At 39.0% G+C, this 72,089-nt stretch overlaps 2 pseudogenes; both read right to left on the bottom strand.

Moving 5' to 3' along the window:
* Positions 1–3,110: 3,110 nt before the first annotated feature.
* LOC142441083 (olfactory receptor 2B2-like) lies at positions 3,111–4,096 on the bottom strand (annotated as a pseudogene).
* A 42,434-nt stretch (positions 4,097–46,530) lies between these two features.
* LOC142441074 (olfactory receptor 2B2-like) lies at positions 46,531–47,516 on the bottom strand (annotated as a pseudogene).
* Between the last annotated feature and the right edge of the window lie 24,573 nt (positions 47,517–72,089).

Here is a 72,089-nt window from a genome sequence, read left to right as displayed (position 1 = left end):
ATGGAGTCATTTTGCTCTATAATATGTGTGATGGCCATGAACCTGAATTGACTGGTTGGCACAAGACAACAGCACAAGGTGTGTTGCCAATTAATTATGGTATCAGTCTAGTATCTATATAAAATTAAGTTATTTTAGTATTTGTTGTTCTACTTGTAGATTAATTTAAAACAGAGTCCAGGGTAATATATATAATAAACTAACTTTGTCTGTATCTGGGTTAAATATGTATTCTGACCAAATCATCTTGCAACCTGGATTACATGAAGAAGAATGTGGCATGGGGATTAGCGGAAGCCCCTTAAAGACTTTGCATATGCAGATGACATTTTCTTGTCTTTCAAAGCAAAGAGAACTTGAAGCACTTACTGATGAAGATGAAAAACTGCAGCCTCCTGTATGGTGTACACCTCAATGTCATGAGACCAATAGAAAACATCATTATAAACACACCAACAATATTGAAGTTATCAACACTTTCATTTTACTTGTATTGACAGTCAAGGCTCATGGAAGTAGCAGTCAAGAAATCAAACAACATTGGGCCAATCTGTTGTACTAGACTCTAGTAACTTGAGCTTTTTAAAGTGATTAAATACAAAGACGTCACTTTGAAGACTAACATACCTGAGCCAAGCCATGATGTTTTCAATCACCTCATATGCATGCAAAAACTGGACAATGAATAAAGCCTAGAGAAAATAGATATATTTTAATTTTGGTGTTGTGGAAGAATGTTGATTATACAATCAAGCGCCACTTTGGAAGACGTAATGCCTTAGAAGCAAGGATGGCAAGGCTTTGTCTCACATACTTCGGACCTATTATTAGGAGAGACCATTGTTGAAGAAAGTCATCATTCTTAGCAAAGTAGAGTGGCAGAGAAAAGGGGGAAGAGTCTTAATGAGATGGACTGACATAGGGGCTACAACAATCAACCAAACATTGCCATTGTGAGGCTGGTGCTGGGCCTGGCAGTGTTGGGTTCTAATGCACATAGGGCACTGCAGTCGGAACCCACTCACTGATACCTAAGACTGAACTTTTCAGTATATGGAACACACACATAAAATCACAAGCGATCTTAAAATAGTTATAGAATTTTGGTACCGATCACGTTAAAACTTACCAAAAAGTAATAAATGGAATCATTCAAAAATAAAGTGAATAGCTCAATTTTTATCACCATGGTTTCTCTGATATGCTCTCATAATTCTTGAACATTTATTTTGAGATCACATCCAAATTGATCCCTGGAAACTTGGTATCTTTTTATTGGGACTTTTACGATATGAATGCATTTCCATTAGGGGAAGCCATTTCATATTTTAATATATTTTTTCTAGTGTTTGGCTTCTATTTTCCCTTTTAGTAATAACTCTCATTGATAGAAACAAAGACCTAAATTAAGCACAATGTTGGGTTTACTTTAAATATTAGTATGGTGTTTCTTAAGATGCAGATTCTTAGCGACAGCAGCACCACTGGAGGATTCGTTAGAAATGTGAGTTCTCAGGCCCTGCCCCGGACTTGCTGCATTAGAATACTGACAATGGGTTGGAGCTGTCACAATCTCGGTTTTGAAAGCTCTCCAGATGATTTCAATACATGTTAAAGTTTTAGGATCCCAAATGTCATGTTAGAATTACAAATTCAAACACATACAGAACTCCTCAACCCACTGAAATTTCGTTGATTCAGACTTATAAGTGACCTTACAGAACAGAGTAGAATTTCTTCTTAGGGGTTCCAAAACTGTAAATCTTTATGCAAGCAGATAGCCTGATCTTTCTCCCAAGGAGCAGATGGTGGGTTTGAACCACTGATCTTGCAATAAGCAGCCCAATGCTAATCTACTGCACCAACAGATCTCCTTGTTAGAATTACACTGAGGCAGAAATGTGTGGTATTATTGTAAAATTTCAAGGAACAAATGTGATTAGAATATTTTTCCATTAATTGGCTGTATTTCGTTCTTTTATGACATACATGGTAGAAGAAAATAATGGGAAGAAGAGCGTAGTGAAGAAATAGTTAAAATAACTGCAATATAATATGTTACACAAAGTAACCAATGCATGGAGTGTGAGTATTGTCCTTTGATGAATTATGAAGGTGACATGGAACAGCAGGAAGTTAGAATCCATGCTATTCCACTAACCCGCTTCCATGTCATCAGTTTTGACACATAGCAATGCTGTAGGGCAGAGTAGAAATGCCTCTGTGCCTTTCCACTGTTATAAATCTTAACAGGAGCAGAAAGCTTCATCAATAACCCAGGGAACTACGGAATGGTTCAGCTTGCTGAGCTTGCAGCTAATAACCCAGTGGGTAACCCACTACACCACCAGAGATCCTTCTGTGCTGTCTACCCCAAGGGAATTTACACGGTGTTAATAAACATTTTATCTTTCCCAAGAAAAGTGTATTACACAAGCAATAGAATTCATGTGATGTGCAGTATTTTCTGATTTATAAGTGCCTTATGGGATAAAAGAGATTGTAGAGAAATCCTTTTTATAATTTTCCACTAACAATTTTTGATTCAAGCCTGAAGTGTAACCAGAACTGGGAGGGACTAAAACAGAACACCTCAATTGAGAAGACATAGTAACTGCTGAACCATTCCCAGAGAGTGAAAAATTGTAGGTATAACTGTTGATAAAGGGCATAATGGATTTATTATAGTTGATGTGGTAAGTGTGATACAAATTTAAGCTATATCTAGACTTTACAACTATAATTGGGAGAAAGGAGCTTTAGATGGCTTTATGGATTTCAGGTAGACCTTCTACCATTCTTAAAAAAAAAGTGCATATGTTTGTGTTTCTGAGTGGACTTGTTTGCACGTGTATAAAAATGCTAAATTCCTGAAAGACATCTACTTTTCCCTGAGTATGCAAACCAAATTTGAGAACTTAAGATTTTTAAGGCTTTACTGTTTGGAGGATTTTAGAGGGTCACTTGTGGGGACTTGTACAAGGAACTTTCAACTTATTTAGACAGTAATGGAAAATGCAGTTCTCTATCAGTCAAACTTTATTTGAGGTTGATCACCAAAAATGTATAAGAGTAACAAAATTAGAGGAACTATGAGAGAATCTCATTATTTAGCTAAATAATTTTCCAGTGTTTAACAAAATTATCATATTTCTTGTTTCCTGATCAAGAAGATGCTTGCAAGCAATCTCTTAAAAGCTCCCTTAACATCTTTATTTCTAAGTGTGTATATAAGGGGGTTCATCATGGGTGTGATGATCCCATAGAAAAGGGACACCATCTTGCCCCGGTCCTTGGAGGTAGGAGATGGTGGTTGCATGTACATATAGATGGCAGTGCCATAGAAGAGTGACACCACAACCAGGTGGGAGCCACATGTCCCAAATGCCTTTCGCCGGCCTTCAGCTGACTGTATTCTCAACACTGCTTGGGCAATGAAGCCATATGATATCAATATGAGTGCCACAGGTATTAGAAGGAATGGCACACAGAAGAAGAATTGTTCAGCCTCATTTGCGGTTGTGTCAACACAGGACAACTTGAGCAGAGCAGGGACTTCACAGAAGAAATGATCCACTTCGTTGTGGCCACACAGTGGCATCTGAAGGGTCAAGCTGGTCTGCAACACTGAGTTGCTAAAGCCACTAATCCAGGACGCAGCTGCTAACTGGAGGCAGAGCCTCTGGTGCATGATAACTGAGTAGTGGAGAGGCCGACATATAGCCACAAACCTATCAAAGGACATGACCGCCAGGAGAAGACACTCAGTGGAAGCCAGGGCCAGGAAAATGAAGAGCTGAGCCACGCAGCCACCATAACTGATGACCTTCCTGGTGCTGCAAATGTTTACCAGCATCTGTGGAACTATACTGGTGGTATAGCAAAGATCCAGGAGAGATAGATTGCTAAGAAAGAAATACATGGGAGTATGAAGCTTGGGGTCCAGACGTGCCACCAGAATTATTCCCAGATTGCCAAAGATAGTCAAGATATAGGAAACCAGAAAAACCACAAAAAATGGAAGTGCCAGCCATGGTCGGTCTGAGAAACCTAACAGGATGAACTCACTTGGGACACTCTCATTTATCTTATTCATATTAAATTGTTCAGCTCTTGGTTCCCTGAAATATAAAAAGCCATCAAGTCAATAAAGGCATAGTAATTAGTGATGTCAGTTTATTATAATCATTTTGCTAGAAATTTACATAAATTTCTAGACAATACTACCAATAATATGAAAAATATATTGATACATTTTTCTTTCCAATATTTCAAGTGCATTTCTATTTTTGTAATAAAATGCTTTCAAAGTGAATTTTGAAAATTTTAACGTATATAATCAGTTTAAACACCCATAGAATATTTCCTATGGTCTTTTTATGGTGTAATATTTTATCTTCACAGTTTTCCACCTGGTAGATATAGTAGACTTAGTTCCAATTTATAGCACCCTATGTACAGCAGAATGAAACACTGCCAGGTTCTGCATAGCCTCACAACCATTCCTATGTCTGAGCCCACTGTTGCAGCCACTGAGTTATTCTATCTTCTTAAAGATCTTCCCCTCTCCTGCTGACCCTCTGTTTCCCAAGCATGATGTCTTTCTCCAGGGTCCGATTCTTCCGTGGAGCATGCAGAAAGTTAATGAGACAAAGTCTCATCAGCTTGGCCTCCATGGAGCAATCTGGCTGTAATTCATCCAAAATTGATTAGTTAATTTTCTAGGCGGTTCCTGGTCTATTTCCACCTAGAGATCGACACAGTGGTGAGAATGTTGTTAGGAAGATAGAGACACAATTGTGAGGATGCACAGGACCAGGCAGTGTTTGATTCTGTTGGACACGGGATTGTGATGAGTCAGAACTGACACCATGGCCCCTAACGACAATCGACACAGTGCCTACCATATAATATTTCTCCTCAATGTCCCTGAGATTCTGTTTCTGTGAATCAGTAGAATTGTTTAATCTCTACAATCTTCTCCTCTAGAAAACAAAACAGACAAAGTATCTAGCAAGTTGTCACACATTTGAAGGCGACATTCTTTTACTGTGATTAGCTTATCAAAGTTATATAACATCGTCAACAATAATAACACCAATGGAATGGATTCCAACTCATTGTGGAGGGTTTCTAAGTCATTATAAATCTCTCCCTCAGAGCTGAAGGTGGATTTGAACCATTGACTTCGCAGTTTACAGTCCAACACTTACCCAGTAGCACCACCACAACTCATTAGAAGTTGTTTATGATTTCTTAATACTCTGGAATTTGCTGTCTGATAGGCCTAAGCTCATATTAGTTACATTCCCTGGGAATGTTTCTTATCTTCAGACTCCTTGTTTGTGCAATTAAGATAATAATAATAGCTATATATATGTGCATATTAAGTTGTTTTGGTGCAAAGTGTAAGTGATTTACTAAATACATGGGCAGCTTATTTTCTTTTCTGCCTAGTCAAGATTTACCTTACAATATTGGGAACAATAAAGAGCAATTCTACTCTTATGGAGTTTCTCTGAGTTGAATTTGACTCAGTGGTAATGGTTTCGATTGAATTTGGGTTAACTGGTCCATCCAATTACATAGACTTGAGGAGATCTGTACAAAACTCAAGGAAATTGTGAAATATATAAAATTTTTCCTTATGGGTGTCATTTACTCTTTTGCCTAACTTCTTAGAAACATTATTTTGTCAATAAGATGAAAACATATTTCCACACTCCATCCTTTAGGTAATCTCCTCGCAGGGACTTCTTAAAGAAATTAAAGTATCAAAAGTTCAGAAAAATTAAATTTCTTTTGAAAGATTGCATCCTTTTAAGGCTCAGAATCTAAAAGTAAATCAATAATAGGCTACGACTGAAATGCAGACATTGAGAGGGCAAATGTGTGAATGTGTGCATGTGTGTGCATATGTGTGTGTATAATAACCATTCAGTCTATTACCACTCATAGTGAACCCATAGAACAGAATGTAATTGCCCCGTTGAATTCCCATGCTGTTATCTTCATCGGAGACAACTGCCACCTCTGTCTTCCATGGAGCTGCTGGTGGAATGGAACTACTGACCTACATTTACTTTCAAATAGGTGAGGTTTCCTACTCCTGTGAAGAGTTACAGTCTCAGAGACTCACAGAACCGATTCTACTGTACTCTATAGGATCATTATGAGTCAGCATCTACTTGATGACAGTGAGTGTAGAGGGATTTTTGGTCCTGACAGAAAGGAGCACTGACGGCTAGTGGGTTACAAGTTTGGCTGCTAATTGCAAGCTCAATAGTTAGAGAATACCATCAGCTTTGTGGGGAAAAGATGAGGCGGTATCCTCTGAGGAAATGCAGCAGTAGAATAAGAATGGCGGAGCCAGGAAGAAGGCCAAGGAACCTTGGGAGATTCCACAACCCTGACTTCTCCTTGCTTGTTTTACTCATGATTTTATTCATCTTCCAAACACTCAGTCACCTCAGTATCTATCCACTCTTGGAAGCAAAACCTCAAATTTATTAAATAGTTATGCCATCATTTTGTATTTGGGAAATTTTAAGTAATTTTATTTTGAGTTTTTATTCCTATTATTAAGACTAAAGTATTTGTTATTAACTACACACACACACACACACACACCATGACGAAGATAGGACGTTCCCTATCTGTACTTCTGATATAATATCAGGTAGATTGTTAATGTCTGTGCTTACGGTTTGCAATTGTGGTCCTAGTAAGAGACCAAGGGACTAGCCATAGCAACTGAGTTACCATAGAAGTTCATAGTAAGACAAAATGCTGATGGGATTCTGCAATTCTTCTCTGTGATAATTTTAGGATATTTTTAACCCACAGTTTAGAACACATTATCATTTCTTTTTTTAATCCTGTATTCTACCTGTTACTTTTCTGTTTTTTAAAATTCTATACATTAACTTGAAAATTCATAAATATGAGATTCAACAAACTCTTGGAAGCTTCTTCTTATGCTGCACCATGAAAATAATATCAAAATACAAAAGGTAACAAGAGTTTTAGTTCCAAATATACCACTAAGTTAATGGGAGTTGGACATTTAGTTCATTGGGCAAGTTAAGAGCTTTGGATCTCTAACATTCTGTAATGTTCTGTAACATTATGGGATTTCTTATTAGGGTAAATATTTACCATTTCTAAATTCTCATATACAGCTCAGTGACATCAATTATGCTCATGCACTCAATATGTTCTTCATCTCTCACTTTTCTGAATTTTTCTGTCACCCTTAACAGAAGCTCAGTGACCCTTAAACATAAGTCATCCTTTCCTTCTTGCTTCCACCTCTCCTGGTAACCATTAGCAAACTTTAATCTCTATACACTTGACCGTTCTAGATATACTTTATGAGTTTTCTATTTTCTTTTCACAGTAAAACCGTTTCACGTTTTCTCGTTACCTCACATTCAGCAGTGAAAGGAAGTATGCTTTTCAAAAAATTCAGTTTGTGACAGATTAATTTGGTGAGCAAAACTTGGAACTACATGCTCCCATTCACTGCCAGAGTCCATTTCAACTCCTGTATTAACCGCATAGGATACAGCAGAAGCACTCTATAGATTTCTGAGCCTGTAGATCTTCACAGGAGCAGGCTGGTAGGTTTGGAGCACTGACCTTTTGATTAGCAGTCCAATGCTTAGCCCACATTATGGTTACTAAGGTATGTTGTTACTTTCTTGAGGTCCTAGTGCTAGTAAGTAGCAGACTGTAGAGAAGAACATATGAATTACCTGTTTTAAAATTCATACTTCTCATTCAGATCCATAAATATAATCAAAATATAATTATACATTTTACATTTATATATACAAACAAACTGATTCTATTTTTCCATTGCAGATAATTGTTCTCTTATTGAAAATTGAATACTCATTTTATTATATTATCTAGTAATTTTATGAAATGTATTGTACTTACCTCCATTTTAAGCACTAGAGATCAATCAATTTTTATGTCCAAAAGTCTTGCATTCAAATAGAACTAATTGAAAATGCACAGATACAATGGCATCTTCAAGTTATACCAACTTGATGAGATTTATTAATTTCCTATTAGTTCTGCTCAATATGTAGCAAGTCAGGGGATTTCCATTAAGAATTAACTGAAGAATAGTGAAGCATTGCAAACGACCAGGACATATTCTCTTATCACTTTGTGCTGCATTATAGATAGCCTCAACTGTAATTTTCTATTTGCAATCGGTAAGATTTTTTTCCTAATCTATTTGCAATTGGTAAGAAATGTGATGTATTTATCGTCATTGTCAATACTGGTGTTTGCTTGGTCTCCAGCAAAAGTCTCAAACAATAACTTGCAAAACTCTCCCCATAGTTTAGATTCATTAGTCACATGCCCAATGGGAAGAGAGGAGAGCACTGGAAACGGTAGGCCTCTTTCATCAGTGATGTACTCAACACAGCTGGCTCTCTAGGGACTGAGCCTTAACTTTTCCTAAAGCAAAAGAAACTACAGTGGGACTAAAACATCTTATTAAGAAAAATTTAGATTTTGTGTTATTGTGCTGGGATTAATTTTCTTTTGTAAACTATTTATTGACTTTTCAAGAGCCACGTTTTTCCTGTGTCTGAAAAGAATTTTTAATTTCATATATAAAATTTCTAAAGTTCCATCTGAGATCATATTACCAAGCCTTTGATTTCTTTTTTTAATTTTTTATTTCTATATCAGAGAAATTATGCTAATTAGCTTGTATCACCATGACAAAGAAGACAATGGCAAATTTTAATGGTACAGATTATATAAAGATATCTTTAAGTTATTATGTAGTCAATACATCTATCTTTTCTTGTATCAGTTTTGAATTTCCAAGCCTAGTTATAATGGTCTTGCTCACTATAAGACTTCATGCTCTTCAGATTTTCATGTAAGACTTTAAATTTTCTTCGTATTGTTGCATTTAATCTTGCTATAATTTATTTTCCTATACTGTGATATTAAGGTTCATTTCTATTTGTTTTCTAGGTGCATAAATTCATAAAACACATAAATCTGTTGTAATCCTGCTTATAACTCGATAAAAAATTAGTATCTAACAAATTTGGGAAAATGTTAAAACTACAAGTTACCCTATTAAAAACGACGTGTTATATGCTCACCATTTAGAGAATAGCAAGTTCAAAATGACCAATAGATCTAAGAAAATATGTTTACACTCTTAAAATAGATCTAAGAAAATATGTCAAATTCTTAAATGTCATAAATAGTCAGAGAAGAATATGTTAAAGACATGATGATAAAGCTCTTCATCCTTATCAGATTGAACCAAAAGAAGAATTGAATTCTATCGCTAATGACGATGAAGGGAAAAGGCAAATTACTTGTGAAAATTAAAATTTTCACATGTGTTCTGCAGAAAAACAAGGAAATGCCTGATAAAAATGACATACACTAGTTTAGGTTCAGAGCTACTGCTACTCAGGTTCCAATTCATTCACACAAAAGTTTGTATGTGTATGTGGATATAGATATTAAATCGTTGTTGGTAGACGCTATTAAGTCAGTTTAGATTCATAGCAACTCAATGTACAACAGAACAAAGCGCCTCCCTGTCCTGCATCATCCTTACAATTGTTGTGGTGTTTGAACCTATTATTGCAGCTACTGTGTCAGTCCATGTCTTCAAGGGTCTCTCTCTTTTTCATTGCCTTTCCCCTTTACCAAGCATGATCAGACATATTATGTTATTGTTGTTAGGTACTATCCAGTTGGTTTCAACCCATAGTGACTCTGTGCACAATGGAATGGAAGACTGCATGGCCCTGCGCCAGCCTCACAACTGTTCATAAGCTTGAGCCCATTGTTGCAGACACTATGTCAATCCATCTGGTTGAGTACCTTCCTCTTTTGTTGCTGCTCCTCTGCTCTACGGAGCTTGATGTCCTCCAGAGACTGGCCTCTCCTGACTACATGTCCAAAGTATGTAAGACGAAGTCTTGCCATCCTAGACTTTAACAACCATTCTGTCCATACCTCTTCCAAGACAGATTTGTTTGTTCATTTAGCAGTCCATGGTACTTTCAATATTCTTTGCCAGCACCATAATTCACATACATGGATTATTCTTTGGTCTCCTTTGTTGAATGTCCAATTTTTCACAAGCATATGAGACCATTGAAAATACCATGACTTGGATCAGGCACACCTTTATTCTCCAAGCAACATCCTTGCTTTCCAATATTCAAAAGCAGTCTTGTGAAGCAGATTTAATGAACACAACACGTTTTTGGATCTCTTGACTGCTGTTTCTATGGGCCTTGATTGTGAATCAAATCAAGATGAAATCCTTGACAACTTCAATCTTTTCTCTACTTATTATGATTTTTGCCTATTGCTGGGTTGTGAGGATTCTGGATTTCTGTATCATGAGTTGTAATCCATACTGACGAGTGAAACCCTTGATCTTTATCAGCAAGTGCTTCAAATCCTCCTCACTTTTCTCAATTGAGGTTGCGTCATCTGCATACCACAGGTTGTTAACAAACTTTCCTCCAATCCTGATACTACATTTTTCTTCATATAATCCAGGTTCTCTGATGATTTGCTTAGCATAAACTCTGAATAAGTAGGGATGGAGGATACAACCCCAATGCACACTTTCTTGGTTTTGAAACATGTAGTAGTCTCTTGTTCTGTTCCCACCACTGCCACTTTATCCATGTACAAATTCCACATGAGCGCAGGAAGTGTTCTGGAATTCCCACTTCCCTCTGTCCTGGCTAACCAGCCCATAACAGATAATCATGGGTCTGGTAGGCACAATTGTTCAGTGATAATAAGTAAAGATTATAGTAGTCAGAAAGAGCTTGAGAGATAGAAGAAAGATTGAAATAATGGAGTCAGACACATTTCATGGTAGCATGCTCACCTCAGCCCCATTTGGTGGTCCACGTGGAGAGTGGGGGAGGGGAAGGAGGACAGGGAAAGGGAGGCCAAGAGGGGAGTCGGAGAGAGCTCTTTATTGCTAACCCAGGTCTATATACCTTTGAGGGGAGTGAAAGCCCACTAATTACAGGTAAAGACATAAGTCACAGGAAGGGGTTGCACTATAGGTTATACAGCAATGAGAGGGGGACAATCTATGGATATACATGCAATAGGAAGAGGAGGCTTTGGGGTATACATGTGGCAACATGAACGGACCCTAGATTCAGGACGGCAGCTTAACTTTGGATGTCACTAAGCTGGTTTGACCTGTTCTCTGGCTCACTATAGAGACCATAATCAGTAGGGTATAAACTCCACCTACAAGAACCAAATCAATGACTGCGAGCCTTTAGGGAGAAGTAGCCCATTGGCCCATTGTTCTTAACAGCAGGGAGTAGGGCCTATCAGTGGTGGGACCAGATGGTAGTCTGGCAACTCGCTGCCTTCAGGGAGGATGTCTCTAAGCATCTGAAATCCCACCATATGGCCTGCAAAAAGTCTCTAATGTTTGGCATGTCTTTGGGGAAGAGAAAGCTGGGGAAAAGTCTCTTTATAATCCTACACCGCTCAAGTCTATTCATAATTTATTATGGTCCACAGAGTCAAATTCCTTGGCATAGTCAATAAAACACAGGTAAATTTCTTTCTGATAGTCTGTGATGTCAGCCAAGATCCATCTGGCATCTGCAACAAGATCCATTGTTTCATGTCCTCTTCGAAATCTGACCTGAACTTCTGCAGTTCCCTGAATCTTGCCTGAACCATTGTGGGATGATCTTCCTACAATGGATTTAACTTGGATAAAATTTGAGCATTCTGTTGCGTTATCCTCAATTGGAATGAGTACAAATATGAATCTCTTCCAGTCACTTGGCAAACTAGCCGTCTTTCAAATTTCCTTCATTATAGTGCATATTATACATACATATAAGTATATAGTCTCCTCATTTATCAATATGCTTAAGTTCCAAAAACAGATCACCACATGAAAAACAATGAGAGTTGTCAGTGATGCAATCATTGATGTGAAAGAATACAATTTGACTGAGAAGTAGAAGGTGCTTATGTTAGACACTACGCTCTAGAGAGATAAAACCAGATGTCTGATAATTATATATATATATATACATATATATAAAGATTTGAATTGTCAAATTATATATAGATAGATATATAATACAAGAAATGAACAGTTAAATTATAAAGCAGTACAAATAGCTCAGTTCAACTCACTCCCGTGAGAGAATTGTGAGACACTGGCAGTCCTTCAAGTCGTGAGGGCTGCCAGGTAGTCCTTAGTAGAGAGATCTAGTCCATCCCAGCACAGGCAGCAAACAGCAAGGCAGGTTACCTTGGGGGGAGGGGGAGCAGCGAGATGTTCCACCTTGCTAGGGTACCACTGACACTTGTATAAGCTGAACCCAAGTTTTTCAGCACAATTTTGTGTTGAAAAACTGTTTATATACGAGTATATACGGTAATTAGCTATTTATTTCTTATGTTGTATATATCTATCTATATAAATATATATAAAATCATAAGTGTCCTGGGGTTTTTTCTCTAGAGAACCCTGTCTAACATATTACATGAATATAATTTTACAGTATATTCCCTTTTGAGATAACCTCTTCATCCCCACTCATCATAATTCCCTTGATATTCATCTAAACTTTAGGTATGTCAATCATTCATTGCCTTTTTCATGCTAAGTAGTATTTTGTTGTATGGATGTACCACAGCTTAGTTAATCATTCACCCACCGAATAACATTTAAGTTGTTTTCATGTATTGGCTATTACAAATAAAATGGACAATAATGCATAGATTTTTGTGTGAGCAGAAATTTTCATTTTTCTAGGGTAAATATCTAGGCATGTGCTTACTTGGTCATATACTTCATTTATACCTAGTTTTTCTATAAGCTATTTTCCACATGGAATGTACCATATACATTCTCACAACAATATATATTCAGCAATATTTATTATGGGGACCTGATGCTGTCATTTTTTACTATAGCTGTTCTAATAAGGTTAGTGATGTCATATCACAGTTTTAACTGGTATTTCACCAATGGTTAATGATGTTGAACATGTATCATGTGCATATTTTCAGCAGAACTTCTTTTTGTGTGTGAGGAAGATGATTAAATTGTTTGCTGATTTGAATTGATATTGAGACTTTAAAAGCATTCTAGTTCTTACTATTTTCTCAGAAATATGGTTTGTGAATATTTTCAGCCAATCTATTGGTTGTCTTTCATATCCTTAACAAGGTCTGTCACAAAGCAAATTTTTAATTTTGACAATGTACATTTTATTGAGTTTAACTTTTGTAAATAATACTTGTACCATGTTTAAAAATTCACCAAGTAATCTTATGTCCTCAAGATTTCCTATGTTTCTTCTAACATTTTTATAGTTTAAAATTCATATTAAAATCTATGATCCATCTTGAGTCAATTTTTGGATAAAGTGTGAGGGTTAGGTTGCTTGCAGATGTTGAATTGCTTCAATGATACTTGATCAGATGATAGGTCTACTACTTTAGAATTACATACTACCTCATTGGGTGGATGTACAATAGTTTTTAACCCCTTGTTATCTTGATAGTTGATGTTCAAAGTATGTGAATAAATCAAATTTATAGAAAATTGGTTGTTTAATCTCAAAGTAAACATATACATGGATGGGTTAGAATTGCCAAAGTTCTCTGCAGAAGAGTTGGATCAATTTGCATTTCCCATTATGCATGAAAGCACCTGTTCCTCCTCAATCTTGCTAAAAAAGAGTCTTGCCAAGTTTCGGAGTTCCTCTTTCCAATCTGGTGGGTGAAAATTAGCATCTCATTGTTGTTTTAATTTACATTTCCCAGAATATGCATCAGATGTTTTTATAGTATGTAAGAGTGTATATTCATTTTTGATAAATTAGCAGCGAGAACTCATTGAAGCCTAAACTTAAGACGCTAAAATGAATTTTTAATCCTTTTCCCCTCTATTCTGAAAGACACCACTTCTTCCTCTGACCTTAACCACTCAGACCAAGGTCCAATCTCACAAGCTAAAGAATACAGTCCTTCAGTTTGCCAAGTTTGTCTAAGGCCTTACATACTAGCTGGAAGCTTAAAGTCCACATAACATCTTCACTTCTGAAGTGCTGGATACAAATGTGGGGTTCTACCTCTTCAAGATACCAGTTGCCCTTGAAAGGTCCCCAGTTCCTTCACATCTGATGAGAGCAGTGGTTCTCAACCTTCCTAAAGCTGTCACCCTGTAATACAGTTCCTCAAATTGTGATGACCCCCCACCCATAAAATTATTTTTGTTGCTGCTTCATAACTGTAATGTTGCTACTATTATGAATCAGGAAAACCCTGTGAAAGGGTCATTTGAACCCCAAAGGGGTCATGACCCACAGGTTGAGAACCACTGGTCTAGAGGCTCCCACTACATCCTTGACTTTGGTAATTCATTAGACTTAGTCACAGAACTCATCAAATGCTCTATACTAATTGTTTACCTGAGAGGAGACCGACAGTACACTAACTTTTTATTGGGGATTTACACTTTGAGAGTCATGCATTATGTTAGTCTGGGTAGACTAAAGAAACAAATCCATGGAAACACATAAGTGTATAAGAAAAAGGTTTATATACAAGAGCAACTGAACATGGACAAAACATCCCAGCCCAGTCCATATCAAGTCCATAAATCCGATATTAGCTTATATGTCAAATATCAACCTATAAAGCCCTCTTCGGGTTCTTGACACACATGCAATGAAGCCAAATGCAGGACGATCACAAGCCAATGGGTAGAAAGTCTTTGGGTTCAGTGGCATTGTAAGCATCTCAGTGCTGGCAGGGGCTCTCTGTGGCTTCTCCAGGTTCAGAGGTCTGGTTGCATCCATGTGGCTTGTCTTCTGCAATGTCTCCCAGGAAGTGGCAGAGAGAGAGATGTCTTCTGCCTCCAAGGAGGAAGTACCAGATTTCCCATAATTCTCAGGAGAAGGCCATCCCCACATAGAAGTCTCATTGGCTATCTCCAGATTGACAGGCAAGACTCCACCCCTACTCTCTTTATCCTTAAATTGACAGCAGATTAGGTGAATACCACATGTATGAATGTCTTACATTAATTTAGGTTTCAGGAAAATCATTGTTGTTAGGTGTCATTGACTTGGTTCCAACCCATAGCATCCCTATACACAACAGAACGAAACACTGCCTGGTATTGTGCCATCCTCACAATTGTTCTTATGCCTGAGCCCATTGTTGTAGCCACTGTGTATTCAATCCATTTTCTGCGGCCCTTCCTTTTTTTCACTACCCTCCACTTTATCAAGCATGATGTCCTTCCTTCTCCAGGGACTGGTTAACAATTATTGACCCTGGGCAAGGAGACAAAATAATAAGTTTTCTCCAAGCCTCCATCTCAAGAAAGCTATGTAGACTCTACAAAACCAAACTCACTGCAATGGAGTTGATTCTAAATCATAGCAACCCTGTAGAACAGAGTAGAATTTACCCTGTGGGTTTTTGAGACTGTAACTCTTTGCAGGAGTAGAAAGGCTCATCTTTCTTCCAGAGTAGTTTGTGGTTTAGATCTGCTACATTATGCTTAGAGCCAAATAGGCAGATCATATGCCACCAAGGCAAGAATTAGGTCTTGGATCATAGATAAATAATGGAAGAATAAATAACAGAAGACCTTCACTGTTAGCTGGCCCTTCCAGGAGATACCCATACCCAATATGTTTGCCTCAAAAGAAAGCTAGTGAGTTCTAAAAGTTCCACAAAGTCTGCATTAAATAAAGAACCTTAAGCTAGCTGAATTTATTCAGGTGGATGTTTCCAACTACATTAAGTATCTTGCGTTGCATTAAGGATCACAGTTTTATTACAGTAAAAAAGGATAAAACTCAGGATCAATATAAAGAATAGATGAATAGGATGTGGTCTGGGAGGGTCTCCAACAAGAAGCTACATTATTAAAAAATGTGTACCACCATCTGGAGTGCTGATTGTTTTGCTTGTTTTTGTTAACCAGGAAGCCCATGGAGCCTCTGTGCCCAGGGTCTTTTGGTTGATTGAAATATGTCCCCCCAACCCCCAAGCCCTGAGGTTGGCTGATATACTTTGTCCTGTCCTGGATGACTCTTCCTAAGTGGCACCTCATTAACATCAACCCTCGGGTGTAGTCTGGAAATGTCACCTGTATTGGAGTTTAAAATCGAAAGCATTTGGTTTGTGGAAGGGTGCTGTTTACATCAGGAGAGCTGATTACTTTCTGAGTCTTGACATAAGTTCAGACACCTCATGAGTTCTTTCTGACCATTAACCAGCAACGTGGGAGTTTTTCCCTGAGGTAAAGTATATTTTAAAGTAGATTACAACTCACAGACTAGCCCAGGGAGGGGTATGTTTGCTCCCAGGCTTGCAAGGAGACCCAGGGAACGTTCCTCAGGTGCATTATGATAACCATATATTATTTGAAAGTGGGGTCCTGTTAGCTAGGGTTTAGGTCACATAGTCATGAGTTAAAACCAAGCTACCACCTAGCCAGGGATTTGAAGCCACAGAACCCATCACGGAAGATGTTTAAATGCATAATTGTGTATAACATGAATCAGAGTCCTTTCCACACTTCTGTGGTCCTACTTGCAACAGTGAATTGACCATCCAGGTATGATACTATGATGATGTTCTTTATTGTACATCATCTCTAATTAGCCCCATAGTCATGAATCATTTGGACCCTAACTTGGCTGATGATTGCTTTTATCTTGTCTTTGTCCTGCTGATGATTTAATAAAAGTGTTTCTAAGAATATTTTGAATTAGGGTCTTTTTTCCCTAGAACACATCAAGGATACTCCAATAACTGGGGAAATTCTAAGATTTTGGAGATTATCTCTCAGGAACCTAGGACAAAGACCAAATTCTTTGGGTAAAATTAAATTCCTTATTTATCCTTACACTGTCATTTATCTTTTTCTTGGATTTTTGTTTCTTTGTTCCTCTACTTTTAAGACTTTTTCACATATTACATTTTTCTAAAAATAATCAAGCAGAAATAATGCAAGTTTTATTAGTGTAGTTGATCTGCACGCATATGAGAAAAATCAGTTTGTTTCTTTTTTAAAAAGGTTTAATTGGGGCTAAATATAATGTGACTTTTAAGGAAATGAGACTAAAACAGTGAACTACTAACTACCTGCTAGTCTCAACCTGGTTGATTTTATCATGAACCCTTTCTGAATTCAGCTGACAACAGGCTACTAATTGATCTCTAGTGGCTTCCATTCATTTGCACAGAGAGACTTAGATATAGTCAAGATGTTTTGAAAGCATAAAGGGAATTCCAAAGGCTATCTCTCAGGAAGCAAGGGAAATTAAAGTAAATTTATCTACACAAAATAAATCCTCAGCTCAGGTTATGGTTAACAGATGTGAGATTGGATTTTTTTTTTTAAGACAATTGGTGACACTGTCGGGGAAGTTTTGTACTGCAAACCTCAAGATCAGGAGTTCAAACCCACCAACCACCCTGTGGGAGAAAAGTGAGATCTGCTCGAGAATCAACTAGATAACAATGGGCATCCTATTACACAAGACCCACCTTAAATGTAATGACATGGATAAGTTTGAAATAAAACAATGGAAAAACATACACCATGCAAAGTATAATTTCAAAAACAGTAATGGCTATCTTAAAATTGAATAAAATAGACTTCAGAACAAAGAATAACGCTAAGGATAAACATGGATGTTTACATGATGATAAAGAGATGGATTAATCAAGATTGCATAATAATTCCAGACATGTTATGAACTTTATAACTGAGCTTCAAAATACACAAAGCAAAAATTGATAGAAATGAAAGAGATAGACAAATCAACAATTACAGTTAGTAATTTAAAATCCTGTTCCAAATAATTAAAAGGAAAAGTAAGATGATATAAGACATGAACAATATCAACTAATTGGCATATATATTTATATAACATTCAAAAGAGCTATAAGAAAATAGAGATTCTTTTCAAGTTCACATTCACCAAGATATATCATATTCTAAGCCATAAAACAAACCTTAACAAATTTAGAATAATTAAAATCAGAGGAGGTTTTTCCCTGACTATAATAAATTTAAACTAGAAATTAATAATATAAGCCTATCTGGTAAACTTCTCAAAACCCCAGATCATTCTAAATAACACATAGGCCAAACAAGAATTCACAAAGGAAATTAGAAAATATCCTGAAATACATGAAAATGAATAAACAGCACACACAATTTTACAAGATATAGCTAAAGCAGTGCTGAAGGAAAAGTCAACCCAACAATTGCTTATCTTTAGAAAAAAAAAGAAAAGAGAATAATTCAATAGCATAAGCTTCTATCTATAAAAACTAGGAGAGGACAAAGTATATGGACACCATATGTTTATCTTAATAGATAATCTAAGAAATGTTTTAAATCTCTAGAACTAATAAATAAACTTTTAAAGGTCATAGCTATAAGGCCAGTACTGTCGTTGTTACAGTTGGTTTTGATTTAAAGCAAACCCAAGTGCAACTGAACAAACACAGCTGAATCCCGAGCCGTGCTCACCACTGCTAGGGTTGAGCTCATTGCTGCAGCCACTGTGTAAATCCATCTTGTCCAGTGTCTTCCTATTTTTTTCTGCCCCAGCAATTTTACCAAGTAGATGTCCTTTTACAGGGAACGATCTCTCCTGATAACATGGCCAAAGTACGTGAGACAAAGTCCCACCCTCCTTGCTTCTAGGGTACATTCTGGCTGTACTTCTTCTAAGACAGATTTGTTTGCTCTTTTGGCAGTCAACGGTACTTTCAATATTCTTTGCCTGCACCACAATTCAAATCCATACACTCTTCTTTGCTCTTCCTTATTCATTGTCCAACTTTCACATGCATATGAGGTGATTGAAAATGCCATGGGTCATGTGCATCTTAATCCTCAAGGTAAATCCTTGCTTTTGAAAAATTTAAGAGGTCGTGTGCAGTCTATTTACCCAAAGCAATATGTCCTTTGGTCTCTTGACTGTTGTTTCCATGATTATGGATCCAACCAAGACAAAATCCTTGATAACTTCAACCTTGTCTCCATTTATCATGATGTTGCCTATTGGTCTAGTTGTGAGGATTTTGGGTTTCTTTACATTGAATTGTATCCATGGTGAAGGCTGCAGTCCTTTATCATCATCCGTTAGTACTTCAAGTGTTTCTCACTTTCAGCAAGCAAGGGTGTGTCATTTGTACATGGCAAGTTGTTGGTACACCCCTTCTTCCAATCCTGGTGTAGTATTCTTCATATCATCCAGCTTCTCTGGTAATTTGCTCATCATATAGATTAAGTAAGTATGGTGAGAGGATACAGTCCTAATGCATACCTTTTGTGACTTAAAGTCAGACATTATTCCCTTGTTCTGTTCACAAAACTACCTCTTGATCCAATGTACAGGTTCCACATAAGCACAATGTAGTATTCTGCAATTCTCCTTCTTCTCAAGGCTACACATGATTTGTTATTATCTACACAGTTGAGTACACTTGCATAGTCAATGAAACAAAAGTAAAATCTCTGATTTCACTCAAGATACAGCTAACATGAGAATAACATCTGACATAAGAATAACCACCTTTTTTTGTTTTAAATCATTTTATTGGGGGCTTATACAACTCTTATCACAATCAATTCATCCATCCATCCATCCATCTATCCATCCATTTTGTCAAGCACATTTGTACATTTGTTGTCATAATTTTCAAAACATGTTCTTTCTACTTGAGCCCTTGGTATCAGCTCATTTTTTTCCTCTCCCTCTCCCACTTTCCCTCCCTCGTGAACCCTTGCTAATTTATAAATTATTATTTTTTCATGTCTTACACTGACCAGTGTCTCCCCTCACCCACTTTCCTGTTGTCCATCCCCCCTGAAAGGGGGTTATAGGTGGATCATTGTGGTAACTTCCACTGATATGGCTACTCTCATTATTGGTCCTGAGAGGTGTGTCTGTCCCAATTCCCTGTTTCCAGCTCTTATCTGTGCCCATTTACATGCTCTGGTCTAGCTAGATTTGTGAGGTATAATTGGCGTCATGATAGTGGGGGGGGGGAAGCATTAAAGAACTAGGTTTAGTATTAAGGTAGCAGATGGACATTGGGCCTCTACTCCAGTACTCCCTCAACACAAGAACACTTTGTTCTATTAACCTGGCACTCCATTATGCTCACCTTCCTGACATGATCGCTGAAGACAATGTGAATGCATAAACACATGCGGTAAAGAAAGCTGATGGTGCCTGACTATCAAAGATATAGTATCTGGGGTCTTAAAGGCTTGAAGGTAAACAAGCAGCCATCTAGCTGAGAATCAACAAAACCTACATGGAAGAAGCACACCAGCCTGTGTGATCATGAGGTGTCAACAGGATAAGGTATCAGGCATCAAAGACCCAGAACAAAAAAATCCTATCATGTGAATGAGGGGGTAGTATGGAGTGAAGACCCAAAGTCCATCTGTAGGCAATTGGACTTTCTCTTACAGAAGGGTTTCGGGGAGGAGACGAGCCAGTCAGGGTGCAGTATAGCACCGATGAAACATATAATTTTCCTCTAATGCTTTAATGCTTCCCCATCCCCACTCCCACCCCCACTATCATTCTACCTTACAAATCTGGCTAGACCAGAACATGTATACAGGTACAGATAAGAATAACCATCTTATGACATAAGAATAGCATCTGACATAAGAATATCCCAAAGGTCCAACAACGGAACAAATTCTAGTGAGTAGGTCCAGGCAATAAAATCTTTATCAACAATAAAAGCTAACAAACTATCGATGCATTTAACAATGTGTACCAATTCCAAAAACATTAGGTTAATTGAAAGGAGCCAGGCACCACAAGCTATATATTGCGTGATCCTGTATTTATGATAGTTTAAAAGTGGGATAGCTATAGCGTTTCCTTGGGTTCTCTAGAGAAGTAAAACCAGTACACCTGCATGTGTATGTCTACAGAAAAGGAGATATCAAGAAATGGCTTACACAGTCTTAGAAGTAGGTAAGTCCATCCAGTTCAAGTCAGGCTTCTCTTGATTTGTGTAGCAGTAAAAGCTGACTAACAGACTTCATGCTTGGTGATGTGAAGGGTCAGTGAAAAAGAGGAAGAGCCTCACGAGGATGGACTGAGAAAGTGGCTGCAACAATGGGTTCAAACATAGTAACAATTGTGAGGATGGTGAAGGACCAGACAGTGTTTCATACTGTTGTACATAGAACCAACTCAATGACATCTAAATTGAACAACAATGTGTGGACAAAAAAAGGTATGAAAGGTACAGAAAATGGTGGAGTCCTTGAAATGGAATTTATTAAATAATTTACTAAATAAATCCACTAGTCAATTCTCAGGATAAAGATGAGACTATTTGCTCCTGTAAAGATTGACAGTCTCAAAAACCCTATCTGGCGTTACTCTGGGTCAGAAGCGCCTCAATGGTAATAGGGTGGAGTGTTTCCGTGGATTTGCTCATCTAGAGAATACAACCTAAGACAACAATAGTGTAAATATTGTTATTTTATAGAAAGATTTAAAACATCCTCATTATGGCTTTATGCATTGCCCATGTTTGCCTTTCTGAGATAAGATTAATGAATGTATACCAAGTATTGATTTACCTGCTCAAATGATCAGGCTGCGTGGCTTTTGTGACTTCCTTCAAGTTCATGCCTATGGCCTTTTTACAAGCCAGCACCATCTTATTTATTCTGTTTTTTCAAACCAGGTTCTTAGGGCGTAATCGACACATCATACCATTTTATAGTTCAGTCACATCAAGCAGTGTTGTGCAATTGCCACCACAATCATTTTCAAACCATTTTCTTCATCTTCTACTCCTTGACATCAGTTCCCCATTCCCTCCCTCTGCTGCCATTCCCCCGCCCCTGGAACTCTTATGCCAGTTATTGTCTCTATATATCTGCCCAGCCTGGGTTTCATATACTGAAAAGCATATACAGATACATGACAGAGTCAAGAATGTCATTAACAATAACAAAATACAATCGAGGTAACCCCAATTTGAAGTTCAAACACACAAACAGAAAATATTAAAAACCAGATTAAGCCTAAGTGTATGAAAAGGGAGATCAAATGAGAAAGTTTTAACCATTCAAATAAAGTTTATCAGTTTCATTTAGTATAATCATCTCTACAATACCCTGCCTGAAATCCAGGTTATATTCAACCTTTAATCATGGTCAGAGGGGAATCACTGGAGACATTCTATGTGTAGATCCTGAAAACATATTTTGTCATCCACTGCCATCTGCAAACTAGAAAATCACAATTTACTCTCTGATGCCGTTCCCTCCCTTGAATTTGGATTGCATCATTTACCATGCTTGGATCACAGATGTTGGTGTACTTTTTCCACGTGGGTTTAGTTGAAGTTTCACTTAGATGGCTGCTGCATGTTTGAAAACAAGCCTGCATGGTGTGGTGGTGAGAATCACATCACCGTGAAAGAGGGGGAGTGCATGATGGGGACCCAATGCCCACCTGTAGAGAGCTGAACACCCCTTCCAGAGGGGTAGTGAGGAGGAGATGGGCCACTCAGGGTTCAGTGTAACAACAATGAAACTCAAAACCTTCCTCTAGTTCCTGAACACTTCCTCCCCTCCCAATCATCATGACCCCAATCCTACCTTGCCTTGCGGACCTGGTTGTACCAGAGGATGTACAGCGGTGCAGTGGGGATCTGGAGGCACAGGGAATTTAGGACAGACGAACCCCTCAACACCAGCGGTGGGAGTGGCGACACCAGGAGGGAAGGGCATGTAGAAAGGGAGAACCGATCTCAGAGATCTATGTGTAACCTCCTCTCTGGGAGATTGGCAAGGGGGAGGCGGGTGAGGGGAGACGCCGGGGAGTGTAAGATAAGATATAATAATTATTTATAAACTATCAAGGGACCAGGGGTGGGATCGGGGAGGGAGGGGGATGGGGGGAAATAAAGGGAAACCGAGCTGATTCCAGGAACCCAAGTGGAAGGTGAATTATGAGAGTGACGAGTGCAACGAATGTATAAAGGTGCTTTGCTCAATTGAGGTATGTACAGATTGTGATAAGAGCCTTATGAGCCCCAATAAAAAGATTTTAAAAAAAAGAAAAGAAAATGATTAGGGCAAAGAATGTACGGATGTGCTTTATACAATTGATGTATGTATATGTATATGTATGGATTGTGATAAGAGTTGTATGAGCCCCTAATAAAATGTAAAAAAATAAGTGGCCATTAAAAAAAAAGAGTTGTATGTACCCTCAATAATATGAGTAAAAAATAAAAGCTAGATTTTGAAAGGGATGAAGGCAACATATGTAGAAAGGTGCTTGACACAATGGATATATGGATTGTTCTCAGAGCTGTAAGAGTCCCCAATAAAAGGATTAAAAAGAAAAGAAAAAGAAAACAAGCCTGCAAGAACCCAGACGTGGGGTGGGGCTTGAATCTTCTGGAAATACAGCGCGAGGTGAGGGTGACTGTTGGGAGCTCCAGTGCGAGTGCTGGATTTGTGAGGGCTGAGCAGGAGTGTCCAGGACACGTGATTGACTACAGGGCTCTGTCCTGGCATGTTGGATGACTTTGCCACCTGGCTCTGTTACACTCTGCCTCGACCCATGCCTTTGGTGGAAACTGAGCAGTCTGTGGATCTGGCTGACTTGGCCTGTACCACCCGCAAACCACAGCAGCAGAGCACTCCACCCTCCACCTGAGCCACTAGAGAGGTGTGATTGGTATGCGGAGCTGGCCAGTATCCTCATGAAGCCTGTCCTGCTAGTGCTGCTTGTGATCTGCATCTGCCTCACACTCTGCCCCAACCCTCCACTCTGCTTGGAAACCTAAGAGGCCTGCTAATTTGGCTGGCTCAGCCTACGGCCCCTGCACCAGTCACGCTGCACACATTGTGAGGCCATGCCATGCTCTGCCTATGGAGTCTGAGCGGCCTGGGGCTGGTGGCTCCACACAGCTAATGCAGCCAATGACAGTCCACCGCAGCCCAAACCCCCCACCCCCCTACTTTTGACACCTATGCTGTCCTCTGCTTGTGGCCCTGCCCATCCCAGCAAATATGACAGCACAGCACCACTGGTGTCACATGCAGACCCAGGCAGCCCAGTCCCCTGTGCTGTATGCTCCACATGCAACATAACATCTCAAGCTCCACCAAAATGCCACAGAGACGGCAACCCATATCAGCAGCTACTATAAGAAACCAAGAGAAACAAATATCAAAGGCTGAAGATGACCCAAACTTAGAGACGTACATAGAGAGAGAAGGCTTTGATCCACCACAGAAAGAAATCTTGAAAATGCTGCTTAGAGTCATACAGGATATGAAAGAATCAATACAAAAAAAAGGATGAAAAATCCTAGAGATGCGAGGGTCTACATACCAAAGGGAAATACAAGAGTATTTGTATGATGATGATACAGACAAATATGAAGTAGGATAATGACGCAGAAAAGAAGAAAATGGTAAAAGACCTCACCAATGGCTTGTTATAAGCAGAGAACGAAATCAGAGACCTTGTAGATATCCAAGCAGGATACAGCAACCATGAAAGACACTCAAACAAGATTGTTAAAGTAGCTGAAGAAACCCTGAGAACAATGAGTGACACTGTGAAGGAAAACAACATCCAAATAATTGGGATACCAGAACAAGACGTAAAGAAGAAACCAGCAACTAAGATATCAAGGGAATTCCTGCCAGAAAAGTTCCCCAATATAATAAAGAAGGGTCTGAAAATCATCCAGGAATCAGAGAGGAAACCAATTAAATTGAATCCCAAGAAAAACACTCCATTGCATGAGCCCCCAATAAAACGATAAAAAAAAAAAAAGAAGAACACACCAAGGAATACAGTAGTCAAATCTGAGGAAAAGGGACAATCATATGAGCAGTCATTTTGGACAGAAGAACAACATCCACAGAATAGAAACATGAGACCACTGCACAGTGTAACACTATCCAGAAGTCAACACACTGAAAGCAACACCCAAGACTTCTTTGACCCAATGGAGAAAAGAAGGCAAGAATGAATTCCCGCCCCCCTCCATATAAAACACAAACTTACAGAGGACAGGAGGATAACATCCATCACAAATGGTGCAAGATGACAGTCAAGAATCCAGAGATGGATGTCATTACTCTGAATGTAAACAGTTTGAATGCACCCATTAGAAGACGAAGAATAGCAGACTGGATTAGGAAACACTCCATCAATCTGTTGTCTTCACGAGACACATCTCAAGGTCATAGACAAAATATGTTGAGGGTCAAAGGATGGTGAAAAATATATCAAAAGAACAGCAATCTAAAAAAAGCAGGAGTTGCAATTCTAATCTGACAAAATTGATCTCAAGGTGCAGGACATTACAAGAGATACGTATGACCACTAAATAATGCTTCAGGAATCAGTAAGCTAAAAGCTAGTGAGCATAATACACATATCTGTGCCCAACTAGAGACCCGTGAAATTCATCAACCAAATCCTTCAAAAGATGTTAAAAGAAATTACAGAAACAATGATCATAGTAGGGGACTTCGATACACTGCTCTCCAAGAAAGAAAGATTAGCAGGAAAGAAGTTCAACAAGGAGGCTGCATAACTAAACTCTATAATCAGACAATCTGACTTGATATAAGTTTAGCTCTCCACCCAGCTGCAAAACAGTATACATTCTTTTCAAGGGCACGGTACATATTTGAAAATAGACCACATGCTGGAACACAAGTGAAGCATGAATAAATTCAAACATAAGAGGTCACACAGACTTCCTTCTCTGACCATCACACCATAAAGCTGGAAATCAACAAAAGAAAGAATAAAGTAATAAAGGCAAAGACATTGAAGCTGAATAACTTACTTCTTAAAAAGGATTGAGTATTATTCCAATCAGAGACAAAATTAGGAAGTTCCTAGAAACTAATGAGAATGAAAATACAGCATACCAAAACCTCTGGTATACACCAAAAGCAGTTATCAGAGGATGCTTGATAGCAATAAATGCATATATGAAGAAGGAAGAGAGAACTATGGTCAATACCTTATCACAAAACCTTTAGCAATTGGAACAGAGCCAACAGAATAATCCCTCTAATAGCAAAAGAAAAGAAAATATAAAATCAGGGCAGAGAATAAATAGTGGGAAAACAAACAAAAAATGAAAAAATAAACTCATTAAAAGCCAGTTCTTCTGAAAGATTAACAGAATCCACAAACTGTTGGCAAACCTAACAAATGATAGGAAGGAGAAGACATCAATATCTAGTATGAGGGACCAAACAAAGAAAATTACCACAGACCCCAATAAAATTAAAAGACTAATTACACAGTACTACAAAGCATTGGAGGACATGTAAAAATACCTGGAAAAACAATCTCTCCCCAAATTATTTCAAATGGACATTAACAACATGAACAGATCCATAGCAAAAAAGAAATAGAAAAGGTTCTCAAGGAATGCCCAACTGAAAAATGCCGCAGCCTAGGGGCATCACAGGAGGAATCTGCCAAGCATTCAGAGAAAAATTGACACCGATTCTACACAAACTCTTCCAGACTATAGAAGAGGTCACTAAACTCCCAAACACATTCTATGAAGCTAGTTTGACACTGATTCCAAAGCAGGAAAAGAATCCCACAAGACTCAAGAACTACAGGCTGATTCTTTAATGAACATAGATGGAACATTCCTCAACAAAATCTTATCAAATAGACTACACAGGCATATCAAAAAATAATTCATCATGACCAAATGGGATTTATAACTGTGATGCAGGGATGCCTCAACATCCAAAAGCCATCAACATTATTCATCACCTTCATAAGAAAAAGTCCAAGAACCATATGATAATATCAATAGATGCAGAAAAGCACTTGACAACATCCAACACCCATTCCTAATTAAGACTTCTTAATTAAGTCTTAAGAAGATAGATTTATTTAAAAGAAGAAGTAGATAGAATTAGAATGAAATTACCTCAAATTAATAAAATTATAAATGAAAACCAACAGCCAAAGTTACAATCAATAGAAAAAAGATGAAAATATTTCCACTGAAAAAGGGGACCCAACAAGGATGCCCTTTGTCCCCACTCCTATTCATTATCTTGGAGGTTCTAGTTAATAATAAGACAATGGGAGGATATCAAAGTAAATGACTGGGCAAAGAAGTGAAATTATCACTATAGATTACATGATTTTTATATTGAGAACTCCAATGAAGCCACAATAGGATTATTGGATATGGTAACAGAATAGGGTAGAGTGGAAGGATATAAGATTAACAAGCAGAAATCAACTGGATTTTTATATACCAACAATGGGATTACAAAAAAGGAGACTCAAGAAGGTAGCATCTTTCACAATACTTAAGCATACATTGAAATATCTAGGAATATTCTTAACCCAAACCAAAAACCTAAGATTTGTACAAAGAAAACTACAGAACATTATTAGAAGAAACCAAAGGGGACCTACACAAATGTAAGAATATCCCACACTCATGGATTGGAAGACTCCATGGATGACAACCCTGCTTCAGGCACTATATAAATTCAATACAATCCTGATACAAACTCCAGCACCATTTTTCAAAGAAATTGAAAAACTGATGACCAACTTCACATGGAAAGGGAAGAAGCCCAGAACTGGCAAAGAACTCCTCAAGAAGAACAAAGTGGGTAGGCTTGTACAACCTACTTTGACACTTATTACACAGTCACAGTTGTCAAAATATCATGGACTAGTATAATGATAGATATTCGAACCAATGGATAAAATCCCAAAATCCAGAAATAAAAACAGTAGCATATAAACAACTGATATTTGAAAAAGGGCCCCAAACATTTCAAATGGGAAACAGATTCCAATTTCAACAAATGGTGCTGGAAAAACTAGACAGCAGCCTACAGAAGAATGATAACAGACCCTTACCTCACTCCATGCACAAGATCGAATTTTAGGTGGAACACAGACCTAGAAGTAAAACCCCAAACTATAAGGATCATCAATGAGAAAATTGGAACAAAGCTAAGGACCTTAGCATCGGGAATACATGGGCTAGCAGACATAAGGTAGGATACACAACCAGAGGGAGATAAAATAGATGAGTAGGATCTACAAAAGGTAAAACACTGTGGACATCAAAAGACTTCATCAGTAGAGTAGTAAGATAGGGCAGTCGGGGAAAAAATATTTAGTAACAACCTAACAGACAAAGGCCTTATTACGAAAATCTACAGAAACTTGCAAGTTTACAACGAGAAAAACAACAACAAAACAAATGAATAACCCCAAATGTTGGAAACTATACTGCAAATTTGTGGTAGTGGGGGACTGCATTTGCGCTCTCCACTGTTTTTTTTGTTTTTTAGGAAAAAGACTCCCTGTCCTTTCATGTCCCTTTTCATTTTCAGAAACAAAAACAAGTTGCACGAAGCAAGGTCAGGTGAGTAAAGTTGTAAGGCAAGAGAGGCTTGCTGTTTTTTGCCCAAAAATGGCACACTGAGACTGCCTGAGCAGGTACATTGTTGTGGTGGCAAAACCAGTCCCGTATCTGCCACAAGTCAGGTCTTTTTATCACACATTATTACACAATCTTTTCAGAACTTTTAAATAGAAAGTTAGATTAACAGTCTGACCTGGTGGAATGAACTCTAAATGCACTATGAGTCAACATTTTAATCTCTTCAGGAAGTTGACAGACATCCAGAATGAGGTTTGATATCAATTGACATTTTACCTTTTTGAAATAAGAAAACCATTTGTACACTTGAGTTTTTCCCATAGCTCTGTCCTTGTAAGCCGTGTTCAACATCACAACCGTTTCTGTGGCATTTTTCCCAAGCGTGAAACACAATTTCACAGCTGCATGCCGTTCTCTTAAATTAGTCATCACAAAAAACTAGGTTCAAGCAAAACTGCTTTTACCAAAAATTCACTGTGACCAGAGAGCCTTTCCAGGTGATGCCACTGGGTGCACTCACTCAGAGTGAGTTGCTCAATGCTTGCCTAGTGGGAAATGCACACTACGAAAGCTCCCCCTGCGTACCTTTTTTTCTGTTTTTTTGAGACCACACCCCCTCATAGGTCATGTATTTCTATTGAAAGTTGTTTTTGAAATCAAACCATATTGCTGTCCATAGTGTTTGTATGTATTTATCAGCCCACCGGCAGTGTTTCAGTGTTTCCATCTCTCCACATCCTCTCCAGCATTTGTTGTTCTGTTTTTTTGTTTTAAAATTAGGCTATGGTTGTGGGTGTTAGATGTCATTTCACCATTGTTTTGATTTGCATTTCCCAGATGTCTAGTGAATGAGCATTTCTTCATGTGCGTCTTAGCCATTCCTGTATTGTCTTTTCTGAATTTTCTATTCATGTACTTTTTTTTCTTTCCCTTGTTGTGTTACAGAATTCAGAAGATTTTAGTAATTAGTCTTTTTCAGTTATGTCATTGCTAAATAACTTTTCCCATTTTATTCTTTTCATGAAATCTTTTGATGTATACAAGTGTATTCATTTTAATAAATTACAGCCTTCTATTTTGTCTTTCCCAATATGTGCTTCCTTTTTTATATCTGGTAGTCCATGTATGCCCTTCACTAAGGCCCTTAGTTTTGTACTAATTTTCTCATGATTGTGAGGTCCAGCCTGACATGTGGATGGGTCCTAAGAGGTGCTTGTGTAATTGAAGAGAAGCACCTAAGAGACTGGCAACGTGTGAGGTGCTCACCTCTGCCATGGCTTCAGGAACTAGGTCTGAGCAGAGAGAGAGATTCTATTCTCAACCTCATCTTACATACTTTGGGGCAGGCAAGCCCCACTGATTACAGGTAACCACATACATAACAAAGTGGGCTGTACCCTAACCCAGAGGTCCCTGAGTTTATTGGAGGAGTAACGTAAAAATGGTGCTGGGGGGAATTTAAGGGAGAATGACTGTCCTCTGAGCAGGGAGAGCAATGGCAACATATCTGCTCCTATTGATGAAGCTGCTGGCCAGATAGCAAGCAGCTTGTAAGACGTAACTTTAAGATAGCATTATTATGGGAGAAAAAAGTGGGGAACAATGATTGATTATGAGAATGTGATTGGGACTTTAACATATGTCTCTAACACACGTTTGGAGGCCTTCCTCCATCCAGAATCCTGGCCTCCCAGGCGTCTTAAAATAATGAGAATAATGAATTCATCCACATACACTCTCTTCCCAGTACTCTGTTTCCCACATTGATGATCTTGATAGATTTGGGCTTTGCTCTTAGGTTTCGGTTCCACCTTGAGTTCATTTTCTTGCAAGGGGTGAGGTATGAGTCCTGCTTCATTCTTCTACAGGTGGGCATCCAGTTTTTCAAGCACCATTTGTTGAAGAGGACATTCCCTTCCCATTTTATGTACCTTGCTCCTTTGTTGAAAATCAGTTTGCTGTAGGCAGATGTTCATATTTATAGTTTTTTTGTCCTTTTACATCGGTCTTTGTGTCTATCATTATATGATTACCAGGCTCTTTTGACAACTGTGGCTGTGTAGTAGGTTTTGAGGTCAGGTGTGCAAGACCATGTACTTTGTTTTTCTTTTTGAGAAGTTCTTTCTTATCATGGCTCTCTTCCCTCTCTATATGAAGTTGGTGGATAGGATTTCCATTTCTTTAAAAATGATGTTGGTATTTGTATCAGGATTATGTTGAATTTGTAGATTGCTTTAGTAGTATTGAGATTTTTTCAATATTGAATCTTCCTATCCATAAACACGGGATATGGTTCCATTTGTGCAGGTCTCTTTTGTTTTGTTTTTTTGTAATAAAATTCTGTGGTTTCTTTGTATACGTCTTTTATTTTGCGTAGATTTATTCCTAGGTGTTTCAACTTTTGTGTAGCTATTGTGAATGGCATTCTTTCATGCTCCCCGAACCCATTCTACAGAGTTCATTGGATTCATAACTGGACAAAGTCACACATGTAGAAAATGAAGTTCATGCTGTCCCAGAGTAGGAACTGAGGGATGGATAGTCGTTACTTCCCTTTGGGGTAGCTCTGAGGTAAGGGACAGGAGGAGAGGGGATCCACCTTGCTTTGGTCACAGAACTGGGCCAGGACAGGTGAACGGAGGATCAAGAACCCCAGCATCTCCCTGCCTAAGGAGGCCAGGGATCACTCCATCAGTCCTACTCCAATGCATTGGTCCAGACCTATACTCAGGGGCTGGTGCAAAGGGAAGGCAGCAAAGCAGGAGAGGAGACTTTGAGATGTAATAGCTAGGGCACTGGGCCTGGAGGGGGTGGGGAGGGGAATGCGGCCAGCTGCCACTGGGTAGCTAGCAGCTGGTCTCATAATGCTGCTGAGGCCAATGTATCGCACTTGTTGGATGACATCATGGTCTCTTTAGTTCAGCCTTGCTTCAAATACCTTTAAGTATTTGCCTCACTTATTAAAAATCATTTCTCTGGTTTCCTTTTCCTTTTTAAAATCTTCTCTTCTGCTTCTCTTGTTTCCTTTAGTTTCCTCTCTTACTTTTTCAATATGATCTTCTTTTCTCCCCTCCCTTGTTTCTTATTTATTTTATTTCTCTTTTCTTAATTTTAATGAATTTTTTATTGTGAACTAAGTGTGTATGGGGATGCTTATATTTCAGATCATCAACTCCTCATTTAATAACTCAAACCACTTAACAACTCCCACTCCCACATTCTATCCCACCTGCCCTCCCTGATTTCGCATGTCTCTCTTTTGGACTTCCACCTGTCCTTTCACCCAGGTCAAAACCTGTCAGCCTCCTAGTCTGCGGCTTTATCTTCCCATTCTTTGGAATCTCCAAAGCCTGTTCTTTATGGTATGTAAGACTTTGTCTTAATCCTTACCTTTACACTAGTGGTGCTGTACAATATTTGTCCATTTGTGATTGACTAACTCATTCAGCATAATGTTCTCTAAATCCATCCAGCTCATGAGGTGCTTTGTGGTTCATCATTGATTTTAAGAGATTCATAATATTTATTAGGTCTATGTACTAAAATTCCTTTGTCCATTCCTATATTTATGAGCATTTGGGCTGTTTCCAATCTTACTATTGTGAATAGGGCAACAATGAACACAAGTTGCATATGTCTCTTAGTGTCATGTCTCTTCCTTCTTTAGAGCATATACACAACGCAAGCAGAGCTGAGATTTCTATTCCCAGCTGTTTAAAGTAGCGCCAGTTCCCTTTCCACAATGGTATGTGTTTACAGACCTACTATCAGTGCATGAGAGTTCTAAGCTCTCTGCAACCACTTTAGCATTTGTTGTTTTCTGGATTTGGGGGGATTTTTTAATTTCTGCTTTTCATTTTTAATTGGACTGTGTACAGTAATAATCACTGTTGTTTAGACTTGTAACTCAGAATGATTGTGAGCACATTTTCATGTTTTAAGTCCTTTTAATACTACTTTGGTAAATTGTTTATATCTTTTACCCACTTTTGATTAGATTATTTGTTTTCACCTTATTGAGGTGTTACAATTTCCTATAGATTTTAGAGATTGGTTCTCTTTTGGTGTGTCGTTGTTGAAGATTTTTTTCCCCCTGTCTGTGGGTTTCCTTTTTTACTCTTTTGAATTTTTCGATGCACACAAATGTCTTATTTTTAGTAGGTCCCAGTCATTTATTTTGTCTTCTCCATGAGTGCTTTTCTCACTATATTTGATAGTATGCCTATATGTTGAAATAGGGCTCTCATGTTTGTCCCTATATTCTTGATGATGATCTTTAAAGCTCTAGGATTTACATTTCATCTTCAATTCATGTTGAGTTTCTTTTTACATGAGGTGAAATATCAATCCTACTTCATTCTTCAAAAGATGGAGATGCTATTTTGCCGGCACTCTCTTTCCTCTTCTCCCTCCTGTTTCTTGATTTCCCATTTATTTTAAATGGTTCAATGGTCACTTTACTCCTTCCTGATATTGATATTTGTTTTCCTTTCTCTTGTGTTTCACGATTTAAAAGTGTATTTCACCTTTTCTCTCCAACTTTTCCCTGTTGCATCAGTAGAACGGTGCCCACCTGATCCAGCTACACCCACAGCTCTTACAGCCCTACCCTCTGATAGATAGAGACCAACATAACCCCAACTCCCCCTCAATGTGTGACATGAAAAGCACACACAGATCTGGGGAACGTTAACCCCACGTAACATTCACAGGAAAGTCACCACTGGAACAAATACCAAAAAAAAAAATTACAGCAAGTGGGAAGTCCTGAACCTCTTGGAAATCAGAAAAGCAACTGAGAAGCTACATGAAATTTCATAAAATTGAAGATCTGCAAAGCCTGATGACTGCTACTGATTCTCTTTCATCATTAGACAATGGTCCAAGCCACTCTGTGCACTTCTCCTCACAGGCACGCAGGTTCTTCCCTGTCCCTGCTCCAGCCAACCCGACCCAACCTCTTACCCAACACCTGGGGACTATGTGTGAGTATCATGCAGCATGGAAAGTCAGTGCAGACATTTTTACTAGCCAGTGTAGGTGACCCCCTCCTAGGAACGCTCCGCCTCTTTCCTTCTTCCTTCTCCAGTGTCCCTTCTGTACCTATCTCCTCCCAGGCAGCAGACTCATGTAAACTCCAACATTGACAGAGGAACAGGAATTCCCACCCTAGCTGCAGTATTTTTCTTCAGGTTTTTGGTTTGTTGTTGTTCATCACATTTACTTCCTCTTCTCGTGTGATCCTACCTGCCTGTGGGAACACATGTCGTCTAGGCAGCCAGAGACATAACCCCCAGCACCAGATGAAGGCACATCCACCCACACCAAGTTCTTCTCAGCCAGGTATGTTCTTTCAATCCTCTCTCCATTCTCCCACCAGCGTGCACCTGAGAGCACACACTCGCCACCTTCACACTGCCATAGCAACGCAGTTTCATACCCTCACCTACGTCTTATCACTGCCTTCTCTGCCCTGCTTCTCTACATTTCTCCTTCCTTTTCCTCTAGTCTCTTTTTCGTTTACTTCTCTCCCTTCTCTATTTGTCTCATTTTCTTTTTCTCACTTCTTCTTTAATTCTACTTCTTCTAAATCATTGGTTCTCAACCTATCTAATCCTGTGACTCTTTAATACAGTTCCTTATGTTATGGTGACCCCTGCAAACATAAAATTATTTTTGTTGCTATTTCATAACTGTAATTTTGCTACTGTTATGAATTGGGTGACCATCTGAAAGGGTCGTTTGACCCCCAAAGGGGTTCTGACCTACAGGTTGAGAACCGCTCTTCTAAATATATATATTTCCTGATCTGATTACTTAAGTGTGGGAAACAGAAAGATTTCTCCCAAGTTGTCTTCCACAAATATATGCCAAACTTAGGTGCTTGCTACCTGTGGCAGATGACTATACATTTGGTGGTCAATAGAAGTAGGTCAGGGGTTATGCTCCCTAAGGGTCATCAGCCATCCAGAGCAAGCAGACACCACTGTTTATCCCACACAAGTAGGGCCTACTCCCTTCTGAGAAGGATAGTAGTAAATTGTTTCCATGACACAGAGCCCAGTAAGGTCAAGCCCACTCAAGATGACCTAAGTTAGGCTGCTTGTGCTCTCTCCAGCTCTCTCCACAAGGACTATCAAGTTGGGTTGAGGTGAGCATGCTACCATGAAATGTGTCTGACTCCATTATTTCAGTTTCTCTTCTATCTCTCATGATCTCCATGACTTTTCTATAATCTTTGCTTATTATCACTGTACAATTGCACCTACTTGATCCATGATGATTTGTTAGGGGCACTCTCCCCTCACACTTATACACACCTTTCTCCTGCCCCACTCACTATCCCTATTTCTCCTTTTCCTCATGAAATATATTCCCAAAATACCTATTAATTCTTACTATTTGTGTTAGACTGGGTTGACTAAATAGAGAAAAAAATCATATGTGTATAAGAAAGAGCTTTCACATTCCCAACACAACTACAGAAGACAAAGCGGGTGAATAAGGAAATGTGGTGAAGAAAGTTGATGATACCCAGCTATCAAATGATATAGTGTCTTGGGTCTTAAAAGCTTGAGGGTAAACAAGTGGCCATCTAGCTCAGAAGCAACAAAGCCCATATGGAAGAACACACCAGCCTGTGTGATCATGAGGTGCCGAAGGAATCAGTTATCAGGCATCAAAGAAAAAAATCATATCATTGGGTGCCCACCTCCATGATATGATCATTGAAGACAAATGAGTGCATAAGCAAATGTGGAAAAGAAAGCTGATGGTGCCTGGCTATCAAAAGAGTTAACGTCTGGGGTCTTAAAGGCTTGAAGGTAAACAAGCAGCCATCTAGCTCAGAGGAAACAAAGCCCACATGGAGGATGCACACCAGCCTGTGTGATCAGGAGGGGTCAAAGTGATTAGGTATCAGGCATCATCAGAACAAAAAAATCTTACCATAGTGAATGAGCAGGGGAGTGCAGAGCGGAAACTCAACGCCCATTTGTGCCACTGGAGATCCCCTTGAAGAGGGGTCTAGGTAAGAGGAGATGAGCCAGTCAGGGTGCAATGTAGCAGCGATGGAAAATACAACTTTCCTCTAGTTCCTAAATGCTCCCCCCCCACACACACACACACTATCATGATCCCAATTCTACCTTGCAAGTCTGGCTATACCAGAGAATGTACACTGGTACAGATAGGAACTGGAAACATAGGAAATCCAGGGCATATGATCCCTTCAGGACCAGGAGTGTGAGTGGCGATACTGGGAGGGGAGAGGGAGGGTGGGTTGGAAAGGGGGAACTAATTACAAGGATATACATGTGACCTCCTCCCTGGGGGACAGACAACAGAAAAGTGGGTGAAGGGAGACGTCAGACAGGGCAAGATATGACAAAATAATAATTTATAAATTATCAAGGGTTCATGAGGTAGGGGGGAGCAGGGAGCTAGGAAAAAAATGAGGAGCTGATGCCAGGGGCTTAAGTGGAGAGCAAATGTTTTGAGAACGATGAGGGTAATGAATGTACAGATGTGCTTTACACAATTGATGTATGTATGGATTGTGATAAGAGTTGTATGAGCCCCTGATAAAATGATTTAAAAAAGAAAGAAAGGGCTTTATATACAATAACAATTGAATATTGAGAAAACCTCCCAGTCCAATCCAGATCAAGTCCTTAAGTCTGATATTTCCCCATAGGCCCGATGCCAATGTATAAAATCCTCTTCAGACTCATGAAACATGCAATGACGCTGACTGCAGGAAGATCACAGGCCAGTGGGAGGAAGGTCGTGTGGATCCAGTAGCAGTGTAAGTATCTCAGTGCTGGTGTGGGTCTCAATGTGAGTCCTCCAGCTCCAGTACTCTAACATAGCTCTATGTGTAATGTCAACAGGAATGTCTTGCAGGGAGTGAGTGTGTCCCGCCTCCATTGAGCTATTTGTCTCCTTAGTGGCTCCAAATGAGTTCATCAAATTGTGACCTGATTGACAGGATAGACTCCACCCCATTCACTTTAAGTCTCAAGTTGACAACAGAATACGTAACTACCACACTACCCTTTAAACAATGTGTTTTCCCTTTTTTTAAAAAAAATCTTGGTCTGTTTAGATGGCCTATGATTATTATTACTTTATTTTATTCTCTCACCTCTTTCTCCCCACTTCTTCCACTTAGCCATCTATCATATTTTCCTCTATTTCCTTACTATATGTTTTACAGCTCTAATTAGACCTCTTCCACATCAATTGATGAGTAAGCTACCCCAAGCACAACCCAGATACTCACTGTGGTAGTTACATATTTCCATTTCAACTTAATAAATAAGTGTAGGGGTGGAGTCTAGCCTGGCAATCAGGTCACAAGCTGATGATGCCTCATTGTGGGTGTGACCTTCTCATGAGAAGGATTCTTAGAATTTTCTCTCTCTCTGCCTCACCTTCCTGTTGAACAGCCACACTCAGAGAGCAGGAGGATCCACATGGAGACCGTGCCAGCACTGAGATGGTTGCACTGTCACTGGATGCACAAGACTTTTCACCAATGGGCCCGTGATCTTACTGTATTCAGCATCATGGTATGTGACTGCATGAGTCCGAAGATGGAATTTTGGACTACCATTGGATATATGGTCTAATATTGGACTTATGTACCTTCCCTGGACTGGGATGGGATGTTTTATCAATGTATAATTGCTTTTTTATATAAAGCTCTCTCTTACACACATAGGAGTGCCTCTGGATTTGTTTCTTCAGTCAGCCCAGACTACCACACTCATATACCACTAAATGCTGTACCCCAATGCCATGGGAGTCAACCATAGACAGCTTAAAACATCAAGAAAAGTTAACACAATTCAAAATTATCCATACCTAATGTAATACTCTGAAGAAGAAAAAAGGCCTGGATTTACCAGAAATAGGATTCAGAAGAATGGTGGTTAGGTCACTTCAAGAGATGTAGAGAATGCTCATTAGAACAAGTGAAAGAATGTCAGAACTAGAAACACTACACAGAAAGGAATATTGGAATATAAATAATGAGATAAGAATTAGAAAACACGGTAAAAGGCCATAGAGGAAATAGAAGTGAAGAAAAATGAAATAGAGTCAGTCACTTTGACTACAAATGATAAAAGGGAAAAAAAGCAAAGAAATCTGATGAAAACCTTATATATGGGAGACTATGAAGAGAAATAATCAATGTCTCATTGGGCTCTAAGAGCAAGGGGAAGTAATTTTTTTTAATCTAAAGAGAAAATAGTACAAAAAAAAAAACCAAGGAAGAAGAAAGAAACAAACAAAAAACATGACTGGCTCTTCAGCATTATGATGGAGGAGGAAATGACTATTTAAGACACTGAGAGCATTTCAAACATGATAGATCCCAAAAGAAACACATTGCAACATATTGTAATCGCACGCTCTGATTTCAAGAAAAAGGTGTGGATCTTGAATTCAGCTTAGGAAAAAGGACAGGCACAAAGACAAACTAGTAAGATGCTTGGACTTCCCAGCATAAGCATGTAGGCAAGGAGACAATGGAGTGACATAAATAATCATTTAAAAGTAAAAACTGCTGACTAAAATCTTATATCCAACAAAATCATCTTTCAAATATGAGGGAGAAATACAGGTATTTCCAGACAAGGAAACATTGAAGATATATCTTTTTCTTTTTTTTAACATTAAAGATATTTCTAAAGGCAAGACCAACATTACAAAAATATTAAAGAGAATACTATGGACAGGGGATCAACAACAGGTAAACACTAAATGTAAATGTATTAAAAGAACTCATTAATAGACAGAAAGTGTCTGATTGAATTAAAAAACAAACCCCATCTATATGCCACCTCCAAGAGACACTCCTTAAACTCAGACAAAAATAGAATAAAAATCAAAGGATGTAAAAAATTTACCAGGAAAATGGCCACCATTAAAAAAGAGGAATGGAAATATTAAATCTCTGATAAAAAAGATGTCAAGGCATATAACAATGACACAAGAATGGACGTTATATAGTGATTAAAGGAATACTGGAGCAGGAAATCATAACTATAATAAACATACATGATGCCACAAATGAAAGACCCTCGGAATATATCAATCAAACCCACACAGAACTGGAGAGAAATATGTAGTTCAACAACAACAGTAGGAGATTTCAACACACCAATCTCAAGGAAAGCCAGCTCATCAGGAAAGAAACTCAATAAAGAAACAGAAATGTTAAATAATACAATTAACCAGTTTAGCTTCCTAGACAACAGCTTTTCTCCAGTGCACATAGACCACACTCTAGAATAGACCACCTGTTAAGACCACAAAGCAAGTCTTAATAAATTCAAAAACACTAAGATTTCACAACGCATATTCTCAGACCACAGTGCTTTAAAACTAGAAATCAACAATAGGAAGAATAAGAACATAAACACAAACACAAGGAACAACATCCAACTTTAAATTATCCCAGATGTCTCTTTATTGGTTTATATAATTCATTGACATTTAATGTCAGTATTGATATACCTCTCTCTCTGTTTCTTTCTCTTTTTGTGTGTGATCTAAGTGGTGTCTTTGTCTACTGTTATTGATCCCATCTATACTGATCTATTAAAATTTTTTGTAATGCTATTCTTTTTTTCACAAAATACCTTTAATTTTTCTTTGTTTGGAAGTGTTTTTAATTTTTCCTTTGTAGGGATTCCTCATCCTTTGGCAGTGTTAATGTGTGCCTGTGTCTGCTGCACCAGAAATGGTGGGGCATGAGGTGGGGTGCACCTGAGGAGGAAGAAAGAAAGAATAAGGGGTCACCTGCTCCAGGTAGTGATGATGACTGCGCCAAGCTGCCTATGTAGCCTGCTATTCACACAGGGGCCCTGGAATCTTGAGAGGTAAGAGTTTTAGCTAGTTGGGTTGGAGCAGGGGTCGGGAAGGATGTTTGTGCAGGGGAGGGAGAATTCATTGAAGTGTCTTGAATCATTGGTCAATAGTGAAGGGGAGTTAGTAACAGTCAGCAGGCATTATTGATCCCCAACTTTAAGAAATTGTGGTGCATTGACTTCTGGAAAGATGGCAACCAGGAAAGGGAGAGAGGGACCAGACATCAACCTAGTATGCCAACACTTGAAGGCAACATGCCACCATGAAGCAGCAAACCAACAGAGAGGTCTGCAGAGCTAGCTCCAGTGCAGGCTACTTTGATCTCCTCCAAAGAAGAATGCACTGCAAAGGACAGCACTGAAGATACAGCTTGGGAAGAGGGTTGGTTCTGCTCAGAACACACAGGAGCAAACTAAGAGGGAAGGAGAGACAGAGAGAGAAAGTGGACCACATCCTGGCCCACCAAGCCCTAAGGACTATATTCCTGCTCAAAGAAGCTAATACACAAAGAGGGCAATAGAGCCAGCTCCACCACAAGACACGGCATCCCCTCACTAACCTATAGTGTTATGGGGAGAAAAACTGAGACACAGTGTGGGAATTGTGCCTGATCTGACCCCTCCACAAGTGTGCAAAAAACGAAGGGAGTGCAACAGAACAGCAGGGGTGGAGGAGCGGGGGTCTCAAAGCAATGAAGTCCCAGAGGAATCCCCAAAATAGACTTCAGAGGGAAAGGGGGAACTGATCACAATGATAGCTGTATAACTACCCTCCCCCAAACAGTGTGATGAACAACAGAAACATGGGTGAAGAGAAACAGCAGACAGTGTGAGATATGAAAATAATTTATAATTTATCAAGGGTTCATGAGGGTGGAAGGGTGGGGGAGTGAGGAAAATAAAAGAGGAGCTGTTACCAAGGGCTCAAGTAGAAAAATGTTCTGAAAAGTACATATGCACAAATGTGCTTGATGCAAATGGCTGTATGGATTGTTAAAAGAGTTGTAAGAGCCCCCCATAAAATGATTTAAAAAAAAAAAGAAAAGAAAGGGAGATTTCTGGAAAGATGGCAACTGAGTGACACGTACCAGAGGGACTCTGAAGAAATCAGCGCAGGAGAGTTATTAAGAGGGAAATTCCACACTGCTGGGTCACAGAAGCAGCATCATAAAGACAAGTGGGCACAGATTCACTAGGCTTTGAGGAGCTGGAGGCTTTTGGTTTGCCACAGTGGAGGCTGGTTAGGGTTTGATCTTAGTCCTGCCACTGTATTGGCCAGAGCTGGGATCATTTAGAGTTGGTCCCATGGCTTTATCTCAACACAGCCACAGTTTGCCTGCCTCTGGGCAGGATTTAAGCCCCTCCAGCCCCATGGCCAGGGATCGGGGCTCAGCTATATTGCTACTTTTGTTTCTCTTCTCTCTTTCCCTCAGTCTCAGTGGGATCAGTTTCCCCCCTTTTTTTCTTTCCTTTTCTCTCACATTCCACTGCCAACTTCCAGGCCACTCCCCTTAGTTTAGGGCACTTACACCTTCCCCCAACTGGGAGAGCACCACCCTGTGCATCATAACCCAGGGCTTGGGAACGCCCACCCACCTCCCTCAAGGGGAAATCCCACTCACCTTCCTCCAGGGAAATCCTGTCTGTGTGGCTGGGGGAGCACCTACCTGGCCTCTGTGAACTCACATGACTCAGGGAACTTCCTCCTACCTGCAATAGTGCCTCACACAGCATAAGGCATGTCAGCAAACACTCGCCAATACACCAGCCTATGTGATCATGAGGTGTCGAGAGAATCAGGCATCAAAGAACAAAAAATTGTACCATTGTGAATGAGAGGGAGTGTGAAATAGAGACCAAAGCCAATCTGTGGGCAACTGGACCTCTCTTTAAAGAAGGGTTGAGGGGAGGAGACGAACCAGTCAGTGTGCAGTATAGCACTGATGAAACATAACAATTTTCCTGTAGTTTTCTAATGCACCCTCCCCCTAACCCCCACCCCACTATCATGATCCCAATTTTACCTTACAAATCTGGCTAGACCAGAAGATGTACACTGATACGGATAAGAGCTGGAAACATAGGGAATCCAGGACAGATGAACCCCTCAGGACCAATAATGAGAGCAGCGATACCAGGAGGAGAAGGAGAAGGTGGGGGAAGAAAAGGGAACCAATCACAATGATCTACATATAACCGCCTCCCTGGGGACGGACAACTGAAAAGTGGATGAGGGAGACATTGGACAGTGTAAGACATGAAAATTTTAAAAATAAATTATCAAGGGTTCATGAGGGAGGGAGGGGAAGGGTGAAAGGGAAAAAATTGAGGAGCTGATACCAACGGCTCAAGTAGAAAGCAAATGTTCTGAGAAAGATGATGGCAACAAATGTACAAATGTACTTCACACAATGGATGTATATATGGATTGTGATGAGTTGTACGAGCCCCAATAAAATGATTTAAAAAGAAAGAAAGAAATTTTGGTGTACTTAGCTTTTATGTTGTTTTCCTGACTTCCAGGGAGTGTAGGACTTCCCTCTTAATGGATTGCTATGGTACTTGCTCCTGAGGCGATTTTCCTATGCTTGTTACCTGGTGGCCATAATCTGCTAGTATCAACAAAAAGATTTTTAAATAAAATTTGTATTACCCAGGAGCAAATCCAGTTGAAATCTAGGCCTTTGGGTATTAGCGTTAGAGTATTTTGTGTCATTAATTTTTTTCTTTTTTTACATTTTATTAGTGGCTCATACAACTCTTATCACAATCCATACCTATACATACATCAATTGTATAAAGTACATCTGCGCATTCCCTGCCCCAATCATTCTCAAAGCATTTGCTCTCCACTTAAACCCTTTGCATCAGGTCCTCTTTTTTTTTTCCACTCCCTCCCCGCTCCCTCCTCCCTCATGTGCCCTTGGTAATTTATACATTGTTATTTTGTCATATCTAGCCCTATCCGGAGTCTCCCTTCCCCCACTTCTCTGCCATCCATCTCCCAGGGAGGAGGTCACTTGTGGATCCTTGTAATCAGTTTCCCCTCTCCAATCCACTCACCCTCCACTCTCCCAGCATCGCCCCTCACACCCTTGGTCCTGAAGGTATCATCCACCCTGGATTCCCTGTGCCTCCAGCACCCTTACAGTGTGTATCTGATATATGTGGGAAGTCCTAGGTTACTGCAAATGTTTCGCTCCTAAGTACTAACCAAAATGTTGACATTTTGAACCCACCCAGCTACAATGGAGATCAAAGGCCTGGTGATCGGTCTCCATGAACATTACAGCTGAGAAAATGTGTGGTGAAGTGAGATTAATTGCAAAGGCTCTTCTGCCCATGTCTTTGTAACTTCCACCGCAGGATTGGGTGGGACTGTGCAAACAGGGTGAGACACTGGCAGAGGGGATTTATTTTGCTATTTAGCTGGGTATGAAGAGTGAGCCATCTCAGGAACAGAGAGTGAGTATGCTATGAAGAGTCATTGGAGGACAGATGAGGTCTCTATCTGAAGTTGTGGAGACAGAAGAGGCACCAGCGATCACAATGCCTGGACCATGAGACAGAGCACAGTAGCAACACAGAGAGTGTGAAGCTTAAGAATTGATTTCTTAGTCATGGAACAGGGCAGAGACCAAGGGATCCCCTGGCTGAGAAGTCAAGGAACAGAGAATGATCCCTGTAAGTATGGTTGACATTATGGACAAAAGAACTATAACCTTAATATTTTGTAACCTACCAGCTGCCCTGATAAACCCCATAATTGTGAGTGCTATCTTTGAGTGCTGTGTGGTCACTGCAACAAATGACCAACCCAGTAGAGTAGAGTGGTTGGTGTCAGGATTGGGTCAATATGAGGAAGGGTGGAGGCTTATGGCAATTGGTTTCAGACTGCTTTGGAGATGGATTCTCCTTCTCCTTGAGTATCAACATTGGTTGGAGGCCAAACACGGATCAGAAGCCAACGTCCCCCATTCCATTTCCTCAAAGTTTTATGGAGTCATTTTGCTCTATAATATGTGTGATGGCCATGAACCTGAATTGACTGGTTGGCACAAGACAACAGCACAAGGTGTGTTGCCAATTAATTATGGTATCAGTCTAGTATCTATATAAAATTAAGTGTATTTTAGTATTTGTTGTTCTACTTGTAGATTAATTTAAAACAGAGTCCAGGGTAATATATATAATAAACTAACTTTGTCTGTATCTGGGTTAAATATGTATTCTGACCAAATCATCTTGCAACCTGGATTACATGAAGAAGAATGTGGCATGGGGATTAGCGGAAGCCCCTTAAAGACTTTGCATATGCAGATGACATTTTCTTGTCTTTCAAAGCAAAGAGAACTTGAAGCACTTACTGATGAAGATGAAAAACTGCAGCCTCCTGTATGGTGTACACCTCAATGTCATGAGACCAATAGAAAACATCATTATAAACACACCAACAATATTGAAGTTATCAACACTTTCATTTTACTTGTATTGACAGTCAAGGCTCATGGAAGTAGCAGTCAAGAAATCAAACAACATTGGGCCAATCTGTTGTACTAGACTCTAGTAACTTGAGCTTTTTAAAGTGATTAAATACAAAGACGTCACTTTGAAGACTAACATACCTGAGCCAAGCCATGATGTTTTCAATCACCTCATATGCATGCAAAAACTGGACAATGAATAAAGCCTAGAGAAAATAGATATATTTTAATTTTGGTGTTGTGGAAGAATGTTGATTATACAATCAAGCGCCACTTTGGAAGACGTAATGCCTTAGAAGCAAGGATGGCAAGGCTTTGTCTCACATACTTCGGACCTATTATTAGGAGAGACCATTGTTGAAGAAAGTCATCATTCTTAGCAAAGTAGAGTGGCAGAGAAAAGGGGGAAGAGTCTTAATGAGATGGACTGACATAGGGGCTACAACAATCAACCAAACATTGCCATTGTGAGGCTGGTGCTGGGCCTGGCAGTGTTGGGTTCTAATGCACATAGGGCACTGCAGTCGGAACCCACTCACTGATACCTAAGACTGAACTTTTCAGTATATGGAACACACACATAAAATCACAAGCGATCTTAAAATAGTTATAGAATTTTGGTACCGATCACGTTAAAACTTACCAAAAAGTAATAAATGGAATCATTCAAAAATAAAGTGAATAGCTCAATTTTTATCACCATGGTTTCTCTGATATGCTCTCATAATTCTTGAACATTTATTTTGAGATCACATCCAAATTGATCCCTGGAAACTTGGTATCTTTTTATTGGGACTTTTACGATATGAATGCATTTCCATTAGGGGAAGCCATTTCATATTTTAATATATTTTTTCTAGTGTTTGGCTTCTATTTTCCCTTTTAGTAATAACTCTCATTGATAGAAACAAAGACCTAAATTAAGCACAATGTTGGGTTTACTTTAAATATTAGTATGGTGTTTCTTAAGATGCAGATTCTTAGCGACAGCAGCACCACTGGAGGATTCGTTAGAAATGTGAGTTCTCAGGCCCTGCCCCGGACTTGCTGCATTAGAATACTGACAATGGGTTGGAGCTGTCACAATCTCGGTTTTGAAAGCTCTCCAGATGATTTCAATACATGTTAAAGTTTTAGGATCCCAAATGTCATGTTAGAATTACAAATTCAAACACATACAGAACTCCTCAACCCACTGAAATTTCGTTGATTCAGACTTATAAGTGACCTTACAGAACAGAGTAGAATTTCTTCTTAGGGGTTCCAAAACTGTAAATCTTTATGCAAGCAGATAGCCTGATCTTTCTCCCAAGGAGCAGATGGTGGGTTTGAACCACTGATCTTGCAATAAGCAGCCCAATGCTAATCTACTGCACCAACAGATCTCCTTGTTAGAATTACACTGAGGCAGAAATGTGTGGTATTATTGTAAAATTTCAAGGAACAAATGTGATTAGAATATTTTTCCATTAATTGGCTGTATTTCGTTCTTTTATGACATACATGGTAGAAGAAAATAATGGGAAGAAGAGCGTAGTGAAGAAATAGTTAAAATAACTGCAATATAATATGTTACACAAAGTAACCAATGCATGGAGTGTGAGTATTGTCCTTTGATGAATTATGAAGGTGACATGGAACAGCAGGAAGTTAGAATCCATGCTATTCCACTAACCCGCTTCCATGTCATCAGTTTTGACACATAGCAATGCTGTAGGGCAGAGTAGAAATGCCTCTGTGCCTTTCCACTGTTATAAATCTTAACAGGAGCAGAAAGCTTCATCAATAATCCAGGGAACTACGGAATGGTTCAGCTTGCTGAGCTTGCAGCTAATAACCCAGTGGGTAACCCACTACACCACCAGAGATCCTTCTGTGCTGTCTACCCCAAGGGAATTTACACGGTGTTAATAAACATTTTATCTTTCCCAAGAAAAGTGTATTACACAAGCAATAGAATTCATGTGATGTGCAGTATTTTCTGATTTATAAGTGCCTTATGGGATAAAAGAGATTGTAGAGAAATCCTTTTTATAATTTTCCACTAACAATTTTTGATTCAAGCCTGAAGTGTAACCAGAACTGGGAGGGACTAAAACAGAACACCTCAATTGAGAAGACATAGTAACTGCTGAACCATTCCCAGAGAGTGAAAAATTGTAGGTATAACTGTTGATAAAGGGCATAATGGATTTATTATAGTTGATGTGGTAAGTGTGATACAAATTTAAGCTATATCTAGACTTTACAACTATAATTGGGAGAAAGGAGCTTTAGATGGCTTTATGGATTTCAGGTAGACCTTCTACCATTCTTAAAAAAAAAGTGCATATGTTTGTGTTTCTGAGTGGACTTGTTTGCACGTGTATAAAAATGCTAAATTCCTGAAAGACATCTACTTTTCCCTGAGTATGCAAACCAAATTTGAGAACTTAAGATTTTTAAGGCTTTACTGTTTGGAGGATTTTAGAGGGTCACTTGTGGGGACTTGTACAAGGAACTTTCAACTTATTTAGACAGTAATGGAAAATGCAGTTCTCTATCAGTCAAACTTTATTTGAGGTTGATCACCAAAAATGTATAAGAGTAACAAAATTAGAGGAACTATGAGAGAATCTCATTATTTAGCTAAATAATTTTCCAGTGTTTAACAAAATTATCATATTTCTTGTTTCCTGATCAAGAAGATGCTTGCAAGCAATCTCTTAAAAGCTCCCTTAACATCTTTATTTCTAAGTGTGTATATAAGGGGGTTCATCATGGGTGTGATGATCCCATAGAAAAGGGACACCATCTTGCCCCGGTCCTTGGAGGTAGGAGATGGTGGTTGCATGTACATATAGATGGCAGTGCCATAGAAGAGTGACACCACAACCAGGTGGGAGCCACATGTCCCAAATGCCTTTCGCCGGCCTTCAGCTGACTGTATTCTCAACACTGCTTGGGCAATGAAGCCATATGATATCAATATGAGTGCCACAGGTATTAGAAGGAATGGCACACAGAAGAAGAATTGTTCAGCCTCATTTGCGGTTGTGTCAACACAGGACAACTTGAGCAGAGCAGGGACTTCACAGAAGAAATGATCCACTTCGTTGTGGCCACACAGTGGCATCTGAAGGGTCAAGCTGGTCTGCAACACTGAGTTGCTAAAGCCACTAATCCAGGACGCAGCTGCTAACTGGAGGCAGAGCCTCTGGTGCATGATAACTGAGTAGTGGAGAGGCCGACATATAGCCACAAACCTATCAAAGGACATGACCGCCAGGAGAAGACACTCAGTGGAAGCCAGGGCCAGGAAAATGAAGAGCTGAGCCACGCAGCCACCATAACTGATGACCTTCCTGGTGCTGCAAATGTTTACCAGCATCTGTGGAACTATACTGGTGGTATAGCAAAGATCCAGGAGAGATAGATTGCTAAGAAAGAAATACATGGGAGTATGAAGCTTGGGGTCCAGACGTGCCACCAGAATTATTCCCAGATTGCCAAAGATAGTCAAGATATAGGAAACCAGAAAAACCACAAAAAATGGAAGTGCCAGCCATGGTCGGTCTGAGAAACCTAACAGGATGAACTCACTTGGGACACTCTCATTTATCTTATTCATATTAAATTGTTCAGCTCTTGGTTCCCTGAAATATAAAAAGCCATCAAGTCAATAAAGGCATAGTAATTAGTGATGTCAGTTTATTATAATCATTTTGCTAGAAATTTACATAAATTTCTAGACAATACTACCAATAATATGAAAAATATATTGATACATTTTTCTTTCCAATATTTCAAGTGCATTTCTATTTTTGTAATAAAATGCTTTCAAAGTGAATTTTGAAAATTTTAACGTATATAATCAGTTTAAACACCCATAGAATATTTCCTATGGTCTTTTTATGGTGTAATATTTTATCTTCACAGTTTTCCACCTGGTAGATATAGTAGACTTAGTTCCAATTTATAGCACCCTATGTACAGCAGAATGAAACACTGCCAGGTTCTGCATAGCCTCACAACCATTCCTATGTCTGAGCCCACTGTTGCAGCCACTGAGTTATTCTATCTTCTTAAAGATCTTCCCCTCTCCTGCTGACCCTCTGTTTCCCAAGCATGATGTCTTTCTCCAGGGTCCGATTCTTCCGTGGAGCATGCAGAAAGTTAATGAGACAAAGTCTCATCAGCTTGGCCTCCATGGAGCAATCTGGCTGTAATTCATCCAAAATTGATTAGTTAATTTTCTAGGCGGTTCCTGGTCTATTTCCACCTAGAGATCGACACAGTGGTGAGAATGTTGTTAGGAAGATAGAGACACAATTGTGAGGATGCACAGGACCAGGCAGTGTTTGATTCTGTTGGACACGGGATTGTGATGAGTCAGAACTGACACCATGGCCCCTAACGACAATCGACACAGTGCCTACCATATAATATTTCTCCTCAATGTCCCTGAGATTCTGTTTCTGTGAATCAGTAGAATTGTTTAATCTCTACAATCTTCTCCTCTAGAAAACAAAACAGACAAAGTATCTAGCAAGTTGTCACACATTTGAAGGCGACATTCTTTTACTGTGATTAGCTTATCAAAGTTATATAACATCGTCAACAATAATAACACCAATGGAATGGATTCCAACTCATTGTGGAGGGTTTCTAAGTCATTATAAATCTCTCCCTCAGAGCTGAAGGTGGATTTGAACCATTGACTTCGCAGTTTACAGTCCAACACTTACCCAGTAGCACCACCACAACTCATTAGAAGTTGTTTATGATTTCTTAATACTCTGGAATTTGCTGTCTGATAGGCCTAAGCTCATATTAGTTACATTCCCTGGGAATGTTTCTTATCTTCAGACTCCTTGTTTGTGCAATTAAGATAATAATAATAGCTATATATATGTGCATATTAAGTTGTTTTGGTGCAAAGTGTAAGTGATTTACTAAATACATGGGCAGCTTATTTTCTTTTCTGCCTAGTCAAGATTTACCTTACAATATTGGGAACAATAAAGAGCAATTCTACTCTTATGGAGTTTCTCTGAGTTGAATTTGACTCAGTGGTAATGGTTTCGATTGAATTTGGGTTAACTGGTCCATCCAATTACATAGACTTGAGGAGATCTGTACAAAACTCAAGGAAATTGTGAAATATATAAAATTTTTCCTTATGGGTGTCATTTACTCTTTTGCCTAACTTCTTAGAAACATTATTTTGTCAATAAGATGAAAACATATTTCCACACTCCATCCTTTAGGTAATCTCCTCGCAGGGACTTCTTAAAGAAATTAAAGTATCAAAAGTTCAGAAAAATTAAATTTCTTTTGAAAGATTGCATCCTTTTAAGGCTCAGAATCTAAAAGTAAATCAATAATAGGCTACGACTGAAATGCAGACATTGAGAGGGCAAATGTGTGAATGTGTGCATGTGTGTGCATATGTGTGTGTATAATAACCATTCAGTCTATTACCACTCATAGTGAACCCATAGAACAGAATGTAATTGCCCCGTTGAATTCCCATGCTGTTATCTTCATCGGAGACAACTGCCACCTCTGTCTTCCATGGAGCTGCTGGTGGAATGGAACTACTGACCTACATTTACTTTCAAATAGGTGAGGTTTCCTACTCCTGTGAAGAGTTACAGTCTCAGAGACTCACAGAACCGATTCTACTGTACTCTATAGGATCATTATGAGTCAGCATCTACTTGATGACAGTGAGTGTAGAGGGATTTTTGGTCCTGACAGAAAGGAGCACTGACGGCTAGTGGGTTACAAGTTTGGCTGCTAATTGCAAGCTCAATAGTTAGAGAATACCATCAGCTTTGTGGGGAAAAGATGAGGCGGTATCCTCTGAGGAAATGCAGCAGTAGAATAAGAATGGCGGAGCCAGGAAGAAGGCCAAGGAACCTTGGGAGATTCCACAACCCTGACTTCTCCTTGCTTGTTTTACTCATGATTTTATTCATCTTCCAAACACTCAGTCACCTCAGTATCTATCCACTCTTGGAAGCAAAACCTCAAATTTATTAAATAGTTATGCCATCATTTTGTATTTGGGAAATTTTAAGTAATTTTATTTTGAGTTTTTATTCCTATTATTAAGACTAAAGTATTTGTTATTAACTACACACACACACACACACACACACCATGACGAAGATAGGACGTTCCCTATCTGTACTTCTGATATAATATCAGGTAGATTGTTAATGTCTGTGCTTACGGTTTGCAATTGTGGTCCTAGTAAGAGACCAAGGGACTAGCCATAGCAACTGAGTTACCATAGAAGTTCATAGTAAGACAAAATGCTGATGGGATTCTGCAATTCTTCTCTGTGATAATTTTAGGATATTTTTAACCCACAGTTTAGAACACATTATCATTTCTTTTTTTAATCCTGTATTCTACCTGTTACTTTTCTGTTTTTTAAAATTCTATACATTAACTTGAAAATTCATAAATATGAGATTCAACAAACTCTTGGAAGCTTCTTCTTATGCTGCACCATGAAAATAATATCAAAATACAAAAGGTAACAAGAGTTTTAGTTCCAAATATACCACTAAGTTAATGGGAGTTGGACATTTAGTTCATTGGGCAAGTTAAGAGCTTTGGATCTCTAACATTCTGTAATGTTCTGTAACATTATGGGATTTCTTATTAGGGTAAATATTTACCATTTCTAAATTCTCATATACAGCTCAGTGACATCAATTATGCTCATGCACTCAATATGTTCTTCATCTCTCATTTTCTGAATTTTTCTGTCACCCTTAACAGAAGCTCAGTGACCCTTAAACATAAGTCATCCTTTCCTTCTTGCTTCCACCTCTCCTGGTAACCATTAGCAAACTTTAATCTCTATACACTTGACCGTTCTAGATATACTTTATGAGTTTTCTATTTTCTTTTCACAGTAAAACCGTTTCACGTTTTCTCGTTACCTCACATTCAGCAGTGAAAGGAAGTATGCTTTTCAAAAAATTCAGTTTGTGACAGATTAATTTGGTGAGCAAAACTTGGAACTACATGCTCCCATTCACTGCCAGAGTCCATTTCAACTCCTGTATTAACCGCATAGGATACAGCAGAAGCACTCTATAGATTTCTGAGCCTGTAGATCTTCACAGGAGCAGGCTGGTAGGTTTGGAGCACTGACCTTTTGATTAGCAGTCCAATGCTTAGCCCACATTATGGTTACTAAGGTATGTTGTTACTTTCTTGAGGTCCTAGTGCTAGTAAGTAGCAGACTGTAGAGAAGAACATATGAATTACCTGTTTTAAAATTCATACTTCTCATTCAGATCCATAAATATAATCAAAATATAATTATACATTTTACATTTATATATACAAACAAACTGATTCTATTTTTCCATTGCAGATAATTGTTCTCTTATTGAAAATTGAATACTCATTTTATTATATTATCTAGTAATTTTATGAAATGTATTGTACTTACCTCCATTTTAAGCACTAGAGATCAATCAATTTTTATGTCCAAAAGTCTTGCATTCAAATAGAACTAATTGAAAATGCACAGATACAATGGCATCTTCAAGTTATACCAACTTGATGAGATTTATTAATTTCCTATTAGTTCTGCTCAATATGTAGCAAGTCAGGGGATTTCCATTAAGAATTAACTGAAGAATAGTGAAGCATTGCAAACGACCAGGACATATTCTCTTATCACTTTGTGCTGCATTATAGATAGCCTCAACTGTAATTTTCTATTTGCAATCGGTAAGATTTTTTTCCTAATCTATTTGCAATTGGTAAGAAATGTGATGTATTTATCGTCATTGTCAATACTGGTGTTTGCTTGGTCTCCAGCAAAAGTCTCAAACAATAACTTGCAAAACTCTCCCCATAGTTTAGATTCATTAGTCACATGCCCAATGGGAAGAGAGGAGAGCACTGGAAACGGTAGGCCTCTTTCATCAGTGATGTACTCAACACAGCTGGCTCTCTAGGGACTGAGCCTTAACTTTTCCTAAAGCAAAAGAAACTACAGTGGGACTAAAACATCTTATTAAGAAAAATTTAGATTTTGTGTTATTGTGCTGGGATTAATTTTCTTTTGTAAACTATTTATTGACTTTTCAAGAGCCACGTTTTTCCTGTGTCTGAAAAGAATTTTTAATTTCATATATAAAATTTCTAAAGTTCCATCTGAGATCATATTACCAAGCCTTTGATTTCTTTTTTTAATTTTTTATTTCTATATCAGAGAAATTATGCTAATTAGCTTGTATCACCATGACAAAGAAGACAATGGCAAATTTTAATGGTACAGATTATATAAAGATATCTTTAAGTTATTATGTAGTCAATACATCTATCTTTTCTTGTATCAGTTTTGAATTTCCAAGCCTAGTTATAATGGTCTTGCTCACTATAAGACTTCATGCTCTTCAGATTTTCATGTAAGACTTTAAATTTTCTTCGTATTGTTGCATTTAATCTTGCTATAATTTATTTTCCTATACTGTGATATTAAGGTTCATTTCTATTTGTTTTCTAGGTGCATAAATTCATAAAACACATAAATCTGTTGTAATCCTGCTTATAGCTCGATAAAAAATTAGTATCTAACAAATTTGGGAAAATGCTAAAACTACAAGTTACCCTATTAAAAACGACGTGTTATATGCTCACCATTTAGAGAATAGCAAGTTCAAAATGACCAATAGATCTAAGAAAATATGTTTACACTCTTAAAATAGATCTAAGAAAATATGTCAAATTCTTAAATGTCATAAATAGTCAGAGAAGAATATGTTAAAGACATGATGATAAAGCTCTTCATCCTTATCAGATTGAACCAAAAGAAGAATTGAATTCTATCGCTAATGACGATGAAGGGAAAAGGCAAATTACTTGTGAAAATTAAAATTTTCACATGTGTTCTGCAGAAAAACAAGGAAATGCCTGATAAAAATGACATACACTAGTTTAGGTTCAGAGCTACTGCTACTCAGGTTCCAATTCATTCACACAAAAGTTTGTATGTGTATGTGGATATAGATATTAAATCGTTGTTGGTAGACGCTATTAAGTCAGTTTAGATTCATAGCAACTCAATGTACAACAGAACAAAGCGCCTCCCTGTCCTGCATCATCCTTACAATTGTTGTGGTGTTTGAACCTATTATTGCAGCTACTGTGTCAGTCCATGTCTTCAAGGGTCTCTCTCTTTTTCATTGCCTTTCCCCTTTACCAAGCATGAGCAGACATATTATGTTATGGTTGTTAGGTACTATCCAGTTGGTTTCAACCCATAGTGACTCTGTGCACAATGGAATGGAAGACTGCATGGCCCTGCGCCAGCCTCACAACTGTTCAGAAGCTTGAGCCCATTGTTGCAGACACTATGTCAATCCATCTGGTTGAGTGCCTTCCTCTTTTGTTGCTGCTCCTCTGCTCTACGGAGCTTGATGTCCTCCAGAGACTGGCCTCTCCTGACTACATGTCCAAAGTATGTAAGACGAAGTCTTGCCATCCTAGACTTTAACAACCATTCTGTCCATACCTCTTCCAAGACAGATTTGTTTGTTCATTTAGCAGTCCATGGTACTTTCAATATTCTTTGCCAGCACCATAATTCACATATATGGATTATTCTTTGGTCTCCTTTGTTGAATGTCCAATTTTTCACAAGCATATGAGACCATTGAAAATACCATGACTTGGATCAGGCACACCTTTATTCTCCAAGCAACATCCTTGCTTTCCAATATTCAAAAGCAGTCTTGTGAAGCAGATTTAATGAACACAACACGTTTTTGGATCTCTTGACTGCTGTTTCTATGGGCCTTGATTGTGAATCAAATCAAGATGAAATCCTTGACAACTTCAATCTTTTCTCTACTTATTATGATTTTTGCCTATTGCTGGGTTGTGAGGATTCTGGATTTCTGTATCATGAGTTGTAATCCATACTGACGAGTGAAACCCTTGATCTTTATCAGCAAGTGCTTCAAATCCTCCTCACTTTTCTCAATTGAGGTTGCGTCATCTGCATACCACAGGTTGTTAACAAACTTTCCTCCAATCCTGATACTACATTTTTCTTCATATAATCCAGGTTCTCTGATGATTTGCTTAGCATAAACTCTGAATAAGTAGGGATGGAGGATACAACCCCAATGCACACTTTCTTGGTTTTGAAACATGTAGTAGTCTCTTGTTCTGTTCCCACCACTGCCACTTTATCCATGTACAAATTCCACATGAGCACAGGAAGTGTTCTGGAATTCCCACTTCCCTCTGTCCTGGCTAACCAGCCCCTAACAGATAATCATGGGTCTGGTAGGCACAATTGTTCAGTGATAATAAGTAAAGATTATAGTAGTCAGAAAGAGCTTGAGAGATAGAAGAAAGATTGAAATAATGGAGTCAGACACATTTCATGGTAGCATGCTCACCTCAGCCCCATTTGGTGGTCCACGTGGAGAGTGGGGGAGGGGAAGGAGGACAGGGAAAGGGAGGCCAAGAGGGGAGTCTGAGAGAGCTCTTTATTGCTAACCCAGGTCTATATACCTTTGAGGGGAGTGAAAGCCCACTAATTACAGGTAAAGACATAAGTCACAGGAAGGGGTTGCACTATAGGTTATACAGCAATGAGAGGGGGACAATCTATGGATATACATGCAATAGGAAGAGGAGGCTTTGGGGTATACATGTGGCAACATGAACGGACCCTAGATTCAGGACGGCAGCTTAACTTTGGATGTCACTAAGCTGGTTTGACCTGTTCTCTGGCTCACTATAGAGACCATAATCAGTAGGGTATAAACTCCACCTACAAGAACCAAATCAATGACTGCAAGCCTTTAGGGAGAAGTAGCCCATTGGCCCATTGTTCTTAACAGCAGGGAGTAGGGCCTATCAGTGGTGGGACCAGATGGTAGTCTGGCAACTCACTGCCTTCAGGGAGGATGTCTCTAAGCATCTGAAATCCCACCATATGGCCTGCAAAAAGTCTCTAATGTTTGGCATGTCTTTGGGGAAGAGAAAGCTGGGGAAAAGTCTCTTTATAATCCTACACCGCTCAAGTCTATTCATAATTTATTATGGTCCACAGAGTCAAATTCCTTGGCATAGTCAATAAAACACAGGTAAATTTCTTTCTGATAGTCTGTGATGTCAGCCAAGATCCATCTGGCATCTGCAACAAGATCCATTGTTTCATGTCCTCTTCGAAATCTGACCTGAACTTCTGCAGTTCCCTGAATCTTGCCTGAACCATTGTGGGATGATCTTCCTACAATGGATTTAACTTGGATAAAATTTGAGCATTCTGTTGCGTTATCCTCAATTGGAATGAGTACAAATATGAATCTCTTCCAGTCACTTGGCAAACTAGCCGTCTTTCAAATTTCCTTCATTATAGTGCATATTATACATACATATAAGTATATAGTCTCCTCATTTATCAATATGCTTAAGTTCCAAAAACAGATCACCACATGAAAAACAATGAGAGTTGTCAGTGATGCAATCATTGATGTGAAAGAATACAATTTGACTGAGAAGTAGAAGGTGCTTATGTTAGACAGTACGCTCTAGAGAGATAAAACCAGATGTCTGATAATTATATATATATATATATATACATATACATATATATATATAAAGATTTGAATTGTCAAATTATATATAGATAGATATATAATACAAGAAATGAACAGTTAAATTATAAAGCAGTACAAATAGCTCAGTTCAACTCACTCCCGTGAGAGAATTGTGAGACACTGGCAGTCCTTCAAGTCGTGAGGGCTGCCAGGTAGTCCTTAGTAGAGAGATCTAGTCCATCCCAGCACAGGCAGCAAACAGCAAGGCAGGTTACCTTGGGGGGAGGGGGAGCAGCGAGATGTTACACCTTGCTAGGGTACCACTGACACTTGTATAAGCTGAACCCAAGTTTTTCAGCACAATTTTGTGTTGAAAAACTGTTTATATACGAGTATATACGGTAATTAGCTATTTATTTCTTATGTTGTATATATCTATCTATATAAATATATATAAAATCATAAGTGTCCTGGGGTTTTTTCTCTAGAGAACCCTGTCTAACATATTACATGAATATAATTTTACAGTATATTCCCTTTTGAGATAACCTCTTCATCCCCACTCATCATAATTCCCTTGATATTCATCTAAACTTTAGGTATGTCAATCATTCATTGCCTTTTTCATGCTAAGTAGTATTTTGTTGTATGGATGTACCACAGCTTAGTTAATCATTCACCCACCGAATAACATTTAAGTTGTTTTCATGTATTGGTTATTACAAATAAAATGAACATTAATGCTTAGATTTTTGTGTGAGCAGAAATTTTCATTTTTCTAGGGTAAATATCTAGGCATGTGCTTACTTGGTCATATACTTCATTTATACCTAGTTTTCCTATAAGCTATTTTCCACATGGAATGTACCATATACATTCTCACAACAATATATATCCAGCAATATTTATTATGGGGACCTGATGCTGTCATTTTTTACTATAGCTGTTCTAATAAGGTTAGTGATGTCATATCACAGTTTTAACTGGCATTTCACCAATGGTTAATGATGTTGAACATGTATCATGTGCATATTTTCAGCAGAACTTCTTTTTGTGTGTGAGGAAGATGATTAAATTGTTTGCTGATTTGAATTGATATTGAGACTTTAAAAGCATTCTAGTTCTTACTATTTTGTCAGAAATATGGTTTGTGAATATTTTCAGCCAATCTATTGCTTGTCTTTCATATCCTTAACAAGGTCTGTCACAAAGCAAATTTTTAATTTTGACAATGTACATTTTATTGAGTTTAACTTTTGTAAATAATACTTGTACCATGTTTAAAAATTCACCAAGTAATCTTATGTCCTCAAGATTTCCTATGTTTCTTCTAACATTTTTATAGTTTAAAATTCATATTAAAATCTATGATCCATCTTGAGTCAATTTTTTGATAAAGTGTGAGGGTTAGGTTGCTTGCAGATGTTGAATTGCTTCAATGATACTTGTTCAGATGATAGGTCTACTACTTTAGAATTACATACTACCTCATTGGGTGGATGTACAATAGTTTTTAATCCCTTGTTATTTTGATAGTTGATGTTCAAAGTATGTGAACAAATCAAATTTATAGAAAATTGGTTGTTTAATCTCAAAGTAAACATATACATGGATGGGTTAGGGTTGCCAAAGTTCTCTGCAGAAGAGTTGGATCAATTTGCATTGCCCATTATGCATGAAAGCACCTGTTCCTCCTCAATCTTGCTAAAAAAGAGTCTTGCCAAGTTTCTGAGTTCCTCTTTCCAATCTGGTGGGTGAAAATTAGCATCTCATTGTTGTTTTAATTTACATTTCCCAGAATATGCATCAGATGTTTTTATAGTATGTAAGAGTGTATATTCATTTTTGATAAATTATCAGCGAGAACTCATTGAAGCCTAAACTTAAGACGCTAAAATGAATTTTTAATCCTTTTCCCCTCTATTCTGAAATACACCACTTCTTCCTCTGACCCTAACCACTCAGACCAAGGTCCAATCTCACAAGCTAAAGAATACAGTCCTTCAGTTTGCCAAGTTTGTCTAAGGCCTTACATACTAGCTGGAAGCTTAAAGTCCACATAACATCTTCACTTCTGAAGTGCTGGATACAAATGTGGGGTTCTACCTCTTCAAGATACCAGTTGCCCTTGAAAGGTCCCCAGTTCCTTCACATCTGATGAGAGCAGTGGTTCTCAACCTTCCTAAAGCTGTCACCCTGTAATACAGTTCCTCAAATTGTGATGATCCCCCCACCCATAAAATTATTTTTGTTGCTGCTTCATAACTGTAATGTTGCTGCTGTTATGAATCAGGAAAACCCTGTGAAAGGGTCATTTGAACCCCAAAGGGGTCATGACCCACAGGTTGAGAACCACTGGTCTAGAGGCTCCCACTACATCCTTGACTTTGGTAATTCATTAGACTTAGTCACAGAACTCATCAAATGCTCTATACTAATTGTTTACCTGAGAGGAGACCGACAGTACACTAACTTTTTATTGGGGATTTACACTTTGAGAGTCATGTATTATGTTAGTCTGGGCAGACTAAACAAACAAATCCATGGAAACACATAAGTGTATAAGAAAAAGGTTTATATACAAGAGCAACTGAACATGGAGAAAACATCCCAGCCCAGTCCATATCAAGTCCATAAATCCGATATTAGCCTTTATGTCAAATATCAACCTATAAAGCCCTCTTCGGGTTCTTGACACACATGCAATGAAGCCAAATGCAGGACGATCACAAGCCAATGGGTAGACAGTCTTTGGGTTCAGTGGCATTGTAAGCATCTCAGTGCTGGCAGGGGTCTCTCTGTGGCTTCTCCAGGTTCAGAGGTCTGGTTGCATCCATGTGGCTTGTCTTCTGCAATGTCTCCCAGGAAGTGGCAGAGAGAGAGATGTCTTCTGCCTCCAAGGAGGAAGTACCAGATTTCCCATAATTCTCAGTAGAAGGCCATCCCCACATAGAAATCTCATTGGCTATCTCCAGATTGACAGGCTAGACTCCACCCCTACACTCTTAATCCTTAAATTGACAGCAGATTAGGTGAATACCACATGTATGAATGTCTTACATTAATTTAGGTTTCAGGAAAATCATTGTTGTTAGGTGTCATTGACTTGATTCCAACCCATAGCATCCCTATACACAACAGAACGAAACACTGCCTGGTATTGTGCCATCCTCACAATTGTTCTTATGCCTGAGCCCATTGTTGTAGCCACTGTGTATTCAATCCATTTTCTGCAGCCCTTCCTTTTTTTCACTACCCTCCACTTTACCAAGCATGATGTCCTTCCTTCTCCAGTGACTGGTTAACAATTATTGACCCTGGGCAAGGAGACAAAATAATAAGTTTTCTCCAAGCCTCCATCTCAAGAAAGCTATGTAGACTCTACAAAACCAAACTCACTGCAATGGAGTTGATTCTAAATCATAGCAACCCTGTAGAACAGAGTAGAATTTACCCTGTGGGTTTTTCAGACTATAACTCTTTGCAGGAGTAGAAAGGCTCATCTTTCTTCCAGAGTAGCTTGTGGTTTAGATCTGCTGCATTATGCTTAGAGCCAAATAGGCAGATCATATGCCACCAAGGCAAGAATTAGGTCTTGGATTATAGATAAATAATGGAAGAATAAATAACAGAAGACCTTCACTGTTAGCTGACCCTTCCAGGAGATATCCATACCCAATATATTTGCCTCAAAAGAAAGCTAGTGAGTTCTAAAAGTTCCACAAAGTCTGCATTAAATAAAGAACCTTAAGCTAGCTGAATTTATTCAGGTGGATGTTTCCAACTACATTAAGTATCTTGCGTTGCATTAAGGATCACAGTTTTATTACAGTAAAAAAGGATAAAACTCAGGATCAATATAAAGAATAGATGAATAGGATGTGGTCTGGGAGGGTCTCCAACAAGAAGCTACATTATTAAAAAATGTGTACCACCATCTGGAGTGCTGATTGTTTTGCTTGTTTTTGTTAACCAGGAAGCCCATGGAGCCTCTGTGCCCAGGGTCTTTTGGTTGATTGAAATATGTCCCCCCAACCCCCAAGCCCTGAGGTTGGCTGATATACTTTGTCCTGTCCTGGATGACTCTTCCTAAGTGGCACCTCATTAACATCAACCCTCGGGTGTAGTCTGGAAATGTCACCTGTATTGGAGTTTAAAATCTAAAGCATTTGGTTTGTGGAAGGGTGCTGTTTACATCAGGAGAGCTGATTACTTTCTGAGTCTTGACATAAGTTCAGACACCTCATGAGTTCTTTCTGACCATTAACCAGAAACGTGGGAGTTTTTCCCTGAGGTAAAGTATATTTTAAAGTAGATTACACTCACAGACTAGCCCGGGGAGGGGTATGTTTGCTCCCAGGCTTGCAAGGAGACCCAGGGAACGTTCCTCAGGTGCATTATGATAACCATATATTATTTGAAAGTGGGGGTCCTGTTACCTAGGGTTTAGGTCACATGGTCATGAGTTAAACCCTAGCTACCACCTAGCCAGGGATTTGAAGCCACAGAACCAATCACAGAAGATGTTTAAATGCATAATTGTGTATAACATGAATCAGAGTCCTTTCCACACTTCTGTGGTCCTACTTGCAACAGTGAATTGACCATCCAGGTGTGATACTATGATGATGTTCTTTATTGTACATCATCTCTAATTAGCCCCATAGTCATGAATCATTTGGACCCTAACTTGGCTGATGATTGCTTTTATCTTGTCTTTGTCCTGCTGATGATTTAATAAAAGTGTTTCTAAGAATATTTTGAATTAGGGTCTTTTTTCCCTAGAACACATCAAGGATACTCCAATAACTGGGGAAATTCTAAGATTTTGGAGATTATCTCTCAGGAACCTAGGACAAAGACCAAATTCTTTGGGTAAAATTAAATTCCTTATTTATCCTTACACTGTCATTTATCTTTTTCTTGGATTTTTGTTTCTTTGTTCCTCTATTTTTAAGACTTTTTCACATATTACATTTTGCTAAAAATAATCAAGCAGAAGTAATGCAAGTTTTATTAGTGTAGTTGATCTGCACGCATATGAGAAAATCAGTTTGTTTCTTTTTAAAAAAGGTTTAATTGGGGCTAAATATAATGTGACTTTTAAGGAAATGAGACTAAAACAGTGAACTACTAACTACCTGCTAGTCTCAACCTGGTTGATTTTATCATGAACCCTTTCTGAATTCAGCTGACAACAGGCTACTAGTTGATTTCTAGTGGCTTCCATTCATTTGCACAGAGAGACTTAGATATAGTCAAGATGTTTTGAAAGCATAAAGGGAATTCCAAAGGCTATCTCTCAGGAAGCAAGGGTAATTAAAGTAAATTTATCTACACAAAATAAATCCTCAGCTCAGGTTATGGTTAACAGATGTGAGCTTGGATTTTTTTTTAAAGATAATTGGTGACACTGTCGGGGAAGTTTTGGACTGCAAACCTGAAGATCAGGAGTTCAAACCCACCAACCACCCTGTGGGAGAAAAGTGAGATCTGCTCGAGAATCAACTAGATAACAATGGACATCCTATTACACAAGACCCACCTTAAATGTAATGACATGGATAAGTTTGAAATAAAACAATGGAAAAACATACACCATGCAAAGTATAATTTAAAAAACAGTAATGGCTATATTAAAATTGAATACAATAGACTTCAGAACAAAGAATAACGCTAAGGATAAACATGGATGTTTACATGATGATAAAGAGATGGATTAATCAAGATTGCATAATAATTCCAGACACGTTATGAACTTTATAACTGAGCTTCAAAATACACAAAGCAAAAATTGATAGAAATGAAAGAGATAGACAAATCAACAATTACAGTTAGTAATTTAAAATCCTGTTCCAAATAATTAAAAGGAAAAGTAAGATGATATAAGACATGAACAATATCAACTAATTGGCATATATATTTATATAACATTCAAAAGAGCTATAAGAAAATATTCTTTTCAAGTTCACATTCACCAAGATATATCATATTCTAAGCCAAAAAACAAACCTCAACAAATGTAGAATAATTAAAATCAGAGGAGGTTTTTCCCTGACTATAATAAATTTAAACTAGAAATTAATAATATAAGCCTATCTGGTAAACTTCTCAAAACCCCAGATCATTCTAAATAACACATAGGCCAAACAAGAATTCACAAAGGAAATTAGAAAATATCCTGAAATACATGAAAATGAATAAACAACACACACAATTTTACAAGATGTAGCTAAAGCAGTGCTGAAGGAAAAGTCAACCCAACAATTGCTTATCTTTAGAAAAAAAAAGAAAAGAGAATAATTCAATAGCATAAGCTTCTATCTTTAAAAACTAGGAGAGGACAAAGTATATGGACACCATATGTTTATCTTAATAGATAATCTAAGAAATGTTTTAAATCTCTAGAACTAATAAATAAGCTTTTAAAGGTCATAGCTATAAGGCCAGTACTGTCGTTGTTACAGTTGGTTTTGATTTAAAGCAAACCCAAGTGCAACTGAACAAACACAGCTGAATCCCGAGCCGTGCTCACCCCTGCTAGGGTTGAGCCCATTGCTGCAGCCACTGTGTAAATCCATCTTGTCCATGGTCTTCCTATTTTTTTCTGCCCCATCAATTTTACCAAGTAGATGTCCTTCTACAGGGAACGGTCTCTCCTGATAACATGGCCAAAGCACATGAGACAAAGTCCCACCCTCCTTGCTTCTAGGGTACATTCTGGCTGTACTTCTTCTAAGACAGATTTGCTGGTTCTTTTGGCAGTCAACGGTACTTTCAATATTCTTTGCCTGCAACACAATTCAAATCCATACACTCTTCTTTGCTCTTCCTTATTCATTGTCCAACTTTCATATGCATATGAGGTGATTGAAAATGCCACGGGTCAAGTGCATCTTAATCCTCAAGGTAAATCTTTGCTTTTTAAAAATGTAAGAGGTTGTGTGCAGTCTATTTACCCAAAGCAATATGTCCTTTGGTCTCTTGACTGTTGTTTCCATGATTATGGATCCAACCAAGACAAAATCCTTGATAACTTCAACCTTGTCTCCATTTATCATGATGTTTCCTATTGGTCTAGTTGTGAGGACTTTGGGTTTCTTTACATTGAATTTTATCCATGGTGAAGGCTACAGTCCTTTATCATCATCAGTTAGTACTTCAAGTGTTTCTCTTTCAGCAAGCAAGGGTGTGTCATTTGTACATGGCAAGATGTTGGTACACCCCTTCTTCCAATCCTGGTGTAGTATTCTTCATATCATCCAGCTTCTCTGGTTATTTGCTCATCATATAGATTAAGTAAGTATGGTGAGAGGATACAGTCCTAATGCATACCTTTTGTGACTTAAAGTCAGACATTATTCCCTTGTTCTGTTCACAAAACTACCTCTTGATCCAATGTACAGGTTCCACATAAGCACAATGTAGTATTCTGCAATTCTCCTTCTTCTCAAGGCTACACATGATTTGTTATTATCTACACAGTTGAGTACACTTGCATAGTCAATGAAACAAAAGTAAAATCTCTGATTTCACTCAAGATACAGCTAACATGAGAATAACATCTGACATAAGAATAACCACCTTTTTTTGTTTTAAATCATTTTATTGGGGGCTTATACAACTCTTATCACAATCAATTCATCCATCCATCCATCCATCTATCCATCCATTGTGTCAAGCACATTTGTACATTTGTTGTCATAATTTTCAAAACATGTTCTTTCTACTTGAGCCCTTGGTATCAGCTCATTTTTTTCCTCTCCCTCTCCCACTTTCCCTCCCACGTGAACCCTTGGTAATTTATAAATTATTATTTTTTCTTGTCTTACACTGACCAGTGTCTCCCCTCACCCACTTTCCTGTTGTCCATCCCCCCTGAAAGGGGGTTATAGGTGGATCATTGTGGTAACTTCCACTGATATGGCTACTCTCATTATTGGTACTGAGAGGTGTGTCTGTCCCAATTCCCTGTTTCCAGCTCTTATCTGTGCCCATGTACATGCTCTGGTCTAGCTAGATTTGTGAGGTATAATTGGCGTCATGATAGTGGGGGGGGGGGAAGCATTAAAGAACTAGGTTTAGTATTAAGGTAGCAGATGGACATTGGGCCTCTACTCCAGTACTCCCTCAACACAAGAACACTTTGTTCTATTAACCTGGCACTCCATTATGCTCACCTTCCTGACATGATCGCTGAAGACAACGTGAATGCATAAACAAATGCGGTAAAGAAAGCTGATGGTGCCTGACTATCAAAGATATAGTATCTGGGGTCTTAAAGGCTTGAAGGTAAACAAGCAGCCATCCAGCTGAGAATCAACAAAACCTACATGGAAGAAGCACACCAGCCTGTGTGATCATGAGGTGTCAACAGGATAAGGTATCAGGCATCAAAGACCCAGAACAAAAAAATCCTATCATGTGAATGAGGGGGTAGTATGGAGTGAAGACCCAAAGTCCATCTGTAGGCAATTGGACTTTCCCTTACAGAAGGGTTTCGGGGAGGAGACGAGCCAGTCAGGGTGCAGTATAGCACCGATGAAACATACAACTTTCCTCTAATGCTTTAATGCTTCCCCATCCCCACTCCCACCCCCACTATCATTCTACCTTTCAAATCTGACTAGACCAGAACATGTATACAGGTACAGATAAGAATAACCATCTTATGACATAAGAATAGCATCTGACATAAGAATAACCCAAAGGTCCAATGACAGAACAAATTATAGTGAGTAGGTCCATGCAATAAAATCTTTATCAACAATAAAAGCTAACAAACTATCGATGCATGTAACAATGTGTACCAATTCCAAAAACATTAGGTTAATTGAAAGGAGCCAGGCACTACAAGCTATATATTGCGTGATCCTATATTTATGATAGTTTAAAAGTGGGGTAACTTAAGTGTTTGCTTGGGTTCTCTAGAGAAGTAAAACCAGTACACCTGCATGTGTATGTCTACAGAAAAGGAGATATCAAGAAATGACTTATTATAGGTCAAGTATTAAGGTGGCGGAAGGACCTTGGGCCTCTACTCAAACACTCCCTCAATGCATGAATACCTTCTTTTATTAAATTGGAACTCTATGATGCTCACTCTCCCGACACAACGGCTGGAGCCAAAGTGGGTGAACAAGTAAATGTGGTGAAGAAAGCTGATGGTGCCCGGCTATCAAAAGAGATAGTGACTGGGGTCTTAAAGGCTTGAAGATAAACAAGCGGCCATCTAGCTCAGAAGCAACAAAGTCCACATGGAAGAACACACCAGCCTGTGTGATCGAGTGGTCCCGAAGGGATCAGTTACCAGGCATCAAAGAACAAAAAATCATATCATCGACTGCACACCTCCATGATAGGATCGCTGAAGATAAATGGGTGCATAAGCAAATGTGGTGAAGAAAGCTGATGGTGCCCGGCTATCAAAAGAGATAGTGTCTGGGGTCTTAAAGGTTTGAAGGTGAACAAGCGGCCATCTAGATCAGAAGCAAAAAAGCCCACATGGAAGAAGCACACCGGCCAGTGCGATCACGAGGTGCCCAAGGGACCAGGTATAAGGCATCATGCAAAAAAAAAAAAAAGATATAAGTGTGTGTATATATGTGTATATGTATATATGTATGTGTATATATGTATATATATATCATATTAAATGAAGGGGGAAGTGTAGAGTGGAGACCCAAGGCCCAAGTGTCGACCAATGGAGATCCCCTCATAGAGGGGTTTAGGAAAGGAGATGGATTAATTAGGGTGTGAGGTAGTATCGATGAAGAACACAGCTTTCCCCCAGATCCTGGATGCTTCCTCCCCCCAACTACCATGATCCGAATTCTACCTTGCAGGGCTGGATAGGACAGAGGCTGTACACTGGTGCATATGAGGGTTGGAGGTACAGGGAATCCAGGGTGGATGATACCTTCAGGACCAAGGGTGTGAGGGACGATGCTGGGAGAGTGGAGGGTGAGTGGGTTGGAAAGGGGGAACTGATTACAAGGATCCACATGTGACCTCTTCCCTGGGAGAGGGACAGCAGAGAAGAGGGGAAAGGAGACTCCGGATAGGGCAAGATATGACAAAATAACGATGTATAAATTACCAAGGGCATATGAGGGAGGGGGGAATGGGGAGGGAGGGGGGGGAAAAAGAGGACCTGATGCAAGGGGCTTAAGTGGAGAGCAAATGCCTTGAGAATGATTGGGGCAGGGAATGTATGGATGTGCTTTATACAATTGATGTATGTATATGTATGGATTGTGGTAAGAGTGGTATGAGTCCCTAATAAAATGTAAAAGAAGAAAAGAGAAAAAATGATTAGGGCAAAGACTGTACGGATGTGCTTTATACAATTGATGTATGTATATGTATGAACTGTGAAAAGAATTGTATGAGCCCCAATAAATTGTTTTTAAAAAAATCAATACAAAATGGCAAAAAAAAAAAGGAAATGACTTACACAGTCTTAGAAGTAGGTAAGTCCATCCAGTTCAAGTCAGGCTTCTCTTGATTTGTGTAGTAGTAAAAGCTGACTAACAGGCAGCCAGACAACAAAGCAGGAGGCTATTGGCAGGTGGATGCAGAATTAATGAATCTGAGCTCAGCTGCCCGAATCCAGGGTTAGCAGTGCGCTGATGGCTTCTGGGATCGGCAGGCAACACAGCAGGAAATCTGTGAAACAGACGCAGCATCCAGCTCCAGCAAAAGTCAAGGGGGAAAAGACAGCTCTGCTCTGCTCAGAACCCCACTCTTCTACAAAAGGACACACCCTCAGGAAGGAGTCGTCAGGCTGAGACCTGATTGGTAGGTTGAGCTCCACTCCTCTCCTCAGCCAGGGGTGCCGAGTGACTAACTCTAACCAACACAAACAAGAGATCGGTTTTGCCAGAGGTTGTAGGTTAATGGCGAAGAGTAATTGCAAAGAGGCCTGAGAGAACTTTCTGCAGGGTTAGAAATGCTCTATCCCTGCAGGGGGCCTCAAACATTTTAAACAGTGGGCCAGTTCACTGTTCCTCAGACCCGTTGGAGGGCCGGACTATAGTTCAAACGGGGCAAAAACACCCAGCGGGCCGGATAAATGTCCTCGGCGGGCCACATGTGGCTCATGGGCTATAGTTTGAGGATGCTTGTGAGAAACAAATCCAGGGAGACACTCGTATGTGTGTAATAGAGAACTTTATCTCAAATAGCAATTGTATATTGAGAAGACATCCTGTCCAGTCCAGATCAAGTCCATAAATTCAATATTAGTCCATATGTCCAATACCAGTCTATAAATTCCTTTCAGACTCACACAACACATTCAATGGTGCCAAATGCCGGAAGATCATCAGTCAGTGCGTGGAAAGTCTTGTGGGTCCACTGGAAGTGGAAGTAGAGCAGTGCTGGCATGGGTCTCCATGTGGCTCCTCCAGGCTCTAGGGCTCTGGCTACATCAGCATAGTTCCATGTGGCTTGTCAGCTGGAAGATGGAAGCAGAGAGTGAGTATGTCCAGCCTCCAGAGATTTATCTCCTTCAGACCTCCAAATGAGGCCACCAAGCTGCAACATGGTTGGCAGGCTAGACTCCACCCCTTCGAAGGTTGACAGATTATGTAACTGCCAAAATGCTTTAAGCACATGCACACACACACACACACAATTGTATAATTAAGGACGGTGCATTGAATTGCATGTACATTAGACTAATTTTTAATGGTCTTAGGCATCTGTAAATAGGATTAAAGGATCTTCAAGATATATGAATGTGTGTTGAACCAAAGTAGCAATAAAAGACAAGACATTTTCAGGAGAAAATATTTCGTTTCATTGTCTTCTCCATTTCATAGGTCTGTTCAAAATCACATTTAAATATTATTGTTGCTCTTTGAAGGTAAGGGAATTTTCTGTGCGTGCTTTAAAGGTTTTTCTGTTTCACCACTTCAAAGGTTTTTCTGTTTCACCGTATTTATCAGCAGTCTGAGTCTGAAAAGCCATTATGCAATTATTGTGGTTGCTTCCATGAGTCACTTTAGAGCACTGACCGTTTAATACAGTTCCTCATGCTGTGGTGAACACCAACCATAAAATTATTTTCGTTGTTACTTCAAAACTGTAATTTTGCTACTGTTATGATTCATAATGTAAATATCTGATATGCAGGATGGATTTTCACTGTTACAAACTGAACATAATTAAAGCATAGTGATTAATCTCAAAAAACAATATGTCACTTTATATTGTAAAATATTTATTTCTAATGACAACTAAATGAAATTTTGTCTTGAAGCGTGGTATAGCATGGGTACTGGTCTTAATATAACAACAGCAAACTACACTGCTACATTTTGCAACATATGCACAAAAAACCAACATCAGTGCAAAGGTTGGGATAACTCCTTTCTCACCAGATCAAAAATTCTCCCGGCAGTCTTTGCAAAATCACACTGAAAATCATCTTCCACAACAAGTCTACTTCTGTATTTAGACTTGATAAACAACAAGCTGGAAAACCCTATTTCACAACGGTATGTTGTTGGAAATGGAAGAAGAAGGAGCAACAGAGTCGCAGACAGAACAGGATATGACTGCAAACACTTGATCTAGAATTTTGTTCCTGGCATTGTAGAGAAATCAGTTCTCACTGCATTGCTGTTAACAAGTTCAATGAGTCTCTCTTGTGCTGTCTCAGGAACATCTTCAACATGGACTGTGAATGGGCTTCTGGCAAGTGCAAATGGGGTTTCAGGTAGATTTGGAAAGTACGATGAAATTTCGTCTGCAACCATGTGCAAGTGTTGCTTCACAGAAATTATCATTGTAATCCTTTTGTCTGGTTCAACGTCATGTTCCTCAAATAAAGCAGATAAGGTAAGCAACATGTAAATTTTATTTTCAACCAATTTATTTTTTTGCCAAAGCTGAAGTTTCATTTGGAATGATCGGATCTTTTCAGAATAATTGAGGAATGTTGCATTTGGTTCTTGCAGTGATAAATTTAACTCATTCAAGGTGGCAAAAATGTCGACCAAGTAAGCTATTTTCTGCAGTTCACTTTTACTGCTGAAAAGTGATTCAAACTGCGGTCTTGCTCTCTCATTAAAAAATGTTTTGAGTTCATCACGAAGTTCAAAAACACATTTCAAAGCATTTCCTCTCAACAACCATCTCACTACAGTGTGAAATAGCAGAGCATTATTCGGTGCATCCAACTGGTTACACAGTTGCGAAAACAGTTGACAAACGTTGAAATCCAGGTCAACATCCTAGCATAGCAGGATCCCCATATGTGCAAACACCACAAACCTTTTCCCAAGAGATCTTATGCTCTTTCAGAAATGAACCAACCAAGTCAAATACATCACGTGCAGTAGTTGTCATTTCATGAGGTTTGCAAAAGAGAAACTCTTTTCTTTCTCTCTCTCTCTCTCTCTCTCTCTCTCTCTCTCTCTCTCTCTCTCTCTCTCTCTCTCTCTCTTTCTCTCTCTCTCTGGTTTTTTTACACTTTACAGACATGGTTTATTGTCAGGTACACGTGGGCAAACTACTGAGAACAGGCCAGACGCGGCCTTGGCTGGGGACCCCATACCGAAGGCCTGGCCACAGGGGAAAGGTCTCAGTAGGTGGGACGAGGGTTTGGCAACCCCGACATGCTGACTAGGATGGCCGTGGTGATAGTAGCCCCACAAAGATGAGGAAGCTGAAGACCAGGGCACAGATGTTCAGGTACTTGGCGGTGGATGCATAGCTCTGGGCCCCAATCATGTCGCCCAACATCTTCTGGTCCCTAGACTTCACCAAATAAGTGAATGCCATGAAGCCCCAACAGAAGATGTTTAGGAGCACTGTGTTGAAGAGCGACCAGACCACGTGGTTGGGCATGGAGACCTCGCTGTGAATGCTGATCACGGGGGGTGCCGGGCTGGGGGTGGGGGGTGCCCCCAGCATAATCCACCTTGTGCTCTTCCTTGAGCACCTGGTAGGTTGGGGGAGGCCGGGAGGCACGCTGCAGGAAGGGCTGGGTTGTGTGGTTCATGGTACCGAGAAGGACCCACGATGGCCCGGGTGGTGGAGTCTGAAACTTATCTTTAAAGTCGCTATCATGAACCTCACACAAACCAGTAACTGTGAACAGTTTGCGACGTCTGTAGATTCATCAAGCTGGATGCTAAATATTGGAAGTGGAGCAGATTTAATTTCCTGGATTACCTGATCAAGAATATCAGCAGACATGTTAACTATTCTTCTGCAGACAGCGTCGTTAAATAAGGAAATTGCGCTCAATTTCACAACAAATTTGTCTCCAATCATAACTGGAACAAAATCTTTGACCACAGGCAGCAGTAAATCCTCAGCATGGTGTGAGGTTTCATAGCTCTGGCGATTCTGAGTGCCACCAAATACGAAGCTTCAACAGCTGCTGCGTTTTGTTTCTGGTTCTTGCCACCAGTGTCAAGTCTGGCTTTCTTGAGTCCATCAGCTTTGCTTCTGAAATAGTTGGTATCCTTGACGGCCAAGCTCGGATACTTGCTATCAAAATGGCATTTTAGTTTGCTCGGCTTCATAGATTCAGCGTATAGAACTTCACAACAAATAACACATTGTAGTTTCTCAATTCCTGCTGTGATTATTGCGATAAAACCAAACTAAAATATCCTCACTATATTTTCTTTTCTTAACATTCTTTTCTACATGATCCATTGTCATTGGATGAAAACAATATATAACAATAGCTTTAATAATACAAAAGATATGCTGCTCATTAAAGTTTTCTATTCTCTGTTGTTTCTTTTACATACCTGTTACTACAACAAGGGGGCAGTATTCACATCAACAACAGCTGAATATAAAAAGACCAGTCAGCATCCAGATTAAGTTCCCATGGTATAGAATTTTTTTTGCAGTAGTTGATTAAAATTACATGATTTTATATTTACCCAGTAATTATAATTCATCAAGTGTCATTTAACCTCCAATACTGCTGCTTTCAACTCAGCAGCTGCTTTCTACACAGTAGCTGCTCTTTACGTGTGACTGGTCCACATAAGGACATTATGGTGCCAACCCTATCATATACACCTGTATTTGTACGGGGTGCATGTGATGGGGTTGGTGCGATAATGTCATCATGTCGGGTACTGGTATGTGGGCATATCTGCAAGTGGGCGGATAGAGCAGACAGATAAAGGAGTGGTGTATCAGTTCCTAAGACCATAAGAAATATGTGTTTCCTGATGGTCTTAGGCAACCCCTGTGAAAGGGTCGACCCAAAGTAGTCGTGACCCACAGGTTGAAAACTGCTGCTTTAGAGTATACTGAGATCCTGGAATAAGACAGAAAACTAAGTAGAATTTTTCTTTACTTTTGCAATGTTCTCAGCAATCATGTGCAAAATTTGCATTTGTTATTTTTTCTTATCTCTCGTTTCGTTAGTCTGGTTTTTGTATCTTAAACCGTTTTCCTATGCTCCATAAAGGAGATCTGGTGGTGTGGTGGTATAAGCACTGGCCTGCTAACCTTAAGATCATCAGTTCAAACCTATTGGTCTTATGTTTGCTCCTGTAGAGGTGTACAGCCTCGGAAACACAAAACGGTGTCCATGAGATGGCCGTGGGTTGGAGTTAGGTATGACACACGCATCATTATAGTCTCTTCTCTCCCCCACTGTTTTTCCTGTGATGGTGTTAGTTTCTTTCCGTTTACTTATCCTCTAACTACTATGTCTGTGTTCTTAAACCTGGCCATGGCGTTGTTTTGGTTTGTTTTCAATTATTATTTTGCTCTTAATTTCTAGAATGTGCAGTTTATTCTTTATACATTTCCGTTCTCTGGTCAAATTCCTATGAATTTGTCTGCTTTATCCATTTTTCCTTTAGCAAGTTAATCATTGTTATATTTAAGAATTTTTTAATTCCAAAATCTGCATTACCTAAGTATCTCCTTTACATCTTTTTGAAAATTCTTGATTATATATTTTATACTGAATTTTGTGTAAATAGGCAATACAGGTATTAGATGCTCTTTTCTGCCACAGAGGTTTCTCCATATTATAAGAGTTAAGTCATGTAAAAGCCTTCTTTTCCTTCCACTAGCCCATCCCATAATCTCTACTATCTTATCCACGCCCGTTGTTGTTTTTAAGTGCCATTAACATGGTTTCAACTCCTAATGAGCCAAAGAACAACAGAACAAACACTTCCCGCCATCCTTACAGCTATTGCTGTTTTTAATCCATTGTTATGCGTCATCAATATCATTGAGGGGTTTTCTCTTTTTCACTGATGACCTCACAAAACACAATGTTCTTCCTCAGTGGGTTGATCTTGGTAAACTAGGGAAACAAATGCACTCTTATATGTATATAAGAGTGAGTTATATATACATAGGGTAAGTGTACATTCAGAAAGTATCTCAACCAAGTCCAGTCCAAGCCCAAAAGTCCAACTTAGACCATGTGCCCGACACTGATCTACAACAAAGTCCTCCTCAAACTCAAAAAACACACACATTGATGCCGAATGCAGGAGGATCACAGGCCGGTGGGTAGAAATTCTCTGAATCCAGTGGCGGTGTAAGCAACTCAGTGCTGGCAGGGGTCTCCACGCAGCTTCTGCAGCACCCAGGGCTGCATC

The sequence above is a fragment of the Tenrec ecaudatus genome, chromosome 1 (assembly GCF_050624435.1).
Source record: "Tenrec ecaudatus isolate mTenEca1 chromosome 1, mTenEca1.hap1, whole genome shotgun sequence".
NCBI classification, from domain to species: Eukaryota; Metazoa; Chordata; class Mammalia; order Afrosoricida; family Tenrecidae; genus Tenrec; species Tenrec ecaudatus.
This window is presented reverse-complemented; position numbering and strand designations above follow the sequence as displayed.